At 35.7% G+C, this 72089-nt stretch overlaps 3 protein-coding genes, 1 non-coding gene and 1 pseudogene across 5 annotated transcripts; 2 read left to right on the plus strand and 3 right to left on the minus strand.

Annotated features, from left to right (window-relative positions):
* Positions 1–14286: 14286 nt before the first annotated feature.
* Positions 14287–18592, plus strand: LOC114382553 (F-box protein SKP2B-like). Of its 2 annotated transcripts, none has more exons than XM_028342058.1 (5): positions 14287–14414; positions 15132–15427; positions 16387–16735; positions 16823–16964; positions 17786–18592. In XM_028342058.1, exons 2-5 carry the CDS (start codon positions 15165–15167, stop codon positions 18157–18159), a joined length of 1128 nt encoding a protein of 375 aa, XP_028197859.1. In that variant the 5' UTR covers positions 14287–14414; positions 15132–15164; the 3' UTR covers positions 18160–18592. The 2 variants fall into 2 exon arrangements, with proteins under 2 accessions (XP_028197859.1, XP_028197860.1); XM_028342059.1 differs by having other exon boundaries at positions 14315–14414; positions 15163–15427.
* Positions 18593–25714: 7122 nt separating this feature from the next.
* Positions 25715–26296, plus strand: LOC114381579 (annotated as a pseudogene).
* Positions 26297–26643: 347 nt separating this feature from the next.
* Positions 26644–32567, minus strand: LOC114381878 (chaperone protein dnaJ 10-like). The gene is made up of 10 exons (XM_028341102.1): positions 32109–32567; positions 31932–31991; positions 31579–31661; positions 30688–30841; positions 29727–29856; positions 29404–29562; positions 29110–29291; positions 28693–28773; positions 27732–27863; positions 26644–26970 (listed from the first exon to the last, which is right to left on the minus strand). The coding sequence occupies exons 1-10, from the start codon at positions 32193–32195 to the stop codon at positions 26890–26892; spliced, it is 1149 nt and encodes a 382-aa protein (XP_028196903.1). The 5' UTR covers positions 32196–32567; the 3' UTR covers positions 26644–26889.
* A 93-nt stretch (positions 32568–32660) lies between these two features.
* On the minus strand, positions 32661–32732 carry TRNAQ-UUG. Its single transcript has one exon. It is a non-coding gene; the product is annotated as a tRNA-Gln (tRNA).
* A 3077-nt stretch (positions 32733–35809) lies between these two features.
* Positions 35810–43100, minus strand: LOC114382740 (ras-related protein RABC1). Its single transcript, XM_028342330.1, has 6 exons — positions 42619–43100; positions 40425–40493; positions 39655–39720; positions 37591–37712; positions 37098–37226; positions 35810–36203 (listed from the first exon to the last, which is right to left on the minus strand). The coding sequence occupies exons 1-6, from the start codon at positions 42764–42766 to the stop codon at positions 36090–36092; spliced, it is 648 nt and encodes a 215-aa protein (XP_028198131.1). The 5' UTR covers positions 42767–43100; the 3' UTR covers positions 35810–36089.
* Positions 43101–72089: the final 28989 nt, after the last annotated feature.

Below are 72089 nucleotides of genomic sequence, written 5' to 3' on the forward strand. Positions count from 1 at the left end.
TACATCATCACAATGACATTATCAACATCAACAACATCTCATTTCAATGTCATTATCAACATCAACATCATCTCATCTCAATGTCATTATCAACATCAACATCATCTCATCTCAATGTCATTACCAACGTCAACATCATCCAATCTCAATGTCATTCTCAACATCAATATCATCTCATCTCAATGACATTATCAACATCATTACCATCTTATATTAATATTATCATCAATAACAACATCATCTTATATCAATATTATCATAAACGTCAACATCCTCTCATATCAATTATTATCATCAATAACAACATCATTAGTAATCACATTCCACACATAGATACATATAAATTTCATGTCTGAGATTCACACTCCCCAGGTCTTCAGACATCATAAGTCTAATAAAATGATAATGTTATTTATCAAAAACAGATGTATCGCATCCCATTAGTCGAAAACATTGTCTTTCTTGAAAACCAGCATGCACAAGGACAAACATACATTGTCATAATTGGGTTCCCTGATCCCAATTATGGTATCAAAGCCATAAATTATAATAAACTCCCTTCGCCTATCATGAGCTCTCTATCAGCTCCTCTCTGTGTCATTCAGAGTTCTTTCATGTTCATGTTTGTTGGTACAAATGCAATGTTCTATATACCAAATCGATGGCAATTTAGTATGAATTTGAAAAAACAAGGTTAATATCAACACTCGGGGTCAAATAACCCTATCAAAATAAAAGGGGCTAAAGGGTGTTTCAGGTTCTATTACAAAGAGACGTCATTTTGAAATTTTGATTATGCCAATGTGACTGGGGTTCAGTGATGGTCACGAGAACAACATCAATTTTCTAAAAAAGTAACTTTTACAACATCTCATTTTTAAGGGTTTTTCAAAGGAAGTGTAAAAATATCCTATTATAGTACCCAAAACACAAAAGATACTAAGAGAAGCTCAAACTAACTAGGAGAAAGGTATACAAGTCAAGGTTACCTCAGAAAAATTACGAAAGAAAGGATCAAGAGCTTGTTTCTCTACTAAATCCTTGAGGTGGATTCTGAGGATTATGCTCCGATTAAAATGTTCCTCTCCGTGCAGTGGTCCAACGGCAAGCAACAATGACTTATGGTGGTAACTGGTGGTCGTGGGTGGTGGAGAAGACGATGTTAGGGTTTGGGTGGGAATTTGGAGAGAAGATGAGTGAAAAATCGTGTTTTTCACACTAAAGAACGTATTTATAATCTGCAAATATCGCTTAGCAACCTCATCTCACTTATCGAAATTCAACTTTTGGCGCTAAGCGATACATTTCCTGATGAGCGCAATTTCTCCTCAGGTTCACACTGAAGAACGTATTTATAATCTGCAAATATCGCTTAGCAAGCTCATCTCACTTATCGAAATTCAACTTTTGGCGCTAAGCGATACATTTCCCGCTGAGCGCAATTTCTCCTCGAGTTGGAATTGCACTTAGCGCGCTTGTCTCACTAAGAAAGATGTCCAAAAGTGTTAGATTAGAAATCCCAATGGTCAAAGCGTGAAGACTTTGGTTACAAACCTACAATCCAAATTTAAAGACAATCCAACGGTTAACAAGTTCGGGGTCGTAATTTTACTGGAACAGGTTTTGGTAAAACTTGAAATCTCACAATTTTAAGATAGGTATCAAACTTCACATAACCTAACATCCACATCAAAAAATGACAAATAGATAATTCACACAACACTCCAACTCATCCAAATCAATCAAATAATCAAATAACACAAGAAATACATTAAACATCGATTTTCATATAGCGAAATTTCTGGGCGTTGCAGCTAACACATAAGGTTTAGGAAAAACCAATTTTCAAGCATTAGAAAACCCAATTAAAGTTTAGGAATGAAATTTTGTAAACCTAGACAAAAGGGGAATTTCAAGTATTAGATGATTTAATTCAGTGGTTTTAAGTTTAAATTTAATTTAGAACATGGAAAAACCTCAAGGAAGTAGTAAGGAATGTAAGAATTTATTCTGGCTAAATTACAGGACAATAGACAAACCGATAAAATCGCTAGAATTGAGTGCTTTGTGTATGGTATTTCTAAATAACATGATTGAGCATGCTAAGCATTTATTTCTAAATTACTATTGTTTTGAATGTATAAGACTATGAGAGTATGAACTGTGGTAGTATTTATCTGTGGCGTGTGAATTTTATTCTAGTCTAGAACCCTAGGATAGTCACTGAATATGAGTAAGATTGTGAAAGTGTGAACTCCGACAAAATATATCTATTGTGTGTGAGATCTATACTTTGGTTGTGTGTGTGTGTGTATTGACTATCTTTTCTGTACGCGCTCTGGGTTGGGTCCAGGGGTGTTCAACCCTTGGCAAATTGTCTATTATAATTTATGAATGATTTTATTTTAGTTGTTGTGTTATCCGTGAAATAGACATTTTTTTTATTACTTGAGAGATTGAGATTGGTTTCCCGAGAGTAGGATGAATGTTTTATCCTCGCCTCAATTTCTTGTGGTGTGAATGTTTGATTATGTTTGTCGTGTGCTACGCAAGGGCTACACACACGATGCGACAATAAGAGCGAAAGGACCAAAGGAAAAGTAAGGAACCGAAGATTTTGTGCCATTTATGAATGGTGAGGTTGCGTTGAAGAAATGGATGACGGACAGAGATACACTAGGGTGTAGTGGGCAGAAAGGTTTATGAGACTACGGGAATAAGCAAGTGGTGACTACCCAACATTTTGTGCAAATAATTTGGCTAAGGAAGTTCATAGGCCTCACTTTGCTATTCCTGACTGGCTCTGAGACTTAACTTTTTAAGTTGTAAGCTGGGGATCGATGTACATTGTATATGTATGTGGCAATATCATCTACACAAAATGTAAGACCATCATGATCATTGGGAGGCTTGGTGGTAGTGGTTGGGCCCTATTGTAAAATAAGTGGGATAATTGTGTGCTTAGGACACGAGAATGCTATTTTCTTAGACAACCACACGTAGTGATTAAGTAGATTGTATACTATGGTTTTAATTTGTTTGTTGTTTGTGGCATTTGAGGAGAAGAGGACTCACCCATACAACCAACAACTTTTCAAGAGCAGGTCATGGAGTATCCGCAAAGGATGTTCACATGGATAAGTAGATACAACTACAATTATACAGTGGAGGAAGAGGCATGCCCCCACGCGCACTTTGGTTACATTCGGTGTCACTTTTTGTTGTTAGATGAGCTCAGATACCACCAATCACCATAAGGAACTTGTTACGTATCATGTTCCTTTCGAGCATACTCTTTGGTGCGACATGCATTAATAATATTATCATCTACCACGCCTACGTACTTAGGATTTGAATGGCCAGACAACCTACTGCGGTTCATGAGACACTTCTTTGAGCATGATGCTAATGGGAGGGCCACTAGATCTACCTTATGCAGGATACGACTATCGAAGTCTACGAGGATGAAGGAGATTTTATTGATGATGAGGATTTAGCGCCATCCGAGACCACTTTTTATCAGGGTGTCTGTGGTGAAGAGATATTTAGGGAAGAGATGGTTTCGTCGACAAGGAATGAGACTTCTCGAAAAACAAAAGCAACCATTCTGAGGATATGACTTCGCCCTAGGTAGTTTGAGGGTCTCTAGTAGTGACTACTTTGAGTGTAAGATTGTTTTCTCCTTTTTGAGTCATACGTGGGGTGAGAATATTTCTATACCCAGTGTCCTGATATTTCATTATATTAATCCTCTTGGTGATAATGTGTAATAATGTAAATGATATGAATATTTTATCGTTCTTGCAAACACTTGAAATTATTTTAAAACATCTATGTATATATCTTAAGGGTCACCGAGGCTCAGTATTTATAATTATGTATTTCTTTCCGTTTATCATCATTTAATTTTGTGCAAGTTAATTAATTATTTATAAGTTATATTTTATTATAGTGCTGTATTAGGATGAAAAAAAATGACAACAATTTTCCAAATGATTTTTAAAGAAAGATCGTCTTAATGATGCGTTTCACAAAATTTATTATTTAAATAATTTTTGAAACAAAATCTGGAGAAAAAATTTAAGGTGTTTACAATTTGGGAGGATGCGATTAGGTTTAATTAGGTTTTTCATTTGTGATAACAGAGGAGAGTTGCAGCTGATGAACGTCTAAACGTCTCTTTTTTCCACCTACAATCAAATCCTGGATGTTAGAATCTTCAATATTCATGGGCTCATCATTGGAGACGTTAATTCGAGATTATTGTTGCACTGAATTCGAGAATATCAGTTTGGGATTCTTAAATATTTCGGCCATCAATTCCACCCGTTTCTGAATCTCCAAATCATTGGCATTTATTGTCGTTGTCCCTCGACAATTAATGCCTTGAATCTCCAAATCACGAGCTGTCTGGGTTTTGGGCTCATCGGAACCTCTGTTGCCACCATCCCGAAGGTATTTTGAGCCTCCTGCTGCAGTAGGGTTTCTCTGATCAGCTTTAAGATCTTAGCTCCACTTTCTAATTCCATTGACTTCACCAATCAGAAGAAGCTTCTCACAATGTTCACCAATATGACTAATCAAGCCACATAAATAGCAAAACGTGCCAGGTCTTTCAAATTTGAAGAAGACTTCCTTTGGATCACCTCCAGGCTTCTTCACATTTTTCCGATTTTTTCAAAGGTTTACGCACATCGAGAAGGACACAAATACACATAAATGGATGCAGAAATTTATAAAGTTCTTCTCATCATATTCTAGGAATTTGCCTAAGTAGTTGCCGATATTCTGCCCTACCCTTTTTGACATGAATCCCAAAGGCAAATTATGAATTTGGACCCAAAAAGGCACGTTGAACAACGGTATCTCTAAAGGATTCTCGTCCTCCGTAATCACTCCCAGAATTAGCATGTATCTGTCAAACCTCCATGACCCTCCTTTTAGAACTCTTTGAATGTCAACTTGATGGTAGAACCGGAATAGGAAAGTTCCATTGCCAATATATGAAATGGTAACTCCTTTAAGAGGCTTCCATATATTTGCCATTAATTATTTCCTTCATAATTTAGACACATAGAGGTCTGTCAGCTAAAAACCTGCCCACTAAACATAGAGCAGGGTTGAAATCATGGTTGATATTATCTTCTACGGGAATCTCCAAACCTCAACATCATTTTCTTCCATATTTAGGTCATTGATAGGTGGATCTTCCATGATGAAGGGGATAAAGGTAAAGTGTGTGAAAGGTTATCTCTGAACAAAGGGAAAAGATCAAATCTCACAGAAGGAAGTGAATCACACATAACAGGAAAGTCTTGATATCACGGGGGTAATAGGGAATTTCTCCAGTTTGAGAGAAAACACATCTTCTCTCAGCTTTAATGGTAGTCTCTTAGGTATTTTTAATAGATTATTATGTATGGTAAAATACTTCAATTTTGAATAATAACTTAAAAAGTTGTATACTACAAGATTGTTTTTAATTGAATAATTGCATAATATTAATACTAATAATAAAAAGAAATTAATTAAACTCAGATATGTGAGGGGGTTGGATTCTATTGGGTTTGGGTGAGAGATAAGAGTAATGAGAAGAGTAAATTTTAATCATATAATTTTTTTTGTTGTTCAACCATATAATTAAATGAATGGTTACAATTAAAATAATTTTAACCGCCTTTATATAATTGCATCAATAAAATTAGATCCCTTACATCCCATGTAATCACTAAATATATCCTCTATACGTACACATAATTTTTTTAATAAATTATATATATATATATATATATATATATATATATATATGTATAATTGCATCACTAAAATTATTTCAAAATGGAACACGTGTGTATTGCATGGACTACTAACTACTGTACTTAGTTTCTTCTTTTTTAAGTGAACTACTTAATTTCTTGATTAATTAATTAATCATCATCTTTTATATATATATATATATATATATATATATATATATATATATATATATATATATATATACACGTGTGTGTGTGTGGTAGGGAAAGCGTAGGCTAGGCCGGTTGGATTTTCTACTCGTAGTATTTCATTATATATTAATTGTAAGCATAATAATGATGTGAAACATGAAACTTGTCCATTCCTTTACCTCTCAACTTGCACAAATTTATTGAGGGGTGGGGGCGAGGGTTATTCAGTTGCACAAAGACAATTTTTCAGTGGTACATTTCTTCAATGACTGCTTGATTGCTATCCACAGTCAACATACATGCAGATAGGTATTAAGGGATATGCATGACCAATTGCACCAATCAATTCTTTAGACAAAAATGTTAACGTAATGGGGGTGGACATTTCAAGACGCTATCACACCAACTGAAAAAGGGCCCGAGATTCTTTTTCATACATATCAAACTATTGTTTTTTAAAATCAAACTCCAATAATTTACCTGCTCTATCTTCTTTTAATTTGTAGGTTTGAGAGATATAATTAATAAAGAAATAGATGTAGGGACAGAGCCGTATGTGATTACGTATACAGTCAGCCAACTATTTTTTAAAATTTAAATTTGAAATTTTTTAGCAAATTTATTATTTTTAATTTAATATACTATTAAAATATCACTTTATCCCTAGCTAATCTTTCTAATTTAATTCTTAATGCTCCTCTCTCACTCTCACACTCACTCTCATGACCAATATCAATGCCGCTCTTTCTTCCTCTCCCCAATTTTTGTGTTTTCGGAAGAAAGGACAGTGTTGAGATTGAAAGAGCCTATCATAATAATGAGAGTGAAACATTAAGGATTGAATTGAGAATATTAAAAATAAAGTGATCTTTTAATAATATATTAAATTAAAAATTTAAATAAAAATATAAAATTTACTATAAGATCTTCATATTTGAATTGCAAAAAAAAATTATTAATTAATGTGACTATATAATTCACATAACATATTATGATTAGATTATAATAATACATAATGATATAATTTATTTTAAAATTATACCAAAATAAAGACCGAAAAATTTATTTTAAAAAAATATTCAAATGATTCATTATTAAATATAAGAGGCTAAAGGTATGCTAGAGCAGAGAGAGAATAAAAAAGAAAACAAAACGAAAGTGACGTATTTGAATTTATTATGATCTGGACATAGCACACATTATACATTTATACATATTCATGACAAAAATTGAATTCGAATTTATAATTTCAACGTAATTTAACAAAAGCTTAATTACAAAATTTTTCACCCTATTTTACCTATATTCATAATAAAAATATTATCATTAAATCATACGTATTATTTTAAAAATAAATATAACATATATAAAATAAAAATAAAACTTATCTAAATATACGTATTATAATTTATATGAAAATAAAATTTATTTTTATATATTATATTTTAAAAGATAATATATAAAATTAAAAAAATTTAATAAATTAAAAAAATTTAATTTTGAATTATTGTCGTATAAAATTTATATTAATATTATATTTTAAACTAAAGATTCAAATAAGTATTTGAGTGTTGTAGTAAAAAAGTGTCTTTCTTTCCTTTTAAGGATTATAATTCTAATCGTTAAACATTTTTCAAGTTCTTATCTTTTAAAAAAATTCATCGATTAAGCAACGCTTAAAATCATCAATTTGCTCGTGCATTCCCTTTTCAAACTTATCTTTCCCACAATGCCTCTCCCAAGCTTAAGATGGAGTCTAACTAGTCTCATCCACTTTATTTTGTGTTCGAGATCAAGAAAACGACCGATTGAAACAACATTACAAATTAAAACAGATCCATCTCCATGTGCAACTATGAGCTTTATATAAACCAATGCAATACCGTCTGGCATCCATATATCAGCCCCAAATTATAAGAATCACATTAACTAAACTATAACATCAATTAATTGTAAAGCAACTAAAATTTATGTTTTATGTCTACCAACGAAATAATATTTTTTATTAATATTTATAAAGTAAAAAAGATCTTATATATTGATAAAAAAAAGTTATTACATATATTAACAAAAAAACATATTTAAAGTAAAAAAATTCTTTTAAAATTTGTTTTAGGTCTCCCTTAGTGTGAGATCGGTTGGTTTTTCAGTAAGATACCTCAAAATCCTTTTTAACTTCTTTTAGTATGACTATCATTGTTATATGAATAAGCTAATTCAGGTCTTGTGGTAGTGGCGTAATGGAAGCCCCCATCAATACACCGATATCGGACGGGATCAACAAATTCTATATGGTCTTAAGTTGTAAGATTTAGACCATTAATCATTTTTATGGGCATAGGCTTGGTTGAACTCATTTTGGCTTGGGACAAAAAATCTAAAATGTGTTTATCCTTTGATTAACGGGCACTCCTTAATTAGTTAGTGTTTCTACGTACTGCCAAGGAAATAAGAAGGATCTTCATTGACAAGTAAGAATTCAATCTTTTCAATGAGATGCTGAAAGACTAAACATATTTTTCTTAATTAAATAATTGTCAAATATGATCTTAATAACTTTTAGATGATTTAACCGTTAGTTGTATACAAATTATGGTTATTTTTTTACTCTTTCTAATGTTGTTTAGCCACAAACATTAACATCTACTTTTGTTTTGATCCAACGAGAAATTTTCTAATAGATATTGTGTCGTTTGATCATTACCAACAGATTTTGCCCATTACCAAGGATAATATATGGATAAACGTTGTAGTAATATTTTAAGAAAAGACAATTACTAATCTCTAAAAAAAAGTTATAAAGTAAAAGAAATCAAAATTTTATTTAAGCATAATTTAACTGTTTTACTTCTAGTGCTTTAATATGGAAGTTATCTGTCACTGTTGTGACAAAATTTCGAAGAGAAGGCAACGCAAAATAATAAAAAAATGAGTTTTTAATTTAGAAAAAAAAACAACTATAAAACCGATGATCAATCAATAAAGCGAAGTTTGAGAATTTTCTACAAGAAAAATGCGGGGTAATGTCAACCTGAAGCTGATGCTAAATGTGACTTGGGGTCGGATTTGTGGCAGACGCTAAAATTTTTGGTCAATGCTAATTTAGCATGGGCGGAGCTGATGCTAACATGACAGCTATCTCAAATTAACATGTATATCAATCGATGTTAATGATATTATCAACCAAGTGAATGCTAACTTAAATAAAAGGTTGACGATTTATGCATTCATAAGACTAACGTTAAATAGTGGCAACTTATGATGTATTTAGTTTGTATTTTTATTTTTTGTTTTTATTTTTTATTTTTATTTTTTGAAAAATGTTTTCATTTTCAAAAGATTAGAATTCTGAAACATGTTGGGTTGACTTCTTGTTTTCTGTTTTCAAGAAATAAAAACACTGAAAATGCATTCTCAAAAGAAAATATATTTTTAGATTTACTTAAAATTACATTTATTGTCAATGCGTTTTCATTTTACCCAAAATGAGATTCCTGGTTTCAACTGAAAACAAGATTTAATTGTTTCCAATTTTTGGTTCGTTTCAGAAAATATTTTCACTGAAAATGAAAAGAGAAATCCAACCAAACACATTTTCATCATCATTTTCTATTTCCAGTGAAAATGAAAATAGAAAACAACCAAACCAAACACCTCCTTAGCCAACCACTAAGCTCACGTTAGAGAACAAAATAAAACAATGGTGAATAGTCATTATTGTATTTGAATGTGTAGTGTGCTAACAAATTCATCTCCAAAAGATGAAAATTCAAATTTTAGTTCATGAAAAAAAGTGCAATAAATTCATTCATTCGTTAACTTCTATCTGTTACCGTTAATAAAATAGCCTATGTGACATATTCAGTGCAATAAATTCATCTCCATTTTTAAATTATTACAAGCATAAATTAAAACAAATATAATAACAAGGATAATATTGATTAACAACCATAATATATATTTATTGGATATTAATATATATTAGGTTCCAAACATCCTTGGTGAAAAGAAGAGTTTGCTTTAACAAAATGACCTCATTTGTTCCTGATGCACTAGCCAATACCAAAACAGATTTGATCTTTAAAAATTATGGCGTCTATATTGCAATTAAATTGCCCAGGTTGAAGAGGTTGTTATGAAATATTTTGATGGAGATGAAGAATAGTTGTTGGCGATGGAGCATGAGCATTCTTCCACTTGTTGAGATGTTGATAAGCAAGGGAGACAAATATGGATGGAAGGGTTTCTATGGTGTCCCAAATTTTTTCATTCCTTCACCGCCAGTTGGTCCATTAAATAATGGCAAATCTGCTACAATCTTGATCATTGGACATTGTAACTATAAGAGAAAAAAATAAGGTCATTTATACCTTCTGCCATTTGCACATGATCTGTTGGATTTTTGGCCATAGACCAACAACTAACCAAACAGAGATTGCATTCTCACATCCAAAAAAATATATGCCAACTATTCTCCAAATTTTTGCAATACGAACATGTCAATGGACATTGCACTCCCTTGTCTTGAAGCCTCACTCTCGTTGGTAAGCAGTTTCAAAGGATCCTCCATAGAAGGTGCTTGATCTTAAGAGGAATTTTTAAGGACCATACACCAGTACAAAGAATGGATATAACATAGATATGATAACATCAGTTTTTTAGAAAATCGATGTTAACAAAAATACGGTGGCATATTCGTAAATAAAGTGAGTACATTAACTTTAGTTTTTGGAAAAATCAATGTTAACAAACTCATGTTAACATAAGTTTTTTGGAAAACTGATGGTGTGTTAGTTAAATTAAACCTGTCTTTTCATCTTCTTGCGCTCATTCTGAACCATCTCTCACTCTCACTCTTGCACTTTCATTCTCACTATCACTCATCTCTCGCGCTTTCCTTCTCACTCTTACTCTCACGCACTCTTTGCGGTGGCACGGCCACACCATTCTCGCTCTTGCTCTCGCTATCATCTCGTTCTCACACTTGCGCTCTCGTTCTCACAATCACTCTCGTGTTGTCGTTCTCATTCTCTCACTCTCGCGCTCTCACTCACTCATGAAAGGTTAGTCTTTATAAATGTTTGTGTCTATGTTTGGTTTTGATGGTGATGGTAAGCGAGAAGCTAGGGCTCGTTCTTGATTTTGATGATTTCCAGTTCTCGTTTTGAAGTACGTATTGCTTCTTGTTAATGTGCGTATTACTAACATGAAAATGCTTATTTTTGTGTATGTTGCTAAAAACATGTGTTATTTTCTGGATATACAAATACTGATATTGGAACTTTGTGCGTATTACTAAAACATGAAAATGGTTGTTAATGAGACTTTGTGTTGGTGTGAGAATTCTGCTACAGCCTTAGGTCTCCAAAATAGGAATATCGTTGTTGGTTTTCAAAATAGGAATATCATTCTGCCATAGACTATGTACTGGTGTGAGAATTCTTGGTTTTGTAGATTTATTGGTATCATATTATTATGTCAAACATATCATATTATATTAGTTGCATGGAATAAACTCCTAGATAAGCATGATGCATAGTCAGTTTGTGCATGGATCAGTTAGAGGGTTTAGTTGGTTTGGCAAAATTTACTTAATGTCATATTTATATTATAAATGGAGTTTATAAATTATAGATGAAGATCAACAAAACTGGAAGAAAATGGCTAACACAATGAGTAAGAATAACAAAAAAGTAGAGAAAATGTTCAACATTGTTCATGTTGTGGATCATGTTAAAAATTTTAAGACTATTTTTAAATAAACATGACATGATATAATACATTTTTTCATATTATTTTTCTTGTTAAATGTAGTTTTATGGTGAAGTTAGCAGGTCATTTGTTGTCATATGAAATGATGAACTAGAGCATACTTGACATCTGCTACACTCTAGTGGCAACATGCACCCTATTACATATAACTAAGATCTTGTGAGCCCAGCTTTACTAGCTGGATTGACAAAACTCAGAGAGTTCTATGGGCTCATTGGAAATTATCAAGTGATCTTACCAAGTGACCTTGACCCACTTTTGACAGAGTATTTTCTTCCTCACAATCTTCAAAAGTAGAACCAAAAGCTTATCCTAAATGACATTTCTTGTACCACCAAGTTCCCAACTCAGTCACCTTTAAAGTCTTGCTGACTGAGTACAAAATGACTTTCAACAACTTGATGAGTAATTAAGCACTTCTGTCAAATTTTAAAATCATATATATATCTAATATGAATTTCATGTTAATTTCAAGATGTGCCTAGTACCATGTACTCATTTATGAAAATTGTAGGATTCACCCATCTGAACTTGGAAGGGACTACGAAGTGTAGGATATTTTATAATCATTGGAGAAAGACTGCAAAAATTGAAAATGGATGGAGAAATTTTGCACAATCACATAATTTGCAAGCTGGAACTTGATGCAAGTTGAATCTCAAATTATATTTGAGTTCCTAGATGCAACTTCTAACTTTGTTTTATTTTGGATTTGTTTGTAATTAAAGTACATTACTATTCTACTATTATCAATATGTAAATTTTTGTTTATAAGTATTGGTGATATATTTTGTGAGAAATATTGAAACATCCTGAACATATTTGTGATATATTTTGTTTATAAATGATTATATCTACTCTTGGTGCATGATATACTTTGTTTATAACTTTTGGTGCATGACTTATTTTGTCAATTTTTTTATAACTTTAAATGATAAGTTGTGATATAAATAATTATAAGTTGGTAATTAAAAAAACATATAAGATATAAAAAAATAAAAAAACATTAATTTTTGGAAAAGTTGATACTGTTTTTCAATAATATTTTTTATTAATATCTGTTTCTATTTTTATTAATATTTTCAGTAATATTTTCTTAAGGAATTTTTAGTAATAAATAAAAAATACATATTTGAACAAATAAAAAATTAATTATTTACAAACAAAAATATTTCATACCTGTTTAAAGTATGTTTGAAAGAAAAGATAAAAATAATATTGAAATATTTGTATATCTTTTTAGTGAGACTTGCAATTTTTACACTATTTTAATTAATGTTTTTTTATTTTCTAAACCAACCAAACAATTACTATGCAACCTTGTTGCAATCTATCTTCAGTATCTTGTTACTGTTAAATAGGGGGTAGGGACTATAGCTAATAGTAGCTACCCCAAGTATACTATGTCAATCTCACTTCAATAAAACAAGGTATATAACAAACATGAAATATAAAAGGGAAAAGAAGAGATTAAAAATACAATTGAATAAAATATGAACACAATATTCTCATGTCTTATTGTCTGCAACTTTTATTTTTAAATGGATGGGATTATTACTTTATTTTTTATGGTTAAAATATTACATGAATACATGTCTTCTAAATGTATTAATCAAATTAGATTCATATCTAAATAAATATTATATTAAAAAATGAAATCAATCAAATATAGAAATAAAAAATGTCAGCATTCCATTAACCAACCATTGAACGCTAGACAGAAAACGTTGCGTCAGGACTTGTCTTTCCAATCTCTATCCCATATCCTCATATTGCCTGCCCTAGACCAACCTAAGCATCTTCTGCCTTTTCGAGCGGTTTCGGGTTCAGGCAAAACGAAACTTCTACACATACTCTAATTATTTTTTTCTCTTAAATGTAATTTTAATTTTCATAATATTTAAATTTTTTAATTTTAGTCATTTTATTTTAAAATATAAATTTTATTTTATTTTATTTAAAATAAAAATCTTTCATTTTATAACATATATAATTTTAATTTTTTATAAAATCAAAAATATTGACTATTAATGTATTAATATTAAATATAATATAAATTAATCAATTAATTTTTGTCATGTTATTAATATAAGTCACATCAATTTAAAATTTTTATTTATCATTATTTTTTGAATTTGATGAAAGAATTATAGATTTTATAAAACTGAAAATTAAATATTTTTATTTTAAAATAAAATAATTATAATTATAATTTTTTTTAAAAAGTAATCATATAATTTTTTTTAAATAAAAAACTAAAATTATAATTTAAAAAATAAAAAAATCAAAATTACATTTAACTGGTTTCTTTCCGTATTCCTATTTACCGTAACATCTTACATTTATATTCATCTTTCCTTTAAAACATTAATTTCTTTTTAAATCCAGTAACAGATAAGCTTTTTGTATTCTTTTTCGGTGCTGATCACCACCTTAATCTTCTTTTTCTTATTTGCAAGCTTAGAGTGGGGTCTACAAGATTGTCACATCAAAGTACACGTGGCCTCATACGCGTCGCTATCATGCGCCGTACCGTTCTCTCTCTCTTCCTCCCTCTTCCCGTTTCTTCTTTATTTTTAAAGCCTTCCCTTCTCTTTTTCCATTGCAGCTAGCTGAGAAGCGAAAACCCATTATTCTTGTTATTAACAGAGTCACAAAGAATCAAACTTTTCTGTTCTCTATAGTAACGTTCTGGTAATGACCATTTCTGTTTCTCTCATATGTTGTTTTCTACTTTTACTTTTGATCATACACATTTCAAGCCCTGCTGATATATTTAAATAAAACAAAGAGCAAAAAACAAAATTTTCAGTTAGAATGGATTGTGGGTTTTCTCCTTTCTTTTTTTTTTTTTTGTTTTCATTTTGAGAAGTGGGGTTGTTGTTTTATAATGTCTTGTTTTATCAGAAAAAAGTTTTAGTTCTTCTTCTGATCAACTTTTTTTTCCCTGGTTAGTTTGCTCCTTATTCTTATGATTTGAACTATTTGGGTTCTTTTTTACATGCATGTCAAATTTGATCAAAAGGGTTTTCCCTTTTTTGAAGGAGGGGCTGTTTGATCCTCATTCTGTGATGATTAAGTTTGATGCTTTGTTTTTCGTGTCATTGAGAAACATGTGATGGGTATTTCTGGAAATTGCAGAATTCTTCGTCCAATAAGATTAGACCCTTGTGTTTTACTTAATATACAGTTTCATCACAAATATGATCATGATTATTGTTAATCACCATCTTTCTCGGGTAATAACATGTGGCCTTTAATTAATTAATTAATTAATTAATTAATTTATGATTTGTGGTTGTTATTGTTTTTGCGACACGTTGTATATATGCTGAAACAAGGGCTTCAAGGTTTATCTATGTTCCGTGTGTGACATCACTTCCACTTTATTTCTTTGTTTGTAATTACAAGGGCTAAGAATATCTGGCTTTGGTTGAAGTAGTAATGGTTGGCAAGGAGAGTTTGAGAACTCATGAGGTCTTGAACTTTAGCTTTGAGAAGCTTATGATGGTTGACTGTGGTGGAAATAGTGGGAAAGGAGTGAACTTTAAAGCGGGGGTGATCACAGAATGGAAGGATATTCCAGTTGAGCTTTTGATGCAGATTTTGTCACTTGTGGATGATCAAACGGTTATGATAGCTTCTGAAGTTTGTCGTGGGTGGAGAGAGGCAATTTGCTTTGGCCTGACTCGGTTATCACTCTCATGGTACATCATCTGTTTTTTTACCTTCCCTTCTAATGCTTTTTTTCACTTTTGAGGTTATTATGCTTGTGGAGGCAGTGAATATTGAAAAGGGTGATTTTTTTTTTTTTTTTGCAAGTAGTTATAAAAAAATTATGATTTTTGTTTTCTGATTTCACAAATATCTGTAACACCAAACATTATAAACGAAAAAAAACATGTTTTCACTGTTTGGTTTACAAACATTTGAACACATGAAGATTCTTGTAATTATTTATTATTTATATTTATAGAAATAAGTAATGGAAACATGGTTTTCTCCAATATAATAGGCCTTAAACATGATCCTTTTCTATTTTTCTGCAATTTACTGTCTATTAAGTGCATTCTTGGTCTCATTGGTTTATGATGTGAACTTGAATTGAATTTGCTATGCTGCAATCTTGATTCTGCCAGTAAGTTTTCGCCTACCTTCATGAATTACTGGAATAGAGACACTGGGGGATGTAGCAACCCTCTTTAATTTCATATATTTGTTTTATAATTTATATCCCATTGAGTTTGATGGATTAATTCCTTTGTATAAAAGGCAAGTTTAATGTGTATGTCATTGAAACTAACACATTTCAATTATTTGAGAACTGACACATTGTAGTGTGCCTCTGGGGTTAAACATTTACTTTCTAAGTCAAGTAATCAGTTGTCTTTTGGTTTTTACCATGCAGTGGTTTAAATTACAACTAGAAGTTACTGGTATTGGGTCAATTTGGTGCCAGGATTCATTAGGTTGATGACTTGATATACTTGTTTCATTTTGTTTCCTCTAATCTATGCACCCTTTAAAAACTCTAGATCAAAACATTGGCTTGATGTATGCGTATTGTTTTTAAAAAATTTAAACAAGAAAAACTGATGTATGTTCTATATTATTGGGGGCAATGCTTTTAAACCCTTAATAACCTTCTTTGCGTAATTCCTTTCAGGTGTAGCAAGAACATGAATAATTTGGTCCTATCCCTAGCTCCTAAATTCACAAAATTACAGACTTTAATCCTTCGTCAAGACAAGCCTCAACTAGAGGACAATGCTGTTGAAACTATTTCAAATTTTTGTCATGACCTCCAAATCTTGGACCTCAGCAAAAGTTTCAAGCTTACCGATCATTCGTTGTATGCCATAGCCCTTGGTTGTCAGGATCTTACAAAACTGAACATCAGTGGTTGTTCAGCCTTTAGTGACAATGCTCTGGCTTACCTGGCCAGTTTTTGTAGAAAGCTGAAAGTTTTGAATCTCTGTGGATGTGTTAAAGCTGCATCTGATACTGCGTTACAGGTATGATTGAGAGACTAGTTGGTTTTCATAATCATAGAAGGACTAAGATGGCTCTGAGTTATAATCCAATAAATTAATGAAATGCAGGCAATTGGGCATTACTGCAATCAGTTACAGTTTTTGAACCTTGGATGGTGTGAAAATGTCAGCGATGTTGGAGTGATGAGTTTAGCATATGGCTGCCGTGATCTTAGAACACTCGATTTATGTGGTTGTGTCCTTATAACAGGTATCATTCAAATTTCAGCAGTTTAAGTCTACTTTAAATGCCAATTGGTTGCAGCATTCATAGTTTTGTTATTCTACCTGACGTTCAAATTCATTACACAACAACTTTCATCCCCTTATTGTTCCTTGTTTGAGATTATCCAGTAGTGGAATGTTAAGTGTTAATTGAAGGGAAGAAAGAAGCAGGCTTCTGACTTTCATGTTGTTGATCACCATGTGTACACATTCAAATGCACATGATCTCTGCTCAATGCCAGAGTTTTTTGTTTCCATATTCTGAATGGATGAGGTTGCAAAATATGTAGAAGGCAACATAATGTATTTTGACATGCAAAAGAGCTTGTTGCAATAAAACATTGGAAACTGATAGTCACAAACTTATGAACCAGAAAAAGTCCATAATTAAGAAGTTTGAATTGAGCTGTATACATGGAAGACAAATAGAAATATCTAAACTTTAGTGCACTAGCTCAAAACTTTTCTAACCTGGGTAGTGTGTACACTTTCAAAATCTATAATCTCCTAACCTTAACGTTTCTTAGCTTCGTGCAGTTTTAGTAAGTGACCAATAGTTATATCATTTAGTTTAAAGAGTTTAATGGTTATGTACTTACATGGTCAACCAATCAGAAATTATTGTTGGTATGACTTTTAAAATAATTATTATTATAAAAGTTGACTAACTTATCATATTTGGTGGTTTGTGATCAGATGAGTGCAAAATTACTTTACACCTTCATTGCATATCCTATTTTCTCTGCTTTAAATGTTTTTTTTTTGTCTCTAGATTAACAATAGTACACTCTTGTGTTGTTATTTCAGATGACAGTGTAATTGCCTTGGCAAACAGATGTCCTCATCTGAGGTCCCTTGGACTTTACTTCTGCCAAAACATCACAGACAGGGCAATGTATTCCTTGGCACAAAGCAAAGTGAACAACAGGATGTGGGGTTCTATGAAAGGTGGTGGAAATAATGATGATAATGATGATGGACTAAGAACTTTGAACATTAGCCAATGCACAGCACTCACCCCTTCTGCTGTGCAAGCTGTGTGTGACTCATGCCCTTCCCTCCACACCTGTTCTGGAAGACACTCACTCATCATGAGTGGTTGTCTGAATCTGACTTCTGTGCATTGTGCTTGTGCTGGCCAAGCACACCGTGCTTTCACTCTCCCACATGCAGCTCATTGAGCTAAGGGGTTGGCAAGGTTTTAAATATCAGTCGTGGTCGCGTTGTGATTTCGTCACAATCGTGGACAAGTGCGGCCAATATGGTTCCAATTGCAGTTGCATGGCAGTCGCATACAGGTAAAAAATCTTGATGTTGCAGACGGATATTTAAAACCTTGGGGGTTGGTGATGCATAAAGACACTTTGAGGAAGTTCCCTTGAAGGGTTTGATAGTTTTAGGTGTCTTGTTGATAAGTTTAAGTTGAATGCTGCATCATGTCATGTTGATTCTAGAACAGCTTGAGCTTGGTGCTTGAGTTTTCTTTTGGTCTCTGACTTTCATGTGAAGGGTCAGAATATTTTGGATGTAAAAATGGCTCTGAATTTATTTTGTGACATGGACTTTTATATAATGGGATGTTTATGCAAGGATGTGTGTTTTTTCTTATGGGAAGTTAACTGTGTTTGGTTTATAGTAGAGAGATAGAAGAGAAATTTTTAAATTAAAAGTTGATTAAAAGAAGTGCTAATCCCACGGAATAAAGTATAAAAATTTGTTAGTATATTATTTTTTCTTCTTGGCACCAGTCACACATTCACACCCTTGATAAAACCTTAGTTAAGTTGGATTTTCTTTGGCTAGCATTTGTCTAGATATATAACGCATTTCTTGAAATTGGAATTTTCTTCTTTACTTTAGATTATAACTATAATTAATTTCAATGAACTTTTTGGATGTCAAAACATTCTCAAATTTAACTTGAAAAGTAAGGAACTTTGAAATATGCCATATATTATCTCTTTGTAGAATATTTTTTTCTTGGAAGTCTTGCCTCATTTACTACATAAAGATCTTGTAAGGCGGTAGAGTGTTTCTGATCTAATCAAATCAAATTTTTATTATTATTTTAGTGACTTGTGTTTCATGATTCATCAAATCAAATTTTTATTATTATTTTAGTGATTGAGATTTTTTTTATCTTTTTAAGAAAAGAAAATGTCATTTTCATCCTATTTAATGAATTGGAGGTTATAAAAGTATTTTTTTTATTGCTCGATTTTATCCACTTTTGACACTGGAAATTTTTAACATGGGAAATTTTTTCAATTTGAGAATGAAAAATTACGGGATTAAAGTTTAAAAATTAACACGCAGTTTTCCCTAATACAAATACACCATTTAGTTATCATCTACTACATAATAATTTAACCTCTTTTTTTTTTTTATCAACTTTCATGATAAATTTAACTCCCGATAATGTCAAGGCACCCTAAAAGGACTACTCTGTTGCGAATTTAGGAACTAGGATCTATATACATAATAATTTTTTAAAAATAAATCACCATAAATTACCATTTTTAAAAATGAAATTGTATATTAATTCAAAATCTGTACTATAATAAAATAACATCTTTCTCAAATAACCCCAGAATTCAAAAATAAGCACTTTCTCAAATTGAAAGAGTTTCCCATGTAAAAAAATTCCAGTGTAAAAAATTGATAAAATCAAGAGCAATGCAGTTTATAAGTCTGAGTTTGGGACATATGGTTCAACATTGTTGGAGTTTGTTAGTTAATAATCCATTCTATTGGATTTGCTAAGAAACAGGGCCAAGTTGTTACCATGAGCTTGCAAGTTGCAAGGCATGTGATCGTTTGTATTGAAGACTTGATTATGAATGAAATGATATAAATATTTTTCCAGTAAAAAAAAATAAAATTCCAAAGTCATTTTCCTCTTGTTATTCTCAATGTTTTGTAGTACTCATTTTAAGGTATTTTCCAACCTGGGAAACCAGGTTTTAGGCCATTTGGACCACCGAGTAGTGTTGAAAACGATTTTGTTAAACAACCAGGTAGAGGAAGATGGAATAAATGACCAATCATTAATTTCGTCTTTAAAATATTAATTTCTCCTAAATAATTTTTAAAATACAAATAATTAGACCTTTAAGTATTAAAAACTGCTATGTAGTCTTCTGAATATTAAAAAATAAATTAATTATGTAGTATTAGTAAAATACATTAATTTAAGAATCATTTAAAAAAATAATGGTTGAGGCCTTGAGGGATTACATTAAAATGTGAATGGACCAAGGATGGAACTTGGAAGTCTTGTACTCATAGAAAACAAGAATATAATTCACAATTTTTTGTCACCATGTTAGAAGAATTACAAGTTAACCTACTTTAACGATGCAATCATCGTCGATTAAGATCAATTTCTTTTTTCTAAACGTAGGATGAACAATCAGAATGACTCTTTGACTCTGGGTCAGTCGGGTCCTGTGTAGAATCTTTAGTGGTCCGTTTCAGCACTTGAATATGATTGTTATGTTGAAGTGTTGAACTTGAACACGAAGCAAGAAGTCATGGATGCTGAGGTGGTAGATATAGATACTGATTGCTACCACGGATGGTGGATATTAATTTTGACGTGGCAAGAATCTTGGAGTTGCATATATCCCCACCACCCTTCATATACGTCGCCGTGTCTCTATTTTTTCTCTTTCTATGGTAGTATTTGTTTTTCTAGGATAAAATATGTATCAACATAAAAATGTTTGAAATTTGTTTTTATAAAAAATTTAATATGTTTTTGTTTTATAAAATTAAAATATAATACTTTTTTGTCCGAATGTCAATGAATTTAAATTTATGATGATGACTTTTTACATTCATATTATTTATATATATATATATATATATTAATTGTATATGTAACTAATGTAAAATCAGACATATAACCCAATAAAAAAATAACACGAAGATGAAAAATATATCGAAAAGTTTTACCAAAAAGAATTTTAAATATTTTTATATTTATGAGAATATCATAATTAAAACTTTTGATTGTTTGATGATATTTTAAAATATTTTTATAAGTTTCAATCTTTAAATCAATTATAAAACTAATTCTTGACTTCTAACTTAACTTAGTTACACTTACAAAATTTATTGGGAATTGAGACTCAAGTTCTCATGTACGAATTCAGCGTGGCTGTTCACTTACTTACACCATTGACTCTATTGTAGCATACCACTGGCTCTAGATATTTCTCAAAAGATTGTTTTTTAATTACCGTACTAGATATTGCTCTGTCTATTATTTCTCAAATATTATCTTCATAGATGATGATATCTACCCACCTTAGTCCTTGGATTATGATTGTACTTGAACCCCCTAGATGTTACTCGAGATCATTTGTTTTGTTTTGGGAAGTCAGTAGTCAATTCTATTGGAATGCATTGACGTGTATCGAACACAACGTGTAACGTGCGTGAGGTGATAGAATCCAAATGCAAACGTAAAATAAAGCAGGCCTGATAAGAATTGTTATCACTATTCAGATGAAAAAAAAAACTAAAAATATATATTTGTGGTGACGTTTATAATAATACTAATTATCATTATTTTATTTATTTATATTGTATTGGACAGATGTTCTTTATATATAATTAAATTTTAAAAAATTGATATTTTTAAATATATAAATTATTTTATAACCGAAGTTTATAATAAATGAATACCTTTAAACATATCAATTGTATTTTAGATCATAATAATAAAGCGGGCCTGATAAGAATTGTTATCACTATTCAGATAAAAAAAAAACTAAAAATATATATTTGTGGTGACGTTTATAATAACAATAATTATCATTATTTTATTTATTTATATTTTATTGGACAGATGTTCTTTATATATAATTAAATTTTAAAAAATTGATATTCTCAAATATATAAATTATTTTATAACCGAAGTTTATAATAAATGAATACCTTTAATCATATCAATTGTATTTTAGATCATAATAAATAAATTTATATAATTCTATAATATTATTTTTAATTGTGTTTGTGTGTATCTTAAAGAAATCTATGATTTTAGTCTCATTTTTCAATTTCAGACTTGACTATGTATTTTTCTAATTTTTTTCTTAATGAATTAAGCTTGTTAGTAATTAAATAATTTTAAAAAAATATTTATCATGTGGATAATAAATAAACACGCATAAGATAATGCTCACAAGATACATAAATCAATGCTTGAAATTAGTTGCATGAATCAAAGTTACAGATTTTTAAAATGTAGGATGAAATGTCTCAATTAAAAAATGAGAGACTAAAATTGCAAACTTTTAAAAGTGAAAGATAAAATATTTCAATTAAAAAATAAGAGCACTGTAATGACCCGCCTCATCGCTATGATATCATCACTCTAATAACTCATGAAATTAAATTATTTTTCTTTCTTTTATGAAAACTCCATTATTTTTGCTTATGAAAATCATAGTAAATTTGAATTTCACAAATATATATATACATATATATATGTATGTCCCCAAACACGCACCAATGTTTAATCGAATACATGAATATTAATATAGTAGTTCAGTACACATCATACACATAATGAAGATTAAATCAGTTCGAACATATAATTAAATATGTGATTTACATCCTTAATCCAACAAAAGAAAACATGAACCACTATGGAGGAGTTGATTAACAAAACACAGCTCTCTCCCCAAAATAATCCCAATGTCATCACGCCGGCTTGGCGACTCCTCAACAGAATCTCATCCCTGCACCCTACTGCTGTCATTTTGCTCTCACGAACAAGGTTCGCGATCATCACAGGTATCAACCACACGATACAAAATTGCAAGGGTTAGTTCATTATAAAAAGAACCAATGTTAAATCCAAATAATCACATTTAGCAAGAAAACGTAAGCAAACATCATGAGCTTACACAACATTCATTATCCAACACTCACATCCAACAATTGGTCATTGTCCACATCCGACAATTACTCATCATCCATATTCAACAATTACTCATCATCCATCCATGGATCCAATCAAGACTGCACATAATGATGCATGCACCTGACTCATCTCTCAGATGCAATGTGGTACGTACCAACAACCAAATCCCAGGAAATAGCCTAAGCGTGTCCACACGACACTCTCACTTAGGAAACCATGCTGAGCTCATCGAGACCACCCGGTTGTGCACGTAACCCCCCCCCCATAGGTGATCAGCCTGGGGCCAAAAGGAGTTCCCTACCAAGTGACAAGCCCCCTCAGTACAAAGTATACTCTGCCATAGTTATTTTATTTCCTGTGTTGTATGAGCTATGAACATGACCAAAAGCAAGTGCCAAAAACCATGGACCATTTAAAGCGTATAAGCATCCCCTTAGAAAGGCTTAGATTCTTTAACCACGCTTGTCACCCACATCTGGGCCATCCGACAAGGTCAGTGCACTTAACCCCCCATGACATACACTACATATGACGTATGAACGTGGTCCAAAGCAAGTGCCAAAGACCCTGGAAGGTCAGTGCACTTCGCCTCCCACGAACATACACAACATCCAACGTATGAACGTGGCCCAAAGCAAGTGTTAAAGACCCAGGAAGGTCAGTGCACTTCGCCCCCCACGAACATACACAACATGCACATGTCAATGCATTTCCAACATCAATCAACATTCCATTTTCATATCATTCTCAACATAGACATCATCTCGTCTCAATGACGTTATCAACAACAACAACCTCATTTCATATTCACATAATCATCAACAATACCATTAATTCATGTTGACATGATTTTTATTAACAACGCCATCTCAAATCAATATCATCAATATCACCACATATCAATTAAAATCCTCAATAACGACATCAACAATAAATCGCATTCCGCACATACATATTTCTTTCATGCCTGAGATTCACACTCTCAGGTCTTTAAACGACACAAGTTTAATAAACAATAATATTATTCATCAACAATAGATATATCGCATCCCATTCGTTAAAAACGTAGATTTCTTGAAAGAAAATCAGCATGCAACAGGGACAGGCAGATATTCTCATAGTTAGGTTCCCTTACCCTAACTATGGTGTCAAAACGGTAAATTTTATAATAACTCCCCTCACCTATCGTGAGCTCTCCGTCAGTTCCTCTTTGCATCACTTAGAGATCTCTCTCTCGTTCGTGCTTGTCGGTCCAACGCAAGTCTCTATTACGCCAAAACGAAAGGAATTTTAGCATAGGTTTCAAAAACAAGGTCAAAGGCAACATTTGGGGTCAAATACCACTGCCAAAACATAAAGGGATGAGGGGTGTTTCAGATTCTACAAATGGAAACATCATTTTGAAATTCCGATCACGCCAATGTGATCGGGGTTCAGTGAATGTCGCAAAAACAATCTCAAGGTTATAAAAAGATAATTTTTACAATGTCTCATTCTCTAGGATTTTTCAAAAGAAGTGTAAAAACACCCTATTACAGTACCCAACACATAAGAGACACTAAGAGGAACTCAAACTAGCTAGGAGAAGGCTTAGAAGTCAAGGTTACCTCATAGAAACTTTGAAATAGAGGATTGAGGGGTTTTCTCCATCGAATCTTCGAGGAGGATTCTGAGGATTCCGCTCCGACTAAAGTGTTCCTCTTGGAGTGGGGGTCCAACGGCAAGCAACGGCGGCTCACGGCGGCCACCAGTGGTCTTGGGTGGTGGAAAATAAGATTTTAGGATTTGGGAGACGTTTTTGGGAGACGAAGAGAGTGAAAATCGTGTTTTTCACGCTAAGAACGTATTTATAACCTGCAACTTTCACTTAGCGGGCCTTCTAGGCGCTCAACGCACTTCCTCTCAGTTGGAAATGGGCTTAGCGCAGCTTTGGGCCGCTCAGCGCAATTCCACTCGGTTGGAATTGCGCTTAGCACGCCTTTCTCGCTTAGCGGGAGACCAAAAGTTAATATTTCCAAGATCCCAACGGTCAGACTGTAGAAACACATCTTAGGGATATCCAGACAAAATTTAAAGAGGATTCAACGGTTAACGAATCCGTTATCACGATTTCGTTGAACTAGGTTTTGGTAAAATCTAAAATCTCATACTTTCAACTTAGCTCAACAAAACTCCACATAATTCAAGATCCATATCAAGAAATTCACCCATGACTTGTTCAAGGCATACTTCAACTCATTCAAGTCTATCATATACTCAAACAACACAATAAATACAATTAAACATCAATCTATAACTTATAATATCCGAGGGTGTTACAAGAACTAAAATTATAAATTTTTAAAAATAGGAGAAAGAAAATTACATTTTATACTTTATCTTTTTATATAGGGTATTAATTTATACAATGGTTATCTAGCTAGGTGCTAAAATTATTATACAGTTATTTGTTATAGTGTAACCATGTGTTTGGATGAGGGATTTAAAAATTTCTAGGAAATTCAAATGCACAATATTTTAAATGCCTTGATTTAAATTCCTTTCATTTTGTAATTATTTTGTTTGGATGAGGCAATTCAATTGCTTGTCTTTTAATTTCTTTGTTTGGATAAAATAATTCAATTTCAATGAAATTCAAATTTTCATTTTTAAATATTTATTTAAAAATTAAAATTTCAATATTGAATGAAAATATATATGAGTCATTTTTTAAATAGTTAAATATTCAAAATAAATTTAATGTTATACAATATTTAATAATCAATTTTTTTTAATATTTAATAATTAAATAATCAAAATAAGCATTGAACGAGCCCTACCTTGGCCTCTTCAACTCGTGGACAGGCTCCAATTGCTGCCTCAATTGGTACGACATCAGCTGCGACACCACCACCGGCCGCGTCACCGACATCAACCTCCGCGGGGAGTCTGAAGACCCAATCTTCAAGAAAGCCGGTCGCTCTGGCTACGTGACCGGAAAACTCTCACCAGCGATCTGTGGCATCGACACCCTCACCACCCTCGTTGTCGCTGATTGGAAAGACATTGCCAAGGAGATCCCCGCCTGCATCACCGCGCTTCCCTCCCATCGCATCCTGGACCTCATCGGCAACAAGCTCTCCGGTGAGATCCCCGCAGATGTCAGCAAATTCTCATGTCTGACAGTCCTGAACCTCACTGACAACGCCCTTAGCGACAAAATTCCAACGTCCATCACCTGGCTGGGCTCACTGAAACACCTTAACCTCAACAATAATCAGCTTTGCGGCGAGATTCTGAAAGACTTCGGGAATCTGGTCATGCTGAGCCGCATGTTGCTGACTCGAAACTAGCTAACCGGTACGCTGCTGAGAGAGAGAGTTATGGAGAGCACGTGTGGCTGAGAGAGGGAGAGAGAGCTGGTGTGCGTTGAGAAATTTTAATTTCTTTGATTTTGGTAAGAATTTGAAATGATGTTAAGTTAGTATATTAAAATGCTTTTAAAAAATGACTATTTTAATTACTTTTAAAATATCTTATCCAAACAGATTATAAAAAAATATTTTAATATCTCAGTTGAAATATTTATTAGTATTATGCGTACGGTTATTATTGTGTACCGTTAACGTCAATAAATTCAATGTAATGTGATAGGAATCGATAGTTTGCTAAAAGCCCTTCCGATGTTGCTGTGAATTTCCAAATAGAAGTTACTATGAATTTCCAATTTTGTAACATACAAAAGGAGAAGGAAAAAAAAAAGTGCTGTGGAATTGACAGAAATGTTTAATCTTTGACCAAGTGTTATGCCACATGTAACTTGAAGAGAGTGGTAATGACAGCAAGCAACAAAATATGATTATTCACGGCTTGCACCATTGTCTTCCCAAAACTACGTTCAGAGGGTATCAGAAAAATTCCTTTTAGCATATCATCTCACGAACAAAGTATTGAAATGGCTAAATTTTTGTTTTCATAGTCCATACGTATATAAGAATCATTTGCTTTTGTAAACTATCTCTTCATCATCCACATCAAATGCTGGACTACAAAGGCATTTGAAGAGCCTTCCGAGACCCTGTAGAAGCATAAATGCACACACATTTTCGTATTCTGAGTATCATGTATTATACACGGTGGTTTTAACTTAAATATAAATAGATTAAAATATGTTTGGGATTTCTAATAAATATTTTGTGTTTTTTTAATAATTTTATTTTTATTTTTGTTTTTGATAAAATAATAATTTTATTTTTTTTAATTAAAGCTAGAAATTTTTGTATTTGTTGTTGGATAAAAAAATTCAATTGTTATTAGTCCTTTTTGTAAAAGATCAATGACAAATGAAATAAAATATCAAATACAAGATTCGTAAAAAGTATTAAAGATTAAAAATAAAATTATTATTTTATTAGAGACTCTTAAAAAAATTATAAAAAAATCATTTATTAAAAATAAAAAAGAATTTTATTTTTGTTCCATGATAAAACAACAATTTTTTTTGTTTCTTGAAACTTTTTGTAGTCACTATAAGTTATAAGTTTTTTATTGGAAGAATTCAACAGTTGTTAGTCAAAAGAGGCTAATAACAAATGAAATAAAATATAAAAAATAAATATAAAATTTATTAATTTATTAAAGATTAAAGAAATAAAAAGATTAAAAATAAAATTATTATTTTATTAGACTCAATATAAAAAAATTATAAAAAAATAAACACAAAATTTAAATATGTTAGAAATAAAAAACATTTTACTCTTTGTTAATATTATGAAGAGTAAATTTGAAGGAGGTCTCACACGCATGCATGAGATTAGTTCTAAATATTTCTAAACATACCTGCGTAAAAAAGGGAGTTCGGTAGGAAATTGCTCTAGAGGATTCATCATCTGAAGATTCAGAACTGCTTTCTTCATCATCAGAATCAGCAGCAATCTTCTTCTTCAATGTTTCTCCTTTTGGATACTTGTCCTGAAGGAAGCATCGTCATATTATATCAGCAAACTTGATAAATGACGATAGCTTGTTTTACTTCCTTGTGGGACAGGAATTTGGCCTTATAATTAGATGCAAATTGCAAAGAAATCGTATATGAAGACCAAAAATGTCTTGATTTTTATAGTTATACACAACTATACACTGTTTTAGATGCAAGGTGACGAACGTACTTGACTTTAATTTTCTACTATATATAAATATTCTGAAGCTTATCTTTTGTCAGAGACAGATAGGTATAATGCATACAATGGGAAAAGGGTGGCTTGGGGCAGAGGATTGTATAGATAACAAAATTTAGACTTTAACTATATTTTTTTGGCTTCAATAATAAAAAGTTGTTTAAATTTTAATTCTCATAATTTTTTTCCTATTTTGATCCTTATTAAAAGAGTTCGTTTCATTCTAATCTTTCACATTATTATCATTCTAATCCATATAAAATTGTAACCTTTTGATATAAGTCTATTTCTTTTTTTCTAAACTGAATGATATAAAACATTAGAAGATTTCATTATAGTCCGTATTTTTAAAAAAATATCAAACCTGTTGTTTTCCAATTTTAGTAAGCGATGCCATCATTTAACAGGATTACAGGAATCCTGACATTAAGGACTAAAATGAAAAATAAATACTTGATAGGGATACAAAGTCTATAACAGACAAAATTTTAAGAGGACTAAAACGAAAACGATCATATTATCGGGACTAAAGTTATTTAAACACAGAAATTATTATAATGAGCAATATTCCTAGAAAGCTGAAAACTGAAATAATTGATGCCAAAGTATCTGAAAATTTGCACCTGAAATATCTTCCCAAGAATTTTAAGAGCAGTAGCCCGAAGTCTAAGTTCCTCCTTCTTAACGTTATTTTCCCTTAGCACCTGCCACAATAGATTTAAGAACAAAAATCTGTTAGCCATTTTAATTTCCTTTGTTCTGGTCTTAGGTGATAAAAAATGTCCAGTTCTTACAAAAGATGCCTTATCTAAAATTCATTATAACTCGTTTTAGATTACATTAGGCTTTAGTATCTCAGGTTTTCTAGCTAACAAACTATTCCTCATTATAACTAGTTATTTTTTCATACCAAGAGCTTCATGGTATCTGGATAAGCGACAATGAATACAATAACCTGTTTCATGATCAACTATGGAAGTTTGGAACTACCTAAGAGCATCCCTTTTTGTCATATAACTAAAAATGAGTTAAGAACTCACCATTTGACACACGTGTACGAGGGTTACTTCTATGTCCACTACATTTAACTTCCACAAGGAATTCATCAATGTATCCTTGTTAAGGCGAATGTGAGAGTCAACATCATTTTCAGGCACACTACTACCATCCATTTTAAATTGCTTGCGCATGTCGTCTTGGAGCTGAAGTAACTGATAAGCACCTAAATTGCATGTCCTTGAAAAAATTAAACATTGTTCGGAATAACTAATCTCCAAGAAAATGCAACTGACTTTTAAGGGAGGGGTTGCTAATGGAATTGTCGGTCTTTTTACCTTTAGCAGCTGTGAATTGTGATTTCCAGAAATGCCCTTTGTTTCGTACCCATTCAGCCAGAAATGGCACTCCAAGATAAATGGCTTTTTTACCTAGTTCTTGTGCTGCCTGTCTTGAATATATGTAGCCGATGGTATGTAACATATCAACTCCAAATGCTGCATTCAGAAACAGTGAAACTGATTGATTATATCATTGATACATTATACAATAGCATGCTAAAAACCACTGTCGTTCCTATGTATTCGAGTTTTGATGGCATTGAATGATGAGCAAAGTTACCGAGTGTTTAGTCCCTAGAAAAGTGTTAAAGTTCACTAACCAGCACGAGAAAGCCGCCTTGTTTCAGATTCTGCGCGTTGGAAGAATCCTTTTTTGTTACCCCGGACATATTGGCCAAGATAATCCCTCAAAATTCTTGCTAGCTTTTCTTCTCTTTCTTTTTGGACAGCCTATAAAACACAGAAAAGATAGGTAAAATACAAAAAAAAAATAAAAATGTACCCCCCTTTCTTTTTCTCAAATTAACTATGGAAAGCATAGTTAATTTTCAATGCCATCTTATCATTGCAAGATGCAACAAGGTTTTAAACGAGTCCAAGTACTTAGTGAAATGGTTATAAACATATATTATATATACTCAGGGAAATACGTACTGAACAAAAGAGGCAGAAGCAATATAATGAGAAGTCGGGACAGTACAGATATTTCAATTTCTTAGTCATAGAAAGAATAATCAGTCTTAGAATTGGAATGATTTTTTTTATAACAAAGAGAATACTACTGCAGAAGTTTTAGCAAAACTAAATATATAGTAGCTTACCTAGTCTGCCATATCAAACTATTGAAGTAAATTATGTTTCAAAATAGATGAAATTAATATTCACCACTTTAGCATTCTAGTTCTAGCTGAACAAAATTGGCATTTCTCTAGTTTTGATCAATAAATCAAAAAGTCTAAACTAATGATAATTTGTGTTTCATAGAAACAAAGTTACACTATTTGAAAGGCAGTGTGTGGTCAGAGTTTTTTGTTAGCATCACAGTAAACCAAAATGACCAGCTTCTACTACGCAAATTACTCATATTGATTTTTTTTTTCTTTGTCATCATAATAAGAGAAATTGTGCAACTGTATTGTGTTCCGGAAATCTAACACTGAAAATATGATTACACACCAAAAAACCCAATCCATAACTTGAACCTTTTTAGTTTTTTCTCTTAGCAAACTTACAAAGAAAGAGTCAAAGTAATACTGAAAAGTGAATGTAGAACATTCTTGCCTTTAGCTTCTCATTGAGTTTATCAGGATCCTCAGTTTCATCAGCTAGCTCAGAGGAAGCCATTGATGCCACAGCTAGATGCCCTATGTAGTCCTCAAACAATTCACTCCCAAAGAGCAGGGCGAAGACAGCCATGGGGTCAAGCATAGTTTCCCTGTCAAGGAATCCATTCATTGTCTAATAAAAATAAATCTTCTTTAGGGAAGATAGAAATTCAGGACACTTTTTTACTTTTACAACGAGGATTTTTGAACTTAAAATCTCATCTAAACTACCTAAACCTTCGTCACTAAACCGATTCTAGTAGATAATTAAGAAGCTTTCAAAAGAGCTTACTAAATTATCATCTTGTCTATAAGTGATTTTTAACTTTATCCCAATGATAATTAATGAAGCTTATTAAAATAAGTTTACTAAATTAAGTGGTTATGACATAGGTTCTTCTACAATACAATGAAAGTTTTTATTAAATAAATTCTTAACTAAATTATTTATACTAACACCCCTTAAAGACCGTAAACCGGGGCGTAAACTAATCGTCTTTTGATTTTTATTTATTTGACCTTATCCTTGTTATTTTTCCTTCTCTTTCCTATTCCCTTTTGAGGAATTTTCACTTTCTTAACTTGGATTGTACTCTGTTTCAAATCAGTCAAGTAGAATTGCGACTAGATACCAACTATTCACGACGGCAATGTAATTAATAGTCAGAGAGGCTCTTCATAAACTAACATTATCATTAAATTCTAGTCATAATACCTAATATAACTTTTTTCAGTGAACTCATCAATCCAGATTGTTAGCAAATAAATTAAAAAAGTTCCTCATCGAATTACATTTAAGCTAAAAGGTTTCATCATCATCATCATCATCATTGAGCATCATATGTACCTAGATACAGAATGCTTCCCATTTTGATTATACGCATTCCTCTGCACCGGAACACTCAAAATTTGGTACGCTTCACCCAAAATCTGCCAACATCACAAATTACAATAAACAACTAAAATATATATAGCAACATCAAAGCATTTAAGAACCTTGTTAACAATAATAATAGTTTAATTTCGATAAACCTGAACTTAATCAATTAGAAATTACTCAATATGATTTGCATATAGTTTAAAGTAGTTATTACTATATTAGGCAATCAACGATTAGATGAGTGCATTCTAACTAAATTCTAGTAATAATAATAAAAATTCTACTAGTAAACTTGAGAGATTGCAGTGGATTCAAGCTACCTGAAACTTTTCGGCAGCGTGAGGATCGTTCGGGTTTTTATCGGGATGAACTTGCATTGCCTGTGATCAAATATTTAACAACACCAGAAAATGAGAAGAGAAAAGAGTTAAATCCATAAAAAAAATAAAAAATGAACGAATTACATATTTAATTGAAATGAATAAGATAATAATAACCTTGTGGTAATAGGCCTTGCGAATTTGGTCATCGGAGGCAGAGGGAGAGACTCCGAGGATATCGTAGTACTCTGTTTCCTTCACCATTGTTGTGTGTGTGCGAAAATTCCCAAAGGTGAGAACAATGGAATCGAAGAGGAGAAAGAAGAAGAAAGAAAGAAAGAGAGGAATGGGAAGGGAAGGGGTCACGAGGAAGTGGAGGCTTTACAGTTCTGATGGGCAATATTGTATTTCACGGGAAGTACTTTTTCGCGGGAGGAAACAGTTTTTTAAGCGTTTTGGTGTGTCCCAGTGACAGTGCCATCAATTTTCATATCGACAAAATGGAATAATGAGGGGATTGGCTTTCGGAGCTGTCTTGTGGGGCCTTAGTTAGTTGTTGTTCTTCTTTTCGACTTAGCTGCTGAGAGTGTGTGAGTTTTGGGCTTCGAGGATCATGATTTGATATATTGGTGTCATTCTGTGGCTGGACTCGAGCTGAAAGCAGAGGAAGAGAATTCCGACAAAAGGTAAATTAGATATTTCTAATAAGTAATTAATAAATGATAAAAAAGGTCCTACCGGGAGTCGAACCCAGGTCGCTGGATTCAAAGTCCAGAGTGCTAACCACTACACCATAGAACCACTTGATAACAGACGTAAGCCTAAGTAGAATTTGTATTTTTATTATTTGTACGTTGTCATTGTGAGATTTTCTCTTCTTTTTAGCATTGTTATTTGTTAGCTGAGAGTCAAGCTTTTGCGACCAACCATGAGGATTGGCTGTTTTTTTTATTTCATCAAAATTCGATGAATTTTATAATCAGTTGCAAAACTGTATTTATAAACACAAACGGGTTAAATACGGAAATGGGAAGATTTTTTTTAAAAAAAAAATTACCATAATGGATATTTTTTTTAAAATTATGAAAATGGGTAAATCATATTTTGATATTAGATTTCACAGTTAAAAAACATATTTTAATATATAATTTCACGATCAAGAAATCGTATATCAAAATTCGATTTCACTTGTCATTTGTTTTTATTTTTATCTATGAGGACCGAAATTATATGTTAAAATACAATTTTAATTTTTTTTTCTTTTTTTCTAATGAAATCGTATGATAGGATATGATTTCCATATTTTTTCTTTTAAAAAAATTGAAATCGTATTGTTTAACATGATTTCAGTTATGTTTTTTTTAAATGGTTTTATTTTTAAAATAAATTTATTATTTTTTTAATTTTTTTTAAATAATACATTAAAAATAAAGTGATATATGGACAAAATTTATAAGTTGAACAATATATAGTAATTAATTATGATTGAAAGATTAAAAATTACAAAATATTCAACATAATTCATTACCTATATAGAGAGTTATCATGATGATCTTCATTTCAATACACTAAACATTTCTCTCGTCTATTTGAAATTAATTCATCTATTTTATTATGTATGCAACTAGTTGTTGGTGTGTCAGATTGAAATCGTTGCATGTCAAGATCACGAACAAATTTTGGATCTATATATTGAGACTACTAATCCTTATTTTCGAGTGAAATTAAAGTTCATAAGTTCAATAAATGTTTTACAACTTATACACTGATCAACAAATAAGTCAATCTTTAGGTGACAAGAAGAACAAACTACAATAACATGAAAACAATGTAGTTACAATGATTAAAATTCCCTATAATTTCTTAAATAATTAAAAATATAATCATGTTCAGATACACGATTTCTAAAATAATTTTTTTAAAAAACATGTTGAAATTGTATGTTCATCTACAATTTCAACTTTTAATAATAAGAAAAATTAAAAAACTAAAATTGTATATACATATACGATTTTAGTGTAATTTTTTTTAAAAGAAAATTATAATTTGAAGCACGATTACTTCTTAGTAAAATCGTACTTTAAACCACGATTTACCCTTTTTTAATTTTTTTTAAATATACCTATTATGATAATTTTTTGAAAAAATTACACCATAATGGTGCAAGAGCCCAACGCGGGTATTGCTACCCAGAGCCCGGCCATTAGATATTCTGGGAAAATTTTAACGCCACGAAAATTATTTTTTAAGGTTAAATTATATTTTTAATGTTTCATTTTATACTTTAGTTTATATTATGTGTAATTATACTTCTTTCAAATTGCTTAAGTTTTCAGTTTTTCTATTCAGCAAAAAAAAAGTAAGTTTTTATTTTAAGAAAAAAAACTCTCTGACGGCCAACAAAAATATCTAATATAACCAAAATAATAAAATATCCCCTACTCAAATCCTAATACAGCATTTTTATTTTTATTCAATTCAACCAACCGACTTAAACTATTTTGATATCCTAATATGAAGTCTTACAAAAATCTATCAAATTTCATTATTATTTTTTTTGAGAAAATACGACAGTCTTAAAATTATTTCATATTGCGAGTTCACCATAAACCATTAAATATTTGGATAAAAAACATAGAAGGAAATTGAGTAGAGAATGAGTTCACTTAGTTTTAAAAGTAAAGGATCTAGAATGACAAAAACTTTAGCACCAAAATTTGTACATAATCCAAACTAAAAGGATCAGAAGTATAGTTAACTTAAATTTTTGTATCAATTGAAATTAAAAAAACTTGATTAATGGTAAAATCGTTGTATCTTAAACAATATAAGCTTATTAAAAGATTTTCATTTTTGAAACACTTTCTATGGGCATCTTCAACATTCTTACAAAAATTCTTTTGTTAATTATTTTCTTAACTAGATTTCCATGTTAATAAATAAACAAGCTAGTGATAATATGAATCAAAACGTTTATGACACGTAAAGAGGGACGGACCATGGACGCCACTACACCCGACAGAAAATCACGTTGACATCTCTTGGTGAGGCATTGTCCAAGCTGTTGTGGCAGTTTTCCAAGTATATTCTTAAGAGTAATTTTCTGAGTGTAATTCCAAAAGGACTTTCTACTTGTTTTTTTACTATTACATTCATCTCTTATAAGAAGTGTTAATATAAGATTTGAAGAAATATTGAGAGAGTATCACTGTAATGTAAAGAAATGTTGGTGCAATTTTTCAAACTTAAAAGGAAGTTCGAGTAATTAAAAAGATTCTTTTATCGATAAATATTTATGGTTAGCATTATTAGTTTATTTTAGCGGGAAGATTCGAACGCAACCTCTTCTACTTCCCTTCAACATAAACTACTTAGCATTTAAGATTGGTGTAAAATGGTTTTCAATCTGTTTTAAATTAAATGTCAACCTTCGAGAACGTTACCACAACACCACCTCAGAATTCTCGTTTTAAGAAACAATTTAAACCTTATCACGATGATGAAATGACAATGATGTTACACGCTTCTAATTAAAGAATATACACAGTCAGAACCATGATGCCATGTTTTTCGTTTGTTTCATCTTCTGAATTCCCAATTGTTCTCTACTTATTATTATTTGGGTATAACATTATCATCTCCATTTTGTTTAGTTTTAGTTTAATCACCAAATACAGTAGACCATGACCATGAATTTACCACTGATTTGCAATATCTGCAATTCTGCATATTGGGTGGCAGATTCAAAAATCTATGATGTTCCATACTATTATGCTGCGGAAGTGCTACTTCTATGTTGCATATTGGGTAGCATGGTAGTTGCTAGGCTTCTATAGTGAAATTTTTTCCCCATTATGTGAATCATACCCATGAATATGATCATGTTAAAATATCAGAAGCATAAATATAGACAAACACTTTTCATATGCAACTGCAAGGGCAGTATGAACTACGAATCCCCAGCTGATTACTTGCTCACACCAAATAAAATGGAGATCTCTAAACGTTAAGCAAATTCTTGAGAACAATAATTTAATCTAGATATATGGGTTGTAATAAAATTATTTTTGATAGTTGATACATGTAATGAAATTGACGCACTTGAAACCCAGATCATACCAAGAAGTGGAAGGTGAGTGCCCCTCGTGAACATGACAATCACCATGAGCAGCAGCCACTACTTGATGCATCAGACTGTGGGGGTTTCTGCTTGAAGATGTTTTTTTTCACACCGGACGAGCCCTCAGCCAAGAGGCTTGGTGTCTCCAAAATCTGCAGATAAACAGGGAACCCAAATTTGAATCATTTCTTCCATTTTCTGAGGTGTTGAATTGCACTTGACTCAAATAAAATATAAGCAAACCAGGGAGGGCAACATTACACCCACAATTCTTTTGAGGAAGATGGAAATAAAAAGGAAAATCTTGCAATGCATGTCAATTAGATTCAGTATCTATGCACAAAAATGATTGCAAATGCAAAGTCTTAGAAGGATACATCAGTCTTTTGGGTATTTGAGAAGCCTACACCATGAGATTTTGTTATTAAACTTTACCATTTGAAACTTATCTAGGACAGCCATCAAGCTGCAAGCATTTCTTGGAGGTAAGGAGTGAAGGACAAAGGTACTCTATTTAAATATAAACTGAGCTGCTGTAATACTGGCTACTGAGATTGGGATTGCTTAAGCTATTAGTGTTCATTTGAGGTAATCGGCAGAGTTGTTTCATATTTTATTTTCCACTGTTTCTTTTGGTTCTAGTTACATAAGACAGCTAGGACTAGACTTTCCTAAGGGTCAGGATCTGTCTTGTATGGGCCAGATTGGTAACTTTTTATTTTATTAATTAATAATAGCTAGAATCTCTCTATTGGCTGTGTTCAAATCTCTTCAACCCTTCTTCTCTTATGACATCTAGTGTGCCTAAGTTATATCGCACGGCCTGTATACTACAGAGCAAAATTCCATTTATCCTGTCATAATATGTCAAGTTACTGTTCATTTCATAACTTGGAAGTTAAGTCTTTCCAAAAACAATATTTCACAAAAAAGATAAAGTCATGAAATGACACAAACATAGCAATAATAACCATTTCAATTATTTCAGACCCCCCCTCCCTGTTTTTGTCCTTCTTGAGTTGGGAAGAGTTGCATTGTATGCGTACCTTCATCACAAGCTCATCAAAACACTGTGCAACATTGACTCTGGTTTTTGCACTGCATTCAGTATACAGACATCCATATTCCCTAGCAAAGTCTATTCCTTCCTTTTTGCTGACAACCCTTTCACTTTCCTGAAATATGAGATTATTAGGATGAAGTATACTTTCATTCATGTCTACTTTAAAATATGACAGCTCACAAGAGCAGCATTCCCAAAAAATATTCCCGTGCAATTTTTTAACTGAATTACTGAATTGAGACTTACCCTCACTATTTGTTAGAAAGAGGAATTATACAAGGCTAATTCATTAATGACTTACCCTCACTATTAATGAGGAATACTTCCATTCATGTCTACTTTAAAATATGACAGGTCACAAGAGCAGCATTTGCAAAAAATATTCCCATGCAAATTTTTAACTGAATTAGTGAATTGAGACTTACCCCTCACTATTTGTTAGAAAGAGGAAACAAGCCAAATCATTAATGACGTACCTTATCAACTTTGTTTCCTACAAGCATCTTGATGCAGTCTTGATTTGTTGAGTATAAGTCAATTTCTTTAGCCCATATATCAGATAGATTTGTAAAGGTTTCCCGCCGCGTTACATCATATACTGTATTAATAACCCAGATTCATTGAATAGCTTTATAATATATAACAGCAACAAGAATGTGATTGATACAGATAAAACAATTTAAACAATAAACAATCACATTACATTTGGAAGCAAAATCTGCTATAATATTTCAGCCAACCAAATTTATGGTCCAGAAATAAAGACAATAACAATACTAAGTAATTATTCAAAAAATGAGAAATTATAACATCAATAAATCCTCTAAGTAATGTGTCCAACACTCTCATTGGCAATGGGTGTTTGCAGATTGGATTGAATCAGTTTTGAAGAGAAAAACCATCTGATTCAATCATTTTGGTTTTGTTGATTTATCATCCAATCTGTTTAGTTTAAAAATTTAATTCGATCCAATTTAAAGCAATTTGAATTGGACTGATTTTCGGTTTTATTCTTACTTTTGTTTGTTTTAGAAAATATTAAATAAGAAATAAGATATATATAATAAATATAATAAAATAATTTAAAATATCAAATATTTCATTCAAATATCACTATATAACTAATAATAGTATATTTACCCATCTTTACTCAAATAGGTAGTAAAAACATTTCTTTAACTAAACGTATTTTTCATAAATAGGTATAAGTCATATGATAATTTTACAAATATATAGGAAATAAAAATAAAATGAGTGGTATTATAAATTTATGAATGAAAATATATGCATGTGTACAAGTTTGGTTTGGATTTGATTGGTTTTTACATTCAAATCCGAAATCCAATCTGATCCAATAAAAATCTTGATTTTACAATTTTTTTTATCTGTTTGGTTTTTGGTTTATACAGTTATCGGATTTTTGGATCAGTTTTTCCGGTCCACATTAGATTCAATTGGTTAATGAACACCCCTACTCATTGCAGTAGTATCTGATTTACGATATTGTGAATTGCCAATACTCAGACATCAAATGTTCAATATTTTCAAATTGAAGGAAATATATGTTTAACAGAAAAGTCAGCTAAATCATTGCCATCACCGCTGTCCATTGCCACAAAACTATAGCTAATATGTTTATATATTAATGCTAGTAGTGTTTATGGGCATTGCTAACTCTCTCAATTCTTAACTAAAGTGTAGTTTAACTATTAGAACTCCAGGTTATCAAAGATCTGCATCCACAACGAGCATATCCCTTGTCCCATTTTACGGGATGCATTTGGTGGAATGAATATTTCTCATAGTTCTTAATAGGAGTGTAAAATGAATAGTTTGGATAATTTTGAATTTGACTATAACAATGAACTCTTAATCGATTTATAATCTATTAAAAATATGTTAAAAGAATTCAATCAATCTATGGCCCATTTAAAAAAATTGCCCAACCCTATCCACTATTCCATTAGTTATTTTTATGGATGGATATCCAACCCATCCATTTAAAAGCATATTATACTTTCAAATTATATTTTATTTTTTTACCTATCAAATTTTTCTCTCTAAATTTTCACTGTCTAATTTAAAATACGTGGTTCATGACACAGTTATGCCATTAGATTTGGTCAGTCATTCTAATAAATGTGTTATTTAACAAAATGATGCTTCATGCACAAGACTATATTAATTATATTTTATTTTTTTACCTATCAAATTTTTCTCTATAAATTTTCACTGTCTAATTTAAAATACGTGGTTCATGACACAGTTATGCCATTAGATTTGGTCAATCGTTCTAATAAATGTGTTATTTAACAAAATGATGCTTCATGCACAAGACTATATTGCTATATTCTTATAAAATAAATTTGAAAGGGATAAAATAGAAATAAGTATAAACTACATAATACCATGTTGCATGATTTACAGCTTAACAAGATACCAAACTTTAAACAAACAATAAAAGATGTGAACATCACATTCATGGGATAGCTAACTGAAAAGACAACAAGTAAAGGAGAAAATTTGGAAATACAACATACCCATAATTATTCCTTGAGCTCCTCTGTAATATGAACTAGTAAGTGTTCTAAACCTTTCCTGTCCGGCTGCACAAAGAGAAAATAAAAAGTATTGTAATTAGCTTATTCTCATGAAGGTTGACCTGACTTCTCTAAAGCATAGGTTAAACAAATTTGCAGCAAAGAGAGGAGAATTAAGTATATCAGAAGCTTCTTATTTCTCTATAATAGAAATAATATAAGTTATATACTGCACATAGTAGCTGAAGCATTACATAACACTATATGTTCTCTTAAATTTACATGATGGAACATTTTAAATATGCCACAATTTCAATAAAATATATTTGAAATATAATTTTATAGTATTCTACTCTATTAAGGTCTAAGGACTCTGATAAAAGATAAGGTACATTCCAGTATGCTGATTTTAAACAATATTGCAGAACTTTCCAAATTCTGTTAAACTTAGGTGTTAAGACTTATAATCTCAACCTCCAAATCTATACATGTCATCCTAATAATATGTTAATGAACCAACAGTGAAATATTCAACAATAAAATTTGAAGATTCCAACTGGTATGGCAAAACTCTCAATTAAAGCTCGAAAGAGTCAAGTACATCAGAGCTCCAAAGCTCCACACTCACTCTTCAGCATAAGTTTCTAGCAATGGAAAAAATTCTTCACCTTAACTAATATGTAATTCTGAAAATATATAACAGAAGCAAACAACATAGAATAAAAGGGATTTGACTTTCAAGAAATTATAATTAACAAATTGCACATTACCAGTGTCCCAAATAGCAAGTTTCAACTTTTTCCCTCCCATTGTAACATATTTAACTTTGAAATCTACACCTGCATCATGAATATAAAAATCAATGCATATGATTGAGAGAAAGTACAACTTACAAATAATTTCATGATAGTCTCCATAATAAATAATGAATCATAACATGGACATCACCTATTGTAATGGATTATCATGACTCCATGATGGAACAACTAAATAATCTATGTTGTAGACTGTTCGGATCCAATTGCAAGGTATGACACTTGAGTCCCACATTAGAAGTATGGGATTCTAGTGTGGGATTTATAAAGGCTTTGGGCTCTCCAACTACAATAGCTTGCTTTTGTGGTGTGGTTCTCACAAGGTTCTTATCAATTGGTATTAGAGCCTTCCACCATGTCTCTCAGCTCAGCTAACAAATGGCGGGGATGGTAACACTGGCATTGCAGTGTTTGCCTGAGACTAGTCAAAGGGCTAGTGCACAGCCAGCCGCGGGGACACGGGGTTACGAAGCGTGGTGGGGTGTTAGGATCTAATTGCAAGGTATGGGACTTGAGTCCCACGATGGAAGTATGGGATTCTAGTGAGGGGTTGTTAAGGCTTTGGGCCCTCCAACAACAATAGCTAGCTTTTGTGGTGCGGTTCTCCCAAGGTTGTCAACAACAAACACTATATATTTCTTAAAAACAATAGAATTCTATTTAACGCAACAGAGAAACCAGTAACTGTCCAATCCTGATTTACTGAATTAGGTTGGGTCCACTACAACTGATATTATTAGATCAGGTAAATAGTCCAAGTGTATGAAGCCTGATCTGACTGGCCATAACTTGTCAGTAAACTTGGTACTGATTTGTTTATTTGTAGCCAAAATATGTAGTTAGAGGTGTAAATGAGTTAAGCTAGTCATGAATTAATGCAGTCAATTTAGTAAATACTCGATCAAGCTTGTTTGTTTTACCAAAAAAATAATCTTAAGCTTAGTTTTAGGTTCACTTATATAAATAGTCAAGCTCAAGCATTATCGCATTGACATTAAACCTGTCTGTGAGAGAAAGTGGCTGGCATTAAAAGCTCAAGCAATATCGGATTAAGTGTGCGACCTTATTAAACCTTCTCCTCCATACACGTAACCTATAAAATTTCATTCTCTTTCTAATTAAGGAACAATGACTGGCTCTTTCAATTAACACACGATTCTATTTATCCCCTGCCTCCTATTCCTTGCTAAAATTTGCTAATTGATATTGCTAACCATACAATTGGCACACACACAAAGGCAATAACTAATCTGAAGAAAACTCATATCATAGTATTAATTAATACCTTTACAAAAAGAAGCCACATAATCCTATATTTAAACAGTAAATTAAACATATAATCAATCTTGTGGGTACTACTCGGTTTGCTTCATACCTGCCTTAATTTCACGCACAAATCATATTTCTTATGGCATAAAGAAACCATAGCAGATATAACCACATCATCAATCTAGACATGTGATGATTTAATTTATCTAAGCTATAATATAAATCAAACTTGGTATTGCTCCAGCTATTTTATAAATCGAACTCTGTCCATGTCCATCACATTATCAACCACACCCTATTCCGTCAAATATACCTTTCAAGATTAACGCAGAGGCCAAAAGACAAAGGCTATATTTGGATTAAAGTTTGGAAAATACTTCATGCAAATTTTAATGCACAAGAACAGATTCCAATGCATTAAATGTAAAAGGATAAAAATGTTGTTTCGAGAGTAAAAGTATTTTTAAGCTGTTCAAACTTTAATCCAAACATGCACAGAGTTTGCAACATTAAAGTCCACAAATCCACTATATTAATAACGCTTCAACCCTTCAACTAAAATTTTGATCCCATAAATTTTCTTCCAACACCCATCATCAGAAAAAACCTCTAGAACTCAATACTACAAAATACTAAAGATTGACAAGTGGGACAAAGAATTATAAGGTTTGCTTGGTGTTTGAAGCGAGAAGAGAGAGAGTGGTGTCATGAGTTCGAATTTTTCTACCAACAAAAATGTTACAGATTAACATTTGTCGATAAAAAAAAAATTGATAAGTGGGACAGCATAAATTATTGCGAAAATCTCAACGACAAAATAAAACAAGACTTATTTTTATTTTTAATATTTTGAAAAAAAAAAGAAGGAAGGAAAACTAACCGATGGTGGGAGAAAGATCCTCGAAAGTATCAGAGGTAAAACTCAAAAGCAGGGTGCTTTTGCCAACGCCAGAATCCCCAATCAAGAGAAGCTTGAACAAGTAATCGAATTCGGGTTGAGTCGACGACGAGGAAGAAGAAGCATCCATTGAGAACTCCAAATGAGAAATTCAATCGACGACGCTTGGACTTAGGTTTTGACTTTATAGATAGGGTATTGTTTTGGATTAGATCTAAGAGGTGGTTTTGTTTCCTTTTCTTAAGCTTATTGGAAATTCTAGACTTGACTTGGATTCGGTGGAAAGTGGAAGCAGAAGGAAAAGGAAAGAGATTGAAGAGAACGAGGATTTAGTAGAAGGTTGCGGACGGTCAAAGAAAACCCGTTTCAAGTTTGTCGCGTGCATGCTGCGGTGAGTGACTGTTTTGGTTGTCGGTGTTTTTTCGCAACGGTATTCATCTGATTGATCCGGTGAAAATGGTAGGTGAGTTGGTGGATTAATAATTAATTTGATATATATTAAAATTAAAAAAATTTAAAATTATATATGTATATAATATATATAAGTATATAAGTAATGTTAATTTATTAATGTTTTCCTTGAATTTCAATTTCTTTTATCTCACCCAAAAGCTGTTCTTTTCCTTCCATCAAAAATGAGAAAACAAAAACAAAAAATGAATGTGATACCTAGCATTCGAGGGCTAGGGAACCTCCACACTGCGCGTGAACCGCGAGAGAGCTCAAAGCTCGCGGGGAGGAAGGAAACGCAAGTTCAGAGAGAAGAAAGTAAGAGAAGGAGCTCGAGAGAGAAAGGAAACTTCTGGAATTTTTATTCATATCCTCTTCAAGTTAGTTACAACTTTCATAATGTGAGGACCCACGCTTAACCGTAAATGGTTAGTTGTTGTTGCTAAGCCCTAACAATATGAACAACACGTAATTACCTTTCCCGCCAACGTTCTACCCACAGCTTGTACCCCATTTCCCAGACTCTTTTATCCTAATTGGTAGATATCCCAATGCTTGGGTAGCTGCTTCGTCCTAGCTGAACGTCTCTGGTGCATAGCTTCATCCTCAACGTGCGTATCAGAATGAAAGAAAAAAAAAGAGAAAACGTATAAAAAAGAAAAAAAAGTATTAAGAAAAGAGAAAACAAAGACAACCTGAAAAAAAAAACAAACAAAAAAAATAAAGAACGCTAAAAGTAAAATAAATAAAAAACATTTTGTATGTCCTATTGGACTTTCAAAGAGAGCCAATTAGGTCAAGAGAAAAGGAAGATAACACTTTGCATACAAAAGGAAAGAAGAAAGATGATTAATGCACAGCGTAGCACGGATCCCGAAGAAGACAAATGGACCAATCACATCGCATCATTTGGTTACAACGTTAGAGAAGAGAGAAGCGTCACCAGGTGACCCCTCATTCCCTTATTCTCTCAAGTTTCTTCTCCCTCTTTCTCTCTTCTTCTTCTTCCTCTTCTTCGTTTTTCTTCTTTATCTCTTACAAAGTCTCATCGTTCTTCTCACCAGCGAGATTTGTACATGATGATATCGTTCTTTTCTTGGTGTTTTTGCATTTCGTCATCATTTTCTTCTTTTCTTTTCTTTTTCTTCTTCCTTCTTTCGTTTTCCGACGAAGCTAGCACGCCACCATCGTGGGCAACTTCCGCGCCACTGCTGCCAGCACCGTCCCAGTGGCGGCCTCGATGCCATGCACCACTAGTGCCGAGGAGATGTGCCACCCTCCGTGGTGGCTTCTCCTATTGTGCCGCCGTTTTGGGGCTAGGTCATCTAGGGTTGTTTTAATCCTGATGCCTAAATGCGGGTTAGGTTGGATCGCCCTAGCCCATTTTCAACCCAATCCTAAAAACGTAAAAAAAATCACAACAACAAAATTTACTGTTTACACCGCTTTTTTATATATGCACTTTTTTGTTTTGGGAATAGCCCATTTTGTAGTCTGTAATAAGTTGGAAATGCTACTAACACCATGTTTTTTCATACATGCACTCCTTTTGTTTTGGGCCTAGCCCATTTTTGCGACGTCAAATAAAACCAAAAACTACTATTTACATATCTTTTTTCAACACATTTATATGCACCCTTTTTTTCGTTTTGGGCCTAGCCCATTTTGCAGTATGTAATAAGATGGAAATGCTATTCACACCATATTTTTTCATACATGCACTCCTTTTGTTTTGGGCCTAGCCCATTTATGCGATGTCAAACAAAACTAAAACTACTATTTACATCTCTTTTTTCAACACATTCACCATTTTTATTTTGGGCTCAGTCTTTTTTTTTGTGAAGTCTGAAATAAAATAAAATTGATGGTTACACTCATTTCTTTATATGTGCACCTTTACTACTTAGGATGGTGACTAGGTCCGCCATCCGTCAGCGTTGACTAAGTCCAAGTAAACCCTTTGACTTTAAAAAAAGGAAAATAAAAATAGTTATAAATATTAGTGGATATCTCTTTTTTCTTTTGTATTTTTTTATTGTCTCTATCGTTTATTCTTCAATGTAATTTTATTTTTTTATCATTGTCTAGCTAGTTAGTTTAATTAATAATGCATTGTAAATATCTCATTATACATCTTATTTTCCCCACGTTTAAATCTTACATCCTTAATTACTAAGTGTACTCCTCACTTCTATTCTATCCTTTTCTATTATGATTCTATTTATCTGATTTCGTAGCACTATGTCAATTATTTATTTATTTTTGTAAATTCGCATTAGCATTCTTTAGTACACGCTTACACTATATGCACTTCATGCTGGGTCTCCGACTTGCTTAGTGGTGTTTCAATAATGTGTGGGTAAATTTTATGAATGACATGTTGGGTCTCCGACTTGCTTGGTTCACAAAGTTTACCACAAAACTAAAATATTTTCTAAAAATTGTAACATTCTCAGATAAATGATCACTCAATTCTCCTTACACACACTCCATGTTGGGTCCCCAACTTGTTTGACGGTTTTTTAATAAAGTGTGAGTAAATTTTGTGAATGTCATGTTGGGTCTTCGACTTGCTTGACTTCACAAATTTTACCACAAAACCAAAATCTTTCAAAATAAAATAAAATAAAATCAACTCAACACACAACCTCTTTTTCTACAAAGGACTACGTAACTCTGATTTCCTCATTATACCTGGGGATACATAGGAGCAAGGGCAAATCCCTTCTTGAAAAAAAAAAAGAAAAACTAAAAACAAAATAAAATCCTTTTTTGTTTGAGAAAAATAAAATAAAAATTTGATTTCCTTTTCTAAATAAAAATAATTAAAAAAAAATATATAATTCATGTTTTCTAGGGAAGATAAATAATTAAAAGTCACTTTATTTTTAGCACGCTCGATTAAAAGTTTTCGTTTTCATGACGGACGCGTGGGGTGCTAACACCTTCACCCTGCTCAAACGACTCCCAAATCTTTTTTCTCAAACCATAGACCATTCCTTATCCTTTTTGGTTTTTTTGACATTTTCCTTAAATAAACATTGGTGGCGACTCTCCAAGTTTTTCATTTTTGGGAAAACAATTTATTTATTTATTTTGATATATTTTATTTTGTTGTCTGGTCGTGGCCCACGTTGCGACAGATGGCGAGTCCACTAGGGACTCGCTAGAGAGTTAAGCCATTTGATCAAGTGTGCAATTTTATCGTGACATTTTCTTTATTTATTTTTCCTTTCTCTTTTATCCTTACGTTGTGCTCCCGTTCATTAAAGTTTCATTCCATTACTGTTCTTTTTGTGGTTTTGCTTCGATCTCATTTCCTTTATTCTTTGTTTCGCTCATGCTTGTATATAGCCTTTACTACGTTGTTACATCTTGGTGTATATCCTTGTATCTATTACCTTCGTGGTTAGAAATAAATTGTGGTATTGAATCCTAGGATAGACGACATGTGCTATAATTGTTGTATCTACCTGGGAATTTTCTGGTTGTTTTGCAAGTGGGGTTGGGTAATTATTAGGTTGCTCCAGAGGACTACCCTTGAAGACTATTCAAGTAGCTCGGTACCATAATTTTTCACTAGCATTGCACGTCCTGAAGTGCAAGCGCACAACATCACCTACCCACATTCTTTGATCCATCTGATACAAGGGAATTTATTTCAAGGATTACCTAATGAAGATCCCTATGCACACTTGGCAACATTTATTGAGATTTGCAACACTATTAAGATTGTCGGTGTACCAGATGAAGCTATCAGACTCAGTCTTTTCTCATTTTCACTGGCAGGAGAGGCCAAGAGGTGGCTCCACTCATTCAAAGGTAACAGTCTTAAAACCTGGGAAGAGGTTGTGGAAAAGTTCCTAAAGAAGTATTTCCCAAAATCTAAGACTGCTGAAGGGAAGGCAACAATATCTTCATTTCATCAATTCCCTGATGAATCCTTAAGTGAGGCGTTGGAGAGATTCAGAGACTTACTGAGAAGAACTCCCACCCATGGATTCTCCGAGCCAATCCAACTAAATATGTTCATAGATGGGCTGAGACCACAAACCAAGCAATTACTAGATGCTTCTGCTAGGGGAAAAAATAAAGCTGAAAACCCCAGAAGAAGCAACTAAGCTCATAGAGAACATGTCAGCCAGTGATCATGCCATTCTGAGGGACAGAACCCATCAACCCACAAAGAAGAGCCTGTTGGAGCTAACATCACACGATGCTTTGTTGGCACAGAATAAGTTGCTATCTAAGCAACTTGAGATCCTAACGGAAACACTTGGTAAGCTGCCAACTAAATTGTCGATTGGACAACCTACACATTATTCTGTTTTGTAAGTCACAGATTGTACCATTTGTGGTGAAGCTCATGAGATAGGCCAATGCATCTCAATTGAAGAAAACACTCAAGAAATTCATTTCATGGGGAATCAGCAGAGGCAAGGGTATACTCAAGGAGGATTTTCAGGCTTCCAGCAAGGTCCTTATAATCAGCAAGGGCAGTGGAGGACACACCCTAGCAACCAGCTCAATAAAGACCAGGGTGGATCCTCAAACAGGCCAATTCAACAAGGGCCTAACATCTTTCAGAGGATGACTAAGTTGGAAGAGACCTTGACTCGGTTTATGCAAGTAACGATGTCAAATCATAAGAGTATTGAGTCCGTACTAAAGAACCTTGAGGTCCAGGTGGGACAACTGACCAAGCTGATGCAAGCTCCATTGGAGCTTGTAGGCCTAGAATCTTCTTCATCAATGGATTCCTTTGCTTCTTGGAAGATGAATGGAAGCGGAATGGAGAAAGGGAGAGAGAGAGGAGACGCCACTTCAAGGAGAAGATGAGTCTAGAAGAAGCTCACCACCATAGGAGGCCATGGATAAGAGCTTGGAGGAAGAAGGAGATGAATGAAAGGAGAGGGAGAGAAGAGCACAAAATTTTGTGCTCCAAATGAGCTTTGAAATCTGAAGTTTAATATTCAAATGATCAAAGTTGAAAAAAATGCACACACATGACCTCTATTTATAGCCTAAGTGTCACACAAAATTGGAGGGAAATTCAAATTTCACTTGAATTTGAAATTGAATTTGTGGAGCCAAACTTTGGAGCCAAACTTTGGAGCCAAAATTTCACTAATTATGATTAGTGAATTTTAGTTATGGTTCAGCCCACTAATCCAAGATCAATTCCAAGATTCCCCACTAAGTGTGCTTAGGTGTCATGAGGCATGAAAAACATGAAGGACATGCACAAAGTGTGACTATATGATGTGGCAATGGGGTGTAGTAAGCAAATGCTCACCTCCCCCTCTATAATTTAATTGGATTGGGCTTCTACCAATTCAATTAAATTTATTTCCAACCACACACATCAAATATCCACTTAGTGCATGTGAAATTACAAAACTACCCCTAATACAAAAACTAGTCTAGGTGCCCTAAAATACAAGGGCTGAAAAATCCTAAATTTCTAGGGTACCCTACCTACATTATGGAGCCCTAAATACAAGGCCCAAAAATAATGAAACCTTAATCTAATATTTACAAAGATAAACGGGCTCGTACTTAGCCCATGGGCCCGAAATCTACCCTAAGGCTCATAAGAACCCTAGGGCCTTCTCTTGCATCTCTGGCCCAATCTACTTGGAGTTTTTCTATCCAATGCCCTTGCGGGGTAGGATTGCATCACAAGCATATAGCTGACAAGTCATCCAACAGTTTTGGAGCAAATACGGAAAATAATCCTAAGGAGGAATGCAAGGCTGTGATGACTAGAAGTAAAAGGTTTGAGGAAGCTGAGGATGAAGAGAGTGTGGTGTACAAGGACCAAATGGGTGAAAAGATAGGTGCTGAGGTTAAGGAAAATGATGTGAAGGGTAAAGAGAATCAGGAAAAAGGGAAGAAAATAATGGTCCAAAATAAAGAAATGGAGAACCAAGAAAAAGAAATAGAAAATGAGAAAAATGAAAAAGAAAAAAAAAAGATTTTAGAGAAGAGTGGAAGTGGAAAGGCTGTGGACAAAGGTGTGGAAGTACCATATCCTGTGGTACCTTCCAAGAAAGAAAAAGATCGTCATTTGGCAAGATTTTTGGATATTTTCAGAAAATTGGAAATAACCATGCCCTTTGGCGAAGCTCAGCAGTAGATACCGCTCTACTCCAAATTTTTGAAAGATATGTTGACAAGAAGGCACAAGTACATTCATCAAGAAAACATCATAGTGGAAGGAAATTGTAGTGCTATGATCCAAAAGATTCTTCCACCTAAGCATAAAGATCCTAGGAGTGTAACTATTCCTTGTTCAATAGGAGAAGTCAATGTGGGAAAGGCTCTGATTGATCTGGGAGCCAACATTAATTTGATGTCACTCTCCATGTGCAGAAGATTGGGAGAGTTGGAGATTATGCCCACTCGAATGACTCTACAATTAGCTAACCGCTCCATTACCAGGCCTTACGGAGTAATTGAAGATGTATTGGTCAGGGTCAAGCATTTTATCTTCCCAGCAGACTTTGTGGTCATGGATATCTTTGAAGATATTGACATCCTTGTAATCTTGGGGAGGCCGTTCATGTTGACTGCAAGTTGCATAGTTGACATGGGGAAGAGGAAGCTGGAGTTAGGTTTTAAAGACCTGAAAATTGATTTTGACTTGTTTGTTGAAGACAAGCCTGCTCTAGAACACAATGTTTGCTTGCGGGTAATGGGAGAAGGTCAAGAGGTTCTGAAGGTGAGAACCAAAACGTAAGATCGCCCAGTGAGGTAAAAGCGTCAAGCTAATGACGTTAAAAAAGCGCTCCCTGGGAGGCAACCCAGTTTCAATTTGTGTTATTTTTGGTTTTTCATGTATTTAATCATTGGGAACTTGTTGTATAATCTAAATATTGGAGCATATCAGCCTCCCTAAGTTCAAAACTTAAAAAATCTTTATAAAAATTAGTCCTTTCATTAAGCGCCTGCTTCTTGCTAAGCGCATAATCGTTCATGCGCTAAGCCACGAGTTTCAAGTGCTTAGCGCATAACCCTGGCATCTGAGGCTGATTAATTCCGCTAAGCTAGCCAAGGTTAGCTAAGCCAAAATCAATTCGAGTTGAATTCAGCTAAGTAACAGATGATCGCTGACCGATGGCTTCCCTTGGCTAAGTGAGACCTAGTGTCGCCAAGTGCAATTCATTGCGGCTAGAATTCAGGGCCATGGGGCTGAGCACATAATTTGCTGGCTAAGCGGACTATCTTGTAGATGGAACTGGATTTGATGTAGCTTAGCGCCATTCATGGTCACTGAGCTCAATCGCTTGTGGCTGTACGCTCGCTAAGCGATGCTATTAACTGCTCAGCGCCAGCTCCTCTGCACTTAAAATGCATACTTTCAGCTAAGCGGACTAGAGCTTGGCTTAGCGAAAGTTGCAGGTTTTTTGATCTGTAGATCTCGCTAAGCGACAACACCCTCGCGCTAAGCCAAATTCTGTGCGAAAAAAAATATATATTTTGAATTTTAAATTTGGCTAAGCGCGGGCTGCTGAGCGGGAAAACTTGAGAAACCAAACGTCTCGCCTTCTCGCTCAGCAAACCTCGCCACTAAGCGAAAAGAACGAAACGTTCTTAGTGGGTGCAACGTCAGTTGCACCCACTTTCCAAAAATTTGCACCCTTTCTGCTCCCTCTCTCCCTCAAACTGCTCTCTATGCGTTTTGTTTCTTTTGCTTTGCATCCTTTTGTTCTCATCAATCATTCGTGGCACAAGTAAGTTCCTTGATCTTTCTTCTTGTTATTTTATCAAACCATAGGATAGACAACTCTATAGTAGGCTTAAACTTTTAGGGTTTTGCTGTTTTAAGAATAGTTTGAAATTGAAAACTTTAGGTTCATTTTGTGTCTGAAAACTGTATTGAGGGTTGTGCATGTTTAATCCACTAGGTAGAGGCCCAAAATATGGAAGAAAATGTGCCACTTTTTCTGCGTTTTTTCTAGAAAACGAAATGAATCCGCTTAGCGCGCTTACCGCGCGAAGCGAGTTCATCAATATTCGTTAAATATAGGCATTTTCCTGAAGAACTCGCTGAGTGCGCCTACCACGCTAAGTGAGTTTATTTCTTGAGGATGAACACTCATCCGCCTGGTACAATACCTGTGGCTAAGTGAGGCTGATTCGCTAAGCCCAGGTAACTTAGTAAAAAAATTTTATTGATTGGCCGCACGCTAAGCCAGGATCTGCTGCACCAAGCGAAATTCCTTGCGGCATCTGTTGAGCTGAGCGGCCCTGTTCGCTAAGCCTACATAACTTAGTGAAATTTTTTCTCAGCTTAGTGCCGTTAAGCGCAACTTATTCTTGGCTAAGCGCAAATCCATGCGGCTAACCTTAGGCTTAGCGGGCTCCTTGCCAACTAAGCCAACTTTGTAGACACTATAACTTAGCATTTTCCACTAAGCAACACTTCTATGTTGCTAAGCCCAGTGTCATTTTTTGTGATGCCCACTAAGCGACCTGTCATACCCTAATTTCGTTCGGGAACTATTGCTTGATGGCATGCAACCTTTGATTGACCGCTTCAAGGTACTTGGCACCCTTTGTTGCACAATATGTGAAGTCCCGAGACGTGCCAGAAATCAAAAGGAAGAGTTGTTACGCAATCCGTGAAATTCCGTAACGTGACAGAAATCAAAAGGAAGTATTGTTACGCAATCTGTGAGTTTCCGTAACTCTTCGAAAGCTAAAAAATGAGTAATTATATGATCCGTAAGGTTCCGTAACCTTACGAAAAGAAAACAAGTATTGTTACGAAATTCGTAAAGTTTCATAACGTTACGAAAAAAGAATCACCAAAAAAGCAAAAGGGTTGGTTGCGACACGACCCATGTCTCACTAAGCAGATGTGTGTCTTTTATGAAGGCCCGCTAAGCGAATGTTGTCTCGCTAAGCGGAGAGTGTCTTTTTCAGTTTTATTTTTTTTTCTTTTTTTAGTTTTTTTAATAAATTGAGTCCTAATCAAATGTTTGATTCTTTTGTCTGCAGATGTCTTCTAGGAAAAGAAAGAGTGTCGGTTCAAGGCACACCACTCAATATGATACAAGAAGATTCCACTCTTTTGAGGCTTGGACTAGATACACTGATAATGTCCTGGGAAGACATATATTAGCTGAGAGGAAAGTGGAAATATATCATATAGAGCTGGATGAATTTAAGGCTGAATTGGAGAGGCGTAACTTCCATAAGCGCCTCACAAATTTAGCTGACAGTAGCATTGACCTAGCATTGAAGGAGTTCTACACCAACCTCTACAGTCCTGAGGGACCTTCACCAAAACAAGTCAAAATACAGGGCCACTTGATAAGGATTGATGCAGACAACCTCAATGTCTTTTTAGAAACCCGTGTGGTGCTTGCTGAGGGTGAATCTTTACCCGCTTACTCAAGATATTGTAGGATGCCTACTGACATCAGGGAAATTGAGGTTGCTCTGTGCATACCCGGCCGAGGGTTTATTTTAAATGCTGAAGGTCACCCTAGGAAGATCCTCAGAAAAGATCTAACCACTCTTGCTCAGGTCTGGAGTGTTCTCTCATACTCCAACCTGGCTCTGACTTCCCACACCTCGGATTTGACTGTGGATAGAGCTAGGTTAATCTTGGGCCTAGTTATTCAGCTAGACATGAATGTCGGAGCTCTCATCTCTGGACAGATCACATCAATGGCCCAGTCTAACTCCTCTAGACTCAAGTTCCCTGCTCTTATCACAGCTTTATGTAGGTCCAGAGGAGTCACTTCCGATAGCTTGGCCTTTGAATGTTTGAGCCCGGTCATTAATTTGGCCTACATAAGGAAAAACTGTTGGAACCCGAATGATCCAACAGTTATTATTAGGGGGGCAGAAGACCAAGGGCAAGGCTAGCTGAGGTTCCTTCTACATCAGCAGCTCCTCATCCAACTTCTACATCAGCAGCTCCTCCTCCAGCACGTATGACGGCAACTCCTTCTACCCTACCTCCTGCAGATTTTCAACGTTTCAAGGCCATGCTTCGGAGCATACATCAGGGGCAAATTATTTTACTGTAAAGCCTACAGTTGGTAGCACCTCCAGACTCCATCCCGACGGTAGAGCAATTTAATGAATGGGTAGTCTGGCCAGGGACTCAACCTCCTCTTCACAGGGAAGACGAAGATCCCACCGCTCAGGTACCCCATCAGTCAAAGAATAGTCATCAGAGTCTTCCACTCTTGAGCCCTTGATCAGGAAGAGGAGGGTAGTTGTAACCCAGGAAGCTGCAGCCACCTCTGAAAAGTCTCTTGAAGCCACTCCAGAGCCTTCGACACTAGTGGCAGATACCACTTCTCCGCAGCAGGCAGCAGACCCTTCCATGCATGAGGATTAAACCACCCCAGTCCAGTCTCCAAACGCCTCTCCTATTGCTACTCCTGTACTTCATTTGTCGGAAGAGAAGGAGGTTCAAACACAGGACACCCAGGACCAATCACAGGAATTTTAAATTTCTGTTGATTTTTTGTGCTTTTTGATCTATTAGTATAATTATGGTGTTAGTACATTATTTACTTTTTATATTTTTGTGCATGAGTAGTGTAGTTGCTCATCCTGAAGCATCTGGAACAATTTAACTTAAATTTTGTTGGTATGGCAGTGAAATAGTTTATTTATTTTGTGAAATGGATGTATGCCTTATTTTGAATTGAATGCATGCTTAATATGAGATTTGTGTTTCTTTTCATGAATTTCAACAAATATGCATGTTGAACAAAGAAAGAACAAGAGTGTGAACTTACAGTAGAATTGTTAGTCAATAGACAGACTGATTGTGAAAGAAAAAGCTTGAACCAAAAACCGGTGAGAGTGTGAGCTTACTCTGTGAGTGAACGACTAACTGTGAGTAATGATCTTTGCATGAATCTCTGAATTCTAGAATGATATCTATAGCTTAGAACATGATGAAGGCCATGATTTGTGTATACACAAGCTCTTTTGACCAAATAGCTCACCTTGAATGATAACTGTATCTTTCGCTCCTTCTATAAGTTGAATGATTTTTGTCATGAATTGAACCCTAAACTTAAATGATTATCTCCTAATACCTTGTTTAGATTCTAGGAGAGCATATGATTCAAGGCAAATTTACTCTAAATTTGGGGGTCGGAAAGTCAATTAGAATGAAAAGAAAAAGGTTAAGCATCAGCACACACAACAAATAAGTTGTATGTTAAAAAAAGGGGGGGAGAAGAAAAGAATAAGTATGTTGTTTCAATAAGGTCAAAAGAGACTTAAGAGAAGAAAAATAGTGAGAAGGCTACTTGTATAATACAAGGAAAGATCATTGGGATAAGTCTAGGACTTGTGCTCTCTTAAAATCTAAACCTTTGAATCCTAGAAAAACCAATGAATTTTTGTAGGCAAACCTCACTACAAGCCTGAGAAAGTCCTTCTAATTCTGTTTAAACATTTCTAACTTGATGGCATGAGATGAAATGCAAAGATTGGACCTCCTGTTAGTTGTTATCATTGAATAGCTTAAACACTTGTGCTTGAGTGAAACAGTAGCCGTGAGACTGTGGTTTGAGCTACTTTCCTTGATATTTGTCTTATGATTAACTTCATCTAACTCTATAGTTCACATTTTGTTCTCCTTTTTGTCTAGCTGCATATTTTGTGAAAACAAGTGATAGGTACACATTGCTTCATCTTTCTCATCATGCAATCAATAAATTTTGATGCATACACCTTTGTGCTTTACCACTTGAGGACAAGTGAGTTGTTCTCTTTTGCTTGAGAACAAGCAAAACTGTAAATTTAAGGGAGTTGTTAGTCGATGAATACGACTAACTTTTATGTATAAAACTTGTGTATATTGTATTAAACTTCTCCAATTTATAGTTTTTTTTTCTATTAAATATAGGTAATAGATAATTTATACTTTTGTTTTATGCGTTTAATAATCAATTTCTCTCAATTTCAGGTTAATTAGGAAAATTTTCAAAAGTGTTGTTTTCACTTTCTCGCTAAGCCAATCTTCTGGCTTAGCGAGCATTCACTAAGCGCGACACTCAGTGGCTAAGCGCAAGGAAGAATCCAGAAGAAGATGAGCTGTCAGGTTTGCTGAGCGCACCGCTCCAGGTCATCAAGCGCACCGCTTCAACTCATCCGCCAAGCGAGAGAAGTGCGCTAAGCCAAAATCCACTTATGCGCGCTAAGCGATTCAGATTTGCGCTAAGCGCGCAAGCACAGACCAACCCACCTATTTAAGCTTGAAATCAAATTTTTTGAGGGAGTTTGGCATTTTTCCTTGAGAAGCCTCTGGATGCACGAGAGTCTGGCCTTGGCTTGAAGCTTTTGAATGTGTAGGAAGTTCTACAGAGAGAAAGGTCTAAGTTCCAGAGAGTTCTAAGAGATTTTGTTGCGTGAAGATCTGCAGAGGCGAGAGCTCGAAGCGGAAGCCGTTCTGAGAGCTTGAGATGAGTTTGTGAGTGATTGTGAGATCTTAGAGGTGAAGGAGACATCCTCATCACTTGTATTTTTGCAATCTTTCATCTTGTTCTTCTCTGTGTTGTAAAGGAGGTTTCCAGACTATGAAAAGCTAAATCCTCTGTTGGATCTTCCCTGTAGGTACCTGATGTTAATATATTTCTATCTATGTAATGATGTTTTGTGTGTTCTCTGTGCTATCTGCTTTTCATTCCAGTATGCCTTTACCTTGATCACATAGATGCATGCTTTGTTAGGGTCATTCAACAGTGGAAACTGGTGTGATTCTAAAGTCCTTGATAGTACGGGGCTAAGTTGTTGTACTATCACGAGGAATCGGGGTACAAGAACTTAGTTGTGTATGTGTGTCTTAATGTGGTCCTGGTTGAGTTTAGTCTTACAAGAGGAGTTTGCGGACGAGGTTTGATCAGGATTAGGCTAGGCTATCATGAGGAATCGGGGTTTAGCAGTCCAGGAGACAACATAGGAATACATGAGCTTTGTTAGATAGAGAACATCCGTTTTAGCATCAGGAACCTATTAGGAAGACCAACGCGTTCTCTACTTGTTTTTACACAACATTTGTGGCGTCCCTAAATTAATGACTGGTTTAATAGTAATAATTTAAATAACAAAAACCATGGTAAATTTTTTTTTTCTTTTTCTTTTTCATTTCTTTCTCTTTTTGACCATAACTAGGTTTAGAAGGAAAATCCTCACTATAAAGTCCTGAATGGCCAGTTCACAACTCTATTCGGAGTCATTTCTTTCTTACCGCTCATAATTCTCTAAATTATTTCGCTGTTTCAAAAGGAAGAATATACCAGCCATTACTTTAGGTCGTCACGTGAAAATAAAAGGATAAAATACAATCGATAAACTCTTTTACAAATAAAGTTGCTAATGCTTTCTTTTCAAATAACAAGATTGATCATAAATGCTTTCATCATTTAAAGCTGTCCAAAATATGGGAGTTTTTACAAAATATATAGTGTCATCCAGAGCAAAGGTGTCCACAGTGTTGGCTTCAGCCACATGTATACAATTATCAAATTCCTATACATCAGGTCTACCCATACAAAGCAAAAGAGTAAACCTAACAGTCAGTCCTAGATACACCCACCCTAAAAAATACACAAAGCTAATCCAAGGAGTTGTCCACTCCACCGTGCGCTGAAGCGTCCGTGCAGGTTCATCTGGATGCACCAAAGAAGTAGCCGTGAATCGAATGGTGCCCCGAAATCGGCACCTCATGTTACCTTCGAGGGTCTCCCAAGCTCCCTCTAGGCACTCCATCTCTACTCGATCACGGATTAGCTGCGCCGCCATCACGATCTACAAGGAAGAAAAGAAAGGGGTAGACTCTTTAACAAGAATCTAACTATGCCGCAACACAAAGCTTCTCATAACCATTACATGCAAGAAAAATGGGTATTTTAAGGCTTTCCATCTCTGGTAATCGATTACACATCCTTGGTAATCGATTACCAGAGGCTAAACTTGAATTACACAGCCTCAGGACATGAAATATGCAATAATACACTGTGTAATCGATTACACATGCCTGGTAATCGATTACCAGTGACCCATTCCTCTGTGTAATCGATTACACAGGCTGGTAATCGATTACCAGAGGCTTCTATCATCTCCCAAATCCCTTTTTAAGCCTGGTAATCGATTACACCCCTTGGTAATCGATTACCAGAGGCTTCCTTAGCTTCCTGACCTCGTTTTCACGCCTGGTAATCGATTACACCCCGTGGTAATCGATTACCAGAGACCATCTTAGCCTCCTGTCTTCAATTTTAAGCCTTGTAATCGATTACCCACCCTTAGTAATCGATTACCAGAGGCCACAATCCACATATTATACAAAATTCACAGCTGGCCAGCCACCACAAGCCTCCTTGCTTTGTGGTCTTGTTTTCCTTTTATCTGTTGACTGCCAGGAGCTCGCCTGCTTAGGTACATCACAGGTTCTCACTGACCGACTATGCCCGGGTTGGGTCGGGATTGGTCAAGCTTGGTTTTGGGCAATAGCACCCCACCTGACGTCCCCAAGGTCTCCTGACCCCCGCGACATATCTCCAGGTACCACTCTGTGGTCAACAATAAAAGCAGGAAGTTTCACCCTTCAACACTTCCTCATCTCAAGCTTGTAGGATTATGGGGTACCCATCACATGTGGTACTAGGTGGCGGTCGGGCGATGGTGCACAACAAGTTTTTCCACATCCACAATGCGCGCATAAACCCACCATCCCCTGTTGCCCACCTCCAACTGAGCTCACGTACTCCCACGTAGCCCATATCCTCGTTTCTCTCAACACCGGGTCCCCATCAATCCTCCCAAGCTTCCACAACATCCAAGCAAAACAACATTCACACAGCACAAGCTATCACAGCCAAGCAAAACAGAGCAAAGGCAGAAAACTCTGCCAAAACACCAACCAAAAATCACAGCTTTTCCCACTCAAAGACCCCAGTAACAATTCCTTCGATCCAATTCGTTAACCGTTGGATCGACTCCAAAATTTTACTGGAAGTCTACAGTGCATAAGCCTACATTTTGACCGTTGGGATCTACTAGCAAACATCCAGAACTCATTCTACATTACTCTTTCCACAACCAGCAAATACATGGATTTTTCTGCACTTGTGCAGAATTCTGCTGCACAATTTTACAGCAAAATCTGCACAAAGAGCATATTTCGAAAACCACACTTCCCCTCATCCAATCTTACCCAAATCAATTCCTACAAGTCCCAATTCATGTATCAATCATGTCTAACCCAAAATCAAGCTTCAAAACACAGCAACACAGAATCTAGGTGTCCAAAACCCCTCAATTCAATGGGTTTTCTAGGTTTGAAAAGTGAAATTTAGAATGAGGTAAATTTGAGGCAAACTCTCACCTCACACCAGTCCATAACATCCATTTAGACTTGTTCAAACTGGATTTACACCTAAAATCTCACCGAATCAAAATTTGACTCTTCAACACCCAAATTTGCCCTAGCAATGGCTCTTTGTTCACTTTGGTCATTTGTTTTTCTCTCTAGCTCAGCCTAACCTTTCTCACATGTTCTAAATGACATTTCAAGCTAGTATTAACTCACTCTAACCTCCATTTACCACAGAATTCAGACTTAGCCTTCCAACTCTCAAAGTCTCACTTTTTTTTTTTTTCCACTCATAACATCACATTCTCACTTTCTAACCTTGGGTTAGTTCTACCCTTCGTCTCTAACAGATTTCCATCAGCAATTTCAGCATATAAACATCACAAACATCATCACAAAAACCCTAAAACAGAATGGGTATGTCTAACTCACCCAAACATGGCAATTTCGACAAGCTTTCAACAAATGTCTTCACAAATAATCATCACACAGCAGAAAACTAACAAAACTACCCCTCATATCTCCCAAAACCCCATACCCACGAAAATCAAGAGGGAAAGAAGTCCACCCAAACCTGAATTTTCGAAGTCCCACTCGTAGCCACGCACTTCACGACTCCGAAAATGCTCTCCTTTCGCGATTTGGAGCAGAAATGAGCACCAAAGGTTGAAGCTTTGTTGGGCAACAATGGTGGATGGGAGAAAAGAAGAAGAAGGCTGCGTGAGAGAGAGAGAGAGAGAGAGAAAAGGCTTCTGAATTTCTGCTTTGGCTGAGTGAGGAGAGAGAAAAGCTTTTTGGTTTTAATAAAAGGGTTTTCCCTTTTTCCATTATTTTATTCAAGCTCTGCCACATGTCCCTATTTGATTGGAGCAAAAGGGCCCACTTTCTCTTTTTGACTGTGACCCATACTCAGTCACAAAAGTGAGAAAAATCTGACCTTTGAAACGCTAAAATCCTGCCTCGGTTTGCGTGCCGTTTCTCTGATTCCAGTTTCTCGCGTTTCTCTGCGTCCGCCGGGGCCAGTTTTCGAAAGCAAGCAATATATATATCAAAACGCTCAGAATAAAACCCCGAGCGTGGTTTAGAGGTTGGTTTCGTTAAATTTTAAGTCGCACGCAAAACGATGATTTTTAACTAATTAATTAGGAATTAACCCATAACCTCCCAGTTATGGATTTCTCTCCCTTAATTAGCCTAACCCGCATATCTTGCCCCCCGCTATTCCTACTTCTACCAAGAACATATAGGCATATACACTGAATAATACTTATATATAATCATTCAAGATACATCGTTTCCGTAAACTCCGGGTAGAAATTTCCAGGATGTTACAATACTCCCACCCTTTTAGGAATTTCGTCCCCGAAATTACTACTCTATGAACAAACTTGGGTACAATTCTCTCATCCTATCTTCCAACTCCCATGTAGAATCACCCTCATCGGTTCCCCACTGCACCTTCACCAACGCGATCTCCTTTCCTCTCAACGACTTCATTCTTCGGTCAGTGATCTTCTGAGGTTGTGCTTTATAGGTGAGGTTATCCTTCACCTGTACCTCGTCCACTGCAAGAATATGTGATGGATCCGGGTTGTACCGTCTCAGTTGAGAGACATGGAACACAGGGTGCAAATTCGATAAACTCGGAGGTAAGGCGATATGATAAGCTACAGGCCCAATCTTCTTCAAAATCTGATATGGACCTAGATACTTGGGTGTCAACTTCCTAGTCTTGAGAGCTCTTCCGACCCCGGTTACGGGAGAAACCTTCAAAAACACATGCTCCCCTTCCTGGAAATCTAGTGGCTTCCTCCTTCTATCATAATAGCTCTTCTGCCTATCCTGAGATGCTTTTATCTTCTCTCGAATCAACTTCACTTGTTCGTTAATCTGTTGTAGCATTTCAGGTCCAAGAAGTACTGCTTCTCCATCATCATGCCAACAAATAGGAGTTTTGCACTTTCGTCCATATAGAGCTTCAAAAGGAGCCATACCAATACTGGCTTGGTAGCTATTGTTGTAAGTAAACTCAATCAACGACAAACAATCCATCCAGCTACCTTGTTGCTCTATAATACACGCCCTAAGTAGATCCTCTAGAGTCTGAATGGTTCGTTCAGTCTGACCATCTGTTTGAGGATGATAAGCTGAACTAAGCTTCAGCTTTGTCCCCAAGGCTTCATGTAGACTCGTCCAAAATCGCGAAGTGAACCTCGGATCCCTGTCAGATACAATACTAGAAGGAATTCCATGCAACCTTACTACTTCCTTGATGTATAACTCCACTAGCTTTTCCATTCTATACTTCATATTCACCGGAATAAAATGAGCAGATTTGGTGAGTCGATCTACTATGACCCACACAGCATCATGTCCACGACTAGTCTTGGGTAAACTAGATACAAAATCCATAGATATGCTCTCCCATTTCCATTCCGGAATTTCCAATGGCTTCAATTCCCCTGATGGTCGCTGGTGCTCAGCCTTAGCCTTTTGACATGTCAAACATCTTGCTACATATTCAGCTACATCTTTCTTCATGCCATGCCACCAAAAACTTCTCTTCAAATCTTGGTACATCTTAGTCATTCCTGGATGGAAACTAAGATGACTTTTATGCGCTTCTTCCAAGATCTTAACTTTCAAATCATCTAGAGATGGCACACATATCCTCCCCTTGAATCTAATTAACCCGGTTGTATCCTTCTCAAACTCCACACCCCTATCCCCCATTACATCTAACACCTTGCCTTGCAAAAACGGATCATCCCCTTGAGCCTCGCGTATGTGGTCTACAAATTCATTGGTAATCTGCAACGTTCCCACAAATAAGCTCTTGGGTCGCACCTCGATTGCTAGATTCAGATCTCGGAACTCCTCTATCAATCTTTGCTCCAAACTCATCATAGTCGCAACATGTAAAGATTTCCGGCTTAGCGCATCGGCTACTACATTAGCCTTTCCTGGATGGTAGGAAAGTCCAAAATCATAATCCTTGAGGAACTCCATCCATCTTCGTTGTCTCATATTGAGTTCCTTCTGATCGAACAAGTATTTGAGACTCTTGTGATCACTGAAAACTTCAAAACGAGTACCGTACAAATAATGCCTCCAAATCTTTAAGGCAAAGACCACCGCTGCTAGTTCCAAGTCATGAGTCGGATAGTTAACTTCATGAGGACGTAATTGACGCGAAGCATAAGCCACTACTCTTCCCTCTTGCATCAACACACATCCCAAGCCTTGCCCGCTTGCATCGCAATACACTTCAAATGTTCTCTTAGGGTCGGGCAAAATTAACACTGGAGCTGTCGTCAACCGCCTCTTCAACTCTTGGAAACTTTGATCACACTTCTCATTCCAGACAAACTTCTCATTCTTACGAGTCAACTTAGTTAGGGGCAATGCCAATTTAGAAAATCCTTCAATGAATTTTCTATAATAGCCAGCTAACCCCAAGAAACTTCGAACCTCCGTTGGAGTTGTCGGTTGTTGCCACTCCATAACCGACTCCACCTTGTTTGGATCCACCGCAACCCCATCCTTAGAAATCACGTGCCCCAAGAACTGCACTTTCTCCAACCAAAAGTCACATTTTGACAATTTGGCGAACAACTTCCTATCCCTCAGGATATGCAACACAATCCTCAAGTGCTTCTCATGCTCCTCCTTATTCCTTGAATACACTAGGATATCATCAATAAACACAACCACAAATTGGTCCAAGTAATCATGGAATATACGGTTCATATAGTCCATGAAAATAGCCGGAGCATTAGTCACTCCAAATGGCATGACTAAATACTCGTAGTGCCCATACCGAGTCCGAAACGCAGTCTTTGGGATATCTTCCTTCTTAACTCGGATTTGATGATACCCCGATCGCAAATCTATCTTCGAAAATACCGTTGCTCCCCTCAATTGGTCAATCAAATCATCTATCCTTGGTAGCGGATATTTGTTCTTGATAGTGACCTTGTTTAACTGCCGGTAGTCTACACACATCCTCATACTTCCATCCTTCTTTTTAACCAACAAGACCGGTGCTCCCCACGGTGATGCACTTGGACGAACAAATTGTTTGCTCAAAAGATCCTGCACTTGTGCCTTCACCTCTGCTAGTTCTACCGGAGACATTCTATAAGGCGCAATCGACACTGGATTCGCCCCAGGCACCAAGTCAATAATGAATTCCACTTCTCTCTCAGGTGGCAATTCACAAATATCATCCGGAAAAACTTCTGGAAATTCTGACACCACCGGTATACAACTAACTTCAGCGTCCTCTTCCACATACATAGAGAACAACACCATGTAAGTTCGAACATCTTCCGTTTCTTCGTTGGCCGCATCCTCTTTCAATGGTTCACGTGGAACTACATCTCCACCAAACACTAGCATCTTCTCCTTACAGTCTAGAAAAATATGGTTAGTAGATAACCAATCCATCCCCAAGATCACATCTAGATGAGCTAAAGGTAGGCAAATCAAGTCCGCCATAAAAGATCGACCCTCAACAATTATAGGACACTTCAAACACACCCGAGAGGTGGTTACAGGCTCGCTCGTCGGAGTAGACACCACCATATCATATGGCAACTCCGTCGCACATAACCCCAACCTCTCCACACATGCATGAGATATGAAAGAATGTGTGGCACCTGAATCATAAAGTACATCTAGTAGTTTATCAGCAATCAAACACTTACCCCGTATCAAATCGTCGGAGGCAGCCGCTTCTGAGCCACTCATAGCAAATACCCGAGAGGGTACTTTTGGTCTTCCACCACTAATGTTGTTGTTGCTAACATTACCGCTCCTTGTGGAATTAGTGGGTCCACGATTGACGGTGTTGGAATTGGCAGTTACCGTCGGTCTCCCGGTCACCCTACATTCTCGAGCATAATGGCCCACCTTGCCACACACATAACAACGGTTCTCCTGTGTCTGCTGGAGCTGTGGGCAATTCCTCTTAAGATGCGGTCCTCCACACTGAAAGCATTGTACCCCAGTCCCCCTTGACTGGCTCATGTTGGAGGCAGCCATAGGTTGCTTCCCTTTGTTGCTAGCATACGGCTTCATCCTCTTGTTACCATTTCCTCTAAAAGGATGGTTCCTCTGAGGTCCTCCAACGCCTCTAGCTTGCCTCTCCTTCATCTTATCTTCAAAAATCCTGCACTTTGTCACCAACTGATTAAAATCCGTGATCTGCATATAACTAACCGCCTGTTGGATCTCCAATCGAAGCCCATTCTCAAACTGAGCACATAAATCTTCCTCATTCCGAGCATCTTGGTATTGAGGCCAATACTGCAGAAGCTCATTAAACTTAGCCGTGTACTCCCCAACAGACATGTTTCCTTGCTTCAAATCCAGAAATTCCCTCGCCTTCCGCTTCCTGAGATCTCGTGGAAAGTAATTCTCCAGGAACTTGTCCTTGAAGGCATTCCAAGGAATCACGCCTCCAGGTGCAACAAATGAAGGCTTCACGAACTTCCACCAATTTTGGCCTCCCCTTGGAGCATAAATGTTGCATAAAGGACCTTATGCTCCTCAAGGCAACCCATCGCCTCGAAAATCTTCTCCGTCTCAGCTAACCACAACCTAGCACCTTCCGGATCATAGTCTCCACTGAACTTTGGCGGGTGGTTCTTACGGAAAGCCATGAGTCCCCGATACTCCGCCGGCTCCACATCACGTTCCTGCACTAGAGTTTCCAGCACAGCGGTGATGCGGTCAAGGACATCACGGTTCTGATCCCTACCACGTCCTGCCATACCTATCCTGTAGGGAAACTATTAGCACCCAAGAAATCCTAAAGAGAGAGTGTACCACACAGGCTATGACATTTATAACAACATCCTTCTCTTTATACATACTTATACACACAACAATCCTGTGAATCAGTCACACATCCATGCTCAAGACAAGAAAGCAGAAATACACACAATGTGTGACTTAACGTCACTCCCCGAAACCTACTCCCAAGTTTCAGAGATACACAGCATTCACACAGCAAGACCATAACAGGTTCACTAGAATCCAACTTTTGCTCTGATACCACCAATTGTGGCGTCCCTAAATTAATGACTGGTTTAATAGTAATAATTTAAATAACAAAAACCATGGTAAATTTTTTTTTTCTTTTTCTTTTTCATTTCTTTCTCTTTTTGACCATAACTAGGTTTAGAAGGAAAATCCTCACTATAAAGTCCTGAATGGCCAGTTCACAACTCTATTCGGAGTCATTTCTTTCTTACCGCTCATAATTCTCTAAATTATTTCGCTGTTTCAAAAGGAAGAATATACCAGCCATTACTTTAGGTCGTCACGTGAAAATAAAAGGATAAAATACAATCGATAAACTCTTTTACAAATAAAGTTGCTAATGCTTTCTTTTCAAATAACAAGATTGATCATAAATGCTTTCATCATTTAAAGCTGTCCAAAATATGGGAGTTTTTACAAAATATATAGTGTCATCCAGAGCAAAGGTGTCCACAGTGTTGGCTTCAGCCACATGTATACAATTATCAAATTCCTATACATCAGGTCTACCCATACAAAGCAAAAGAGTAAACCTAACAGTCAGTCCTAGATACACCCACCCTAAAAAATACACAAAGCTAATCCAAGGAGTTGTCCACTCCACCGTGCGCTGAAGCGTCCGTGCAGGTTCATCTGGATGCACCAAAGAAGTAGCCGTGAATCGAATGGTGCCCCGAAATCGGCACCTCATGTTACCTTCGAGGGTCTCCCAAGCTCCCTCTAGGCACTCCATCTCTACTCGATCACGGATTAGCTGCGCCGCCATCACGATCTACAAGGAAGAAAAGAAAGGGGTAGACTCTTTCACAAGAATCTAACTATGCCGCAACACAAAGCTTCTCATAACCATTACATGCAAGAAAAATGGGTATTTTAAGGCTTTCCATCTCTGGTAATCGATTACACATCCTTGGTAATCGATTACCAGAGGCTAAACTTGAATTACACAGCCTCAGGACATGAAATATGCAATAATACACTGTGTAATCGATTACACATGCCTGGTAATCGATTACCAGTGACCCATTCCTCTGTGTAATCGATTACACAGGCTGGTAATCGATTACCAGAGGCTTCTATCATCTCCCAAATCCCTTTTTAAGCCTGGTAATCGATTACACCCCTTGGTAATCGATTACCAGAGGCTTCCTTAGCTTCCTGACCTCGTTTTCACGCCTGGTAATCGATTACACCCCGTGGTAATCGATTACCAGAGACCATCTTAGCCTCCTGTCTTCAATTTTAAGCCTTGTAATCGATTACCCACCCTTAGTAATCGATTACCAGAGGCCACAATCCACATATTATACAAAATTCACAGCTGGCCAGCCACCACAAGCCTCCTTGCTTTGTGGTCTTGTTTTCCTTTTATCTGTTGACTGCCAGGAGCTCGCCTGCTTAGGTACATCACAGGTTCTCACTGACCGACTATGCCCGGGTTGGGTCGGGATTGGTCAAGCTTGGTTTTGGGCAATAGCACCCCACCTGACGTCCCCAAGGTCTCCTGACCCCCGCGACATATCTCCAGGTACCACTCTGTGGTCAACAATAAAAGCAGGAAGTTTCACCCTTCAACACTTCCTCATCTCAAGCTTGTAGGATTATGGGGTACCCATCACATGTGGTACTAGGTGGCGGTCGGGCGATGGTGCACAACAAGTTTTTCCACATCCACAATGCGCGCATAAACCCACCATCCCCTGTTGCCCACCTCCAACTGAGCTCACGTACTCCCACGTAGCCCATATCCTCGTTTCTCTCAACACCGGGTCCCCATCAATCCTCCCAAGCTTCCACAACATCCAAGCAAAACAACATTCACACAGCACAAGCTATCACAGCCAAGCAAAACAGAGCAAAGGCAGAAAACTCTGCCAAAACACCAACCAAAAATCACAGCTTTTCCCACTCAAAGACCCCAGTAACAATTCCTTCGATCCAATTCGTTAACCGTTGGATCGACTCCAAAATTTTACTGGAAGTCTACAGTGCATAAGCCTACATTTTGACCGTTGGGATCTACTAGCAAACATCCAGAACTCATTCTACATTACTCTTTCCACAACCAGCAAATACATGGATTTTTCTGCACTTGTGCAGAATTCTGCTGCACAATTTTACAGCAAAATCTGCACAAAGAGCATATTTCGAAAACCACACTTCCCCTCATCCAATCTTACCCAAATCAATTCCTACAAGTCCCAATTCATGTATCAATCATGTCTAACCCAAAATCAAGCTTCAAAACACAGCAACACAGAATCTAGGTGTCCAAAACCCCTCAATTCAATGGGTTTTCTAGGTTTGAAAAGTGAAATTTAGAATGAGGTAAATTTGAGGCAAACTCTCACCTCACACCAGTCCATAACATCCATTTAGACTTGTTCAAACTGGATTTACACCTAAAATCTCACCGAATCAAAATTTGACTCTTCAACACCCAAATTTGCCCTAGCAATGGCTCTTTGTTCACTTTGGTCATTTGTTTTTCTCTCTAGCTCAGCCTAACCTTTCTCACATGTTCTAAATGACATTTCAAGCTAGTATTAACTCACTCTAACCTCCATTTACCACAGAATTCAGACTTAGCCTTCCAACTCTCAAAGTCTCACTTTTTTTTTTTTTTCCACTCATAACATCACATTCTCACTTTCTAACCTTGGGTTAGTTCTACCCTTCGTCTCTAACAGATTTCCATCAGCAATTTCAGCATATAAACATCACAAACATCATCACAAAAACCCTAAAACAGAATGGGTATGTCTAACTCACCCAAACATGGCAATTTCGACAAGCTTTCAACAAATGTCTTCACAAATAATCATCACACAGCAGAAAACTAACAAAACTACCCCTCATATCTCCCAAAACCCCATACCCACGAAAATCAAGAGGGAAAGAAGTCCACCCAAACCTGAATTTTCGAAGTCCCACTCGTAGCCACGCACTTCACGACTCCGAAAATGCTCTCCTTTCGCGATTTGGAGCAGAAATGAGCACCAAAGGTTGAAGCTTTGTTGGGCAACAATGGTGGATGGGAGAAAAGAAGAAGAAGGCTGCGTGAGAGAGAGAGAGAGAGAGAGAAAAGGCTTCTGAATTTCTGCTTTGGCTGAGTGAGGAGAGAGAAAAGCTTTTTGGTTTTAATAAAAGGGTTTTCCCTTTTTCCATTATTTTATTCAAGCTCTGCCACATGTCCCTATTTGATTGGAGCAAAAGGGCCCACTTTCTCTTTTTGACTGTGACCCATACTCAGTCACAAAAGTGAGAAAAATCTGACCTTTGAAACGCTAAAATCCTGCCTCGGTTTGCGTGCCGTTTCTCTGATTCCAGTTTCTCGCGTTTCTCTGCGTCCGCCGGGGCCAGTTTTCGAAAGCAAGCAATATATATATCAAAACGCTCAGAATAAAACCCCGAGCGTGGTTTAGAGGTTGGTTTCGTTAAATTTTAAGTCGCACGCAAAACGATGATTTTTAACTAATTAATTAGGAATTAACCCATAACCTCCCAGTTATGGATTTCTCTCCCTTAATTAGCCTAACCCGCATATCTTGCCCCCCGCTATTCCTACTTCTACCAAGAACATATAGGCATATACACTGAATAATACTTATATATAATCATTCAAGATACATCGTTTCCGTAAACTCCGGGTAGAAATTTCCAGGATGTTACAATACTCCCACCCTTTTAGGAATTTCGTCCCCGAAATTACTACTCTATGAACAAACTTGGGTACAATTCTCTCATCCTATCTTCCAACTCCCATGTAGAATCACCCTCATCGGTTCCCCACTGCACCTTCACCAACGCGATCTCCTTTCCTCTCAACGACTTCATTCTTCGGTCAGTGATCTTCTGAGGTTGTGCTTTATAGGTGAGGTTATCCTTCACCTGTACCTCGTCCACTGCAAGAATATGTGATGGATCCGGGTTGTACCGTCTCAGTTGAGAGACATGGAACACAGGGTGCAAATTCGATAAACTCGGAGGTAAGGCGATATGATAAGCTACAGGCCCAATCTTCTTCAAAATCTGATATGGACCTAGATACTTGGGTGTCAACTTCCTAGTCTTGAGAGCTCTTCCGACCCCGGTTACGGGAGAAACCTTCAAAAACACATGCTCCCCTTCCTGGAAATCTAGTGGCTTCCTCCTTCTATCATAATAGCTCTTCTGCCTATCCTGAGATGCTTTTATCTTCTCTCGAATCAACTTCACTTGTTCGTTAATCTGTTGTAGCATTTCAGGTCCAAGAAGTACTGCTTCTCCATCATCATGCCAACAAATAGGAGTTTTGCACTTTCGTCCATATAGAGCTTCAAAAGGAGCCATACCAATACTGGCTTGGTAGCTATTGTTGTAAGTAAACTCAATCAACGACAAACAATCCATCCAGCTACCTTGTTGCTCTATAATACACGCCCTAAGTAGATCCTCTAGAGTCTGAATGGTTCGTTCAGTCTGACCATCTGTTTGAGGATGATAAGCTGAACTAAGCTTCAGCTTTGTCCCCAAGGCTTCATGTAGACTCGTCCAAAATCGCGAAGTGAACCTCGGATCCCTGTCAGATACAATACTAGAAGGAATTCCATGCAACCTTACTACTTCCTTGATGTATAACTCCACTAGCTTTTCCATTCTATACTTCATATTCACCGGAATAAAATGAGCAGATTTGGTGAGTCGATCTACTATGACCCACACAGCATCATGTCCACGACTAGTCTTGGGTAAACTAGATACAAAATCCATAGATATGCTCTCCCATTTCCATTCCGGAATTTCCAATGGCTTCAATTCCCCTGATGGTCGCTGGTGCTCAGCCTTAGCCTTTTGACATGTCAAACATCTTGCTACATATTCAGCTACATCTTTCTTCATGCCATGCCACCAAAAACTTCTCTTCAAATCTTGGTACATCTTAGTCATTCCTGGATGGAAACTAAGATGACTTTTATGCGCTTCTTCCAAGATCTTAACTTTCAAATCATCTAGAGATGGCACACATATCCTCCCCTTGAATCTAATTAACCCGGTTGTATCCTTCTCAAACTCCACACCCCTATCCCCCATTACATCTAACACCTTGCCTTGCAAAAACGGATCATCCCCTTGAGCCTCGCGTATGTGGTCTACAAATTCATTGGTAATCTGCAACGTTCCCACAAATAAGCTCTTGGGTCGCACCTCGATTGCTAGATTCAGATCTCGGAACTCCTCTATCAATCTTTGCTCCAAACTCATCATAGTCGCAACATGTAAAGATTTCCGGCTTAGCGCATCGGCTACTACATTAGCCTTTCCTGGATGGTAGGAAAGTCCAAAATCATAATCCTTGAGGAACTCCATCCATCTTCGTTGTCTCATATTGAGTTCCTTCTGATCGAACAAGTATTTGAGACTCTTGTGATCACTGAAAACTTCAAAACGAGTACCGTACAAATAATGCCTCCAAATCTTTAAGGCAAAGACCACCGCTGCTAGTTCCAAGTCATGAGTCGGATAGTTAACTTCATGAGGACGTAATTGACGCGAAGCATAAGCCACTACTCTTCCCTCTTGCATCAACACACATCCCAAGCCTTGCCCGCTTGCATCGCAATACACTTCAAATGTTCTCTTAGGGTCGGGCAAAATTAACACTGGAGCTGTCGTCAACCGCCTCTTCAACTCTTGGAAACTTTGATCACACTTCTCATTCCAGACAAACTTCTCATTCTTACGAGTCAACTTAGTTAGGGGCAATGCCAATTTAGAAAATCCTTCAATGAATTTTCTATAATAGCCAGCTAACCCCAAGAAACTTCGAACCTCCGTTGGAGTTGTCGGTTGTTGCCACTCCATAACCGACTCCACCTTGTTTGGATCCACCGCAACCCCATCCTTAGAAATCACGTGCCCCAAGAACTGCACTTTCTCCAACCAAAAGTCACATTTTGACAATTTGGCGAACAACTTCCTATCCCTCAGGATATGCAACACAATCCTCAAGTGCTTCTCATGCTCCTCCTTATTCCTTGAATACACTAGGATATCATCAATAAACACAACCACAAATTGGTCCAAGTAATCATGGAATATACGGTTCATATAGTCCATGAAAATAGCCGGAGCATTAGTCACTCCAAATGGCATGACTAAATACTCGTAGTGCCCATACCGAGTCCGAAACGCAGTCTTTGGGATATCTTCCTTCTTAACTCGGATTTGATGATACCCCGATCGCAAATCTATCTTCGAAAATACCGTTGCTCCCCTCAATTGGTCAATCAAATCATCTATCCTTGGTAGCGGATATTTGTTCTTGATAGTGACCTTGTTTAACTGCCGGTAGTCTACACACATCCTCATACTTCCATCCTTCTTTTTAACCAACAAGACCGGTGCTCCCCACGGTGATGCACTTGGACGAACAAATTGTTTGCTCAAAAGATCCTGCACTTGTGCCTTCACCTCTGCTAGTTCTACCGGAGACATTCTATAAGGCGCAATCGACACTGGATTCGCCCCAGGCACCAAGTCAATAATGAATTCCACTTCTCTCTCAGGTGGCAATTCACAAATATCATCCGGAAAAACTTCTGGAAATTCTGACACCACCGGTATACAACTAACTTCAGCGTCCTCTTCCACATACATAGAGAACAACACCATGTAAGTTCGAACATCTTCCGTTTCTTCGTTGGCCGCATCCTCTTTCAATGGTTCACGTGGAACTACATCTCCACCAAACACTAGCATCTTCTCCTTACAGTCTAGAAAAATATGGTTAGTAGATAACCAATCCATCCCCAAGATCACATCTAGATGAGCTAAAGGTAGGCAAATCAAGTCCGCCATAAAAGATCGACCCTCAACAATTATAGGACACTTCAAACACACCCGAGAGGTGGTTACAGGCTCGCTCGTCGGAGTAGACACCACCATATCATATGGCAACTCCGTCGCACATAACCCCAACCTCTCCACACATGCATGAGATATGAAAGAATGTGTGGCACCTGAATCATAAAGTACATCTAGTAGTTTATCAGCAATCAAACACTTACCCCGTATCAAATCGTCGGAGGCAGCCGCTTCTGAGCCACTCATAGCAAATACCCGAGAGGGTACTTTTGGTCTTCCACCACTAATGTTGTTGTTGCTAACATTACCGCTCCTTGTGGAATTAGTGGGTCCACGATTGACGGTGTTGGAATTGGCAGTTACCGTCGGTCTCCCGGTCACCCTACATTCTCGAGCATAATGGCCCACCTTGCCACACACATAACAACGGTTCTCCTGTGTCTGCTGGAGCTGTGGGCAATTCCTCTTAAGATGCGGTCCTCCACACTGAAAGCATTGTACCCCAGTCCCCCTTGACTGGCTCATGTTGGAGGCAGCCATAGGTTGCTTCCCTTTGTTGCTAGCATACGGCTTCATCCTCTTGTTACCATTTCCTCTAAAAGGATGGTTCCTCTGAGGTCCTCCAACGCCTCTAGCTTGCCTCTCCTTCATCTTATCTTCAAAAATCCTGCACTTTGTCACCAACTGATTAAAATCCGTGATCTGCATATAACTAACCGCCTGTTGGATCTCCAATCGAAGCCCATTC

Source organism: Glycine soja, chromosome 13 (assembly GCF_004193775.1).
Source record: "Glycine soja cultivar W05 chromosome 13, ASM419377v2, whole genome shotgun sequence".
Classification (NCBI taxonomy): domain Eukaryota; kingdom Viridiplantae; phylum Streptophyta; class Magnoliopsida; order Fabales; family Fabaceae; genus Glycine; species Glycine soja.

Bases quoted from the DNA above. Each gene is read 5' to 3' on its own strand.
- LOC114382553 (XM_028342058.1), top strand. From the start codon at position 15,165: ATGGTTGGCAAGGAGAGTTTGAGAACTCATGAGGTCTTGAACTTTAGC. The intron at 15,428-16,386 runs GTACATCATCTG...AATTCCTTTCAG, and splicing joins ACTCGGTTATCACTCTCATG to GTGTAGCAAGAACATGAATA. The intron at 16,736-16,822 runs GTATGATTGAGA...AATGAAATGCAG, and splicing joins CATCTGATACTGCGTTACAG to GCAATTGGGCATTACTGCAA.
- LOC114381878 (XM_028341102.1), bottom strand. From the start codon at position 32,195: ATGGTGAAGGAAACAGAGTACTACGATATCCTCGGAGTCTCTCCCTCT. The intron at 31,662-31,931 runs GTAGCTTGAATC...TGATGTTGGCAG, and splicing joins ACGCTGCCGAAAAGTTTCAG to ATTTTGGGTGAAGCGTACCA. The intron at 29,292-29,403 runs GTAAAAAGACCG...CATGCAATTTAG, and splicing joins ACAATTCACAGCTGCTAAAG to GTGCTTATCAGTTACTTCAG.
- LOC114382740 (XM_028342330.1), bottom strand. From the start codon at position 42,766: ATGGATGCTTCTTCTTCCTCGTCGTCGACTCAACCCGAATTCGATTAC. The intron at 40,494-42,618 runs GTTAGTTTTCCT...TTCATGATGCAG, and splicing joins GGATCTTTCTCCCACCATCG to GTGTAGATTTCAAAGTTAAA. The intron at 37,227-37,590 runs GTACGTCATTAA...CTCATATTTCAG, and splicing joins TAGGAAACAAAGTTGATAAG to GAAAGTGAAAGGGTTGTCAG.